A 72,089-nucleotide genomic window follows, 5' to 3' on the forward strand; every position below is an offset into this window, starting at 1 on the left:
TTCAATCATTGTCTAATTATATCATTATAATATTTCCAATCAATAAATAATCATAAACCATTCTTGTAGTGTATAAAATACACATAAACTTTTTAGTTCGCTCCCAATTTCATCTCCAAAGTATCTACACGTAAAATAAACTCAATTAAGCACAAATATAGTATAATTTAGCACTAAAGCACCTAAATGTAAGGTAAGTAATGCATTAAAAATATATAATTATAGCCAAACATCACTTTTTCCTTTTAGTAAGTGGAAAATAGAATATACACAATCATAATTAAGTGTATATAGCTATTTATCATTACTTGGAGATGTCCCTTCAGAAAGCTCTCCTTTTAGCACACAATGAGGTTGTACCTCGTATAATAAGGTTTTATAACCTAACATAGAATCTTATTTCCAATGAAAAAATTAAGAGAGAGTTATACGATAAAAACTTATTAATATTTATACTAAATTAATGAATACAAGACATATGTTTTGCTTACATATTTTTCAATACTTAATTTTATATATATATATATATACACACACACATTTTAATATATTAATACGATACAGCTTGTTTGGATGGTTGTTACCTATTGTATTATATCGTATTGTTACTTTAAATACAATGTTTGTCTTGCTTGTTAATTAAATTTTATTGTATCGTATCATTAAATCTCTCGTTACATAACGACGAAATGTGTCACTTTATGTAACGACCGATTTGGTGTGGTCGCATCGTTACCTTGTCTTTTTCTCTCATCTCGCCCTTCATTATTATTAAATTATTTTATTTTATCTTTTACCCTACCTTTTTATATAATAATTATACCCGTATCATAATTTTTCTTTCAAATATTGCAAGTTTATTCTTCATATTGTTGATGCGTGATATCATGAAAGGACGGCAAATAATATAATCTATCGAAACATTGTACTCATCAAATGATGCAATACTGTATGGGGTAAAATATGTTCATATTTAATGATCGCATGAGAAAGCGACATGTGGAATCGAAGGAAGAAGATAGCTAAACCCGAAGGCAATGATCTAGCTTGTCATCGGAGAGAATGATACTCATAACGAGAAAATAAATGTCGTCATCCGATAGCATTAAATGAAGAATATTCTACACCATTATGTGCATGATCCGTTAGAGAGAATATGGCATTCACTGTCCACTATTACACATCTTTCAATGGCCCTCATAATTGTCATTAAATAGGAGCTTCATCCTACGAACTTGTTCCCTAGATGCAGCTATAAATAGTGAGCTCTATTATTATTGTAAAGGATACGAATTGTCTGACAAGCATACACTATATTCTATCAAAAACTCAATAACATTTTTACTTTTTGGCTTATTTGTATTGTTCTTAATTGCTCCTGGTAACTCTGCGCCCGGAACCAAGATATATGCCGTCTATTTCAATTTTAAGGCTAAGTCTTATATTTCTATCTAATTCATCTATTATTTTTTTATCAAATTAATTCACTTGTCTATAAAAACGTATAAATTCAACTATACCATTTTACGGGTAAACAGTTTAGCGCCCACCATAGGGCATAGATAGCTGTGTTATTGAATTGATCCCTGCATCTGTTACTAACTTGTGTGATTCTTTGTTCTTAGCAAAATCATTAAAAATGGCAGATAATGATGTTAACAACATACACAATGTTGAGATCCAAGGAAATTAACCTTATCACGAGGATTCAATCAGCGATACTCACAACGAGGGAAACGAGGCCACGCCGGTCCACGACGGCCGATATTCGCGTCATGTTCGAGAGGAAACTACTGATGATGTTGAAGAAGAGCACGTCGTCGAAGCAGTCAGGGTTTTGCAAGAGCAACAGGAGGCCATTATAGGCCATCTCACACGACAAGATAAGGTCATGACGGAACTGAAGCAGGCTTTGTCGGGCGTTTCTAACAGCGAGAATGGGCGAGGCCCAGTTCTTCCCGGAGCTCTCGCAAACCAAACGAAGCAGAGGTTCGACATTAACACCCAGAGGGGTTAGGTCGGCTCCGATGGGGCCGGGGGGAATGGATCCGGTCACAATAACAAGAGCAATCCCTTTAAAATTGAACTCATGCGATTTATGAGGGACGTAAATGCCTGAATGGATCAAATTCCGGACGCACCACCAGTGTTGAAAGGGCCGGACTCAAAAAAGTACACACAATTACCATACAAACCAAGCACAGCACCAGAACTGATCCCGAAGCGGTTTAAAATGCCAGACGTGCCGAAGTATGATGGGACTTCGGATCCTCATGAGCATATCACCACCTATACAATGACGGTGAAGGGAAACGATTTAGCTCCCCACGAGATTGAATCCGTTTTGCTGAAAAAATTCGGGGAGACTCTTATAAAGGGAGCCCTGACCTGGTATTCGCTTTTGCCCGAGCATTCCATAGTCTCCATTGAGATGCTCACGGACTCTTTCATCAAAGCCCATGACGGGGCCAAAAAAGTACAGGCCTGAAAGGCCAATATATTCAGGATTGCGCGGGGAGAGTCCAAGTTGCCGCAGGAGTTTGTAACCAGGTTCTAGGAGAAAAGGATATTTCTACCAGCCCTTCCGGGCGAATGGGCGGCTGAAGCATTCACCAAAGGTCTGAATTCGAGAAGTTCTGACGCTTCCCGAAAATTGAAAGAAAATTTGCTCGACTTCGAGGCAACAACTTGGGCGAATGTTCACAATCGGTACAAGTCAAAGATAAGGATTGATAAGGATCAGATTGGTTTCCTGGTGTCGATTAAGGATCGAGACCGTGAGAAGAATAAAAAAGACGATTTCGATACAGATCGACGGTTTTCAAGGAGTCGATTTCTGCCCTATGAATGGGTCGAAGGACGTGGAAGAGATTTCTAGTAGGTAAATAGATTCACTACCGATAAGAGAATTGATAGCAGCCGAAATAACAGGTCATTGCATAACAAGGAAATGTCAGATTATCAAAATTCTTCCTACCCCAGACTTTCGGAATACCACTTCAACGCCAGAGTAGTGGACTTGGTATCGGCTATGAAGAACATTAAAGAAGCACGGTTCTCGAAGACAATGAGATCTGATCCCGGCCAGAGGGATCCTAATTTGTGGTGTGAATACCACAGGACAAACGGTCTGGGGACTGCCGGCATCTGCGCGAAGAGGTAGTGACATTACTGAAAAATGGCCATCTAAGGGAATTTTTAAGCGACAGGGCTAAAATCAACTATGGTCGCAATCGTGATAATACAGAGCCTTCAAAAGTAGGAGAAGATCTCCCACGCCTGACAATCAACATGATTTTCGGGGGGGAATGAGATTAGCGGGGTTATATGACGAAGGTATCAGTGACCCACAGCAAAACTCCGGAAGTTGCTAAAGACGACATCACTTTTACAAAGGAAGATGCATATTGACTGCTGCTACCACATAACGACGCCCTAGTAATCTCTCTAAATGTCTTAGATTTTAAGATTAAATGTGTTCTGGTGGATCCAGGAAGTTCGGCCAATATTATCCAATGGAGAGTGTTAAAGTAAGCTAAGCTCATCGAAAGTATCATTCCGCTACAAAAATCCTCGCCGGGTTCAATCTAGCAAGCGTGACAACCCGGGGAGAGATCTTGCTGCCCACGAATGTTGAGGGGTGATGAAGATGACCCTTTTCGAGGTAGTGGACGTCGATATGGGTTGCAATATCATTCTGGGGAGACCATGGTTGCATGAAATGAAGGTTGTGCCATCAACATATCATCAGTTGCTGAAATTTCCAACTCCTGAGGGAGTTAAACAAATAAGAGGTGACCAACCGGTGGCAAAGGAGATGAATGCAATCTTAGTCTCCAGTAGCAAACTGAAGGAGCATGCGGCATATCAATTATAGGAGTTGGCGCCCGTTCCCGAGCCAAGCGAAGTCAACTAGGGGGAAGGGACATGAGAATCCTATCAGGTACCAAGGTATTTCTAGGTACCAGAAGAGACGGACGCAACAAAGTCCACGACGGAAGAACTTGAGCAAGTCGCATTATTCGAAATATTCTTGGAGAGGAAATTTCACTTGGGAACATGACTGCACTCCGAACTCAGATCTGGATTTATTGAATTTCTTAAATTTAATGTCAATTATTTTGTGTAGTCGCATGCGGATATGACTGGTATCATGCTGGAAGTAGTCATACACAAGCTAAGCTTGGATCCAAGCATTCCTCGGTAAGACAGAAAAAACATCCTATTGCGAGGCCAGAAAATAAATTCGTCAAAGAAGAGGTAACTTGCCTACTTGATATCGGTTCGATCCGAGAGGTAAAGTATCCCGACTGGCTAGCTAACGTAGTAGTAGTTCCAAAGAAGAAGAATAAATTTTGCATATGCATAGACTATAAGGACTTAAATAAGGCATGCCCAAAAGATTCGTTCCCATTGCCAAACATCGATCAAATGATTGATGCAACGACCGAGAATGAGTTAATGTGTTTCCTCGTTGCTTACTCCGGGTACAACCAAAGCAAAATGGACCCAGGGGATCATGAAACAACTTTGTTCATCACTAAATATCGGCACATATTGTTACAACGTGATGCCCTTCGGGCTAAAGAACGCTGGAGCCACTTATCAACGGCTCGTGAACTGCGACCAAACACACTCACGCAAGTATACGCGGTCGTCAAGTAATAAAGTGACTAAAAGTCGGATGTCGAACCCACGAGGACTTATGATTAACTATTAACTAAATTAGCCTATCTTAATTATCTAAACAAGAATTAAATCTAAAAATATTTTATTCTAACTAATTAAATAAGAAAAATATAAATAATAAACTTTGAACAGAGAAAGAGCAGATTTTAAGGATCTCAATGTAATGAAAACGATCTAGGGTTATGGGCTATCTAACAATCCTATTGTATTCTTCAATTGAATTGACCGACTAATTTATCTAGCTTATTGGTTGACAGGGTTAATGCTCATAAGAATCTGTCGAGTTCTTACTCGCCTATTCAAGCTAACCTAACGCCTATATGTCTATGGAGTTAGAATCAATAAGAACGCATTTATAATTCCTGTAAATCAACCAAGCAAGGCAATTAGGTATATGTCTATCCTAACTACGAATCCGTTCCCCGATGCCCGAGTTCAAGAACTTGCCCTACTCAATCCTATATGCCATATAGAATTCCCACTTTCGAGTTCAATTCTAGATTCGTAGATAATATTCAATTGGTGATCAATCAATTAAATAATTAAGTGCAAGATTGAATAAATAAACTAATATGATAAATCAAGAAGTCAAAATCAATATCCGAATAACAATAGTCATGAAAGAACCACAACCCTAGAACGTGAAGTTTAGCTCCACATAGACATGGTAGCCAAACAACAAATCATATAAAGAAACATAAAAATTACTAAGTTTGGTGGGAGAAAGATGGATCTTGATGAATTCCGGCCTCCACAGCTTTTTCCTGGCTTTTTCCCTCTTCCCAATATGTTAGATAACCTAAAGGAGGCGTTTTTGGCTTATATATTGCGTACAAAAGTCGTGGGCCAAAGCTCTCCTATTCCTAGTCCAAATCGGCTTCAGGGATTGATGCTAAGGTGGATGCGACGCATCCAGCTTGTCCTCTATTTCAATTTTTGCCTGCGAAGGTGGATGCGACGCATCCACCTTGTCCTCTATTTCTCAGCTTGCATGCGATGGTGGACGCGACGCATCCAGCTTCACTTCTACTTCCCAATTTCGCACGCGATGGCGAACGCTATGGCCCAACTTCACTGCTAAGGTTGCACGCAGGATGATGTTTTCCTAGGTTGGATGCGACGCATCCAACCCTTCTTCCTCTGGCTAAACCACCTTTTCTTCATATTTTGCACTCCGAACACCTTAAATCGTCACACATAACTTAATTAGTCATCAAACCAATAATTAAACCATGTTGGGCATTTTAAAGATCAAATAGCATCAAAAAGCGGTTAAAACATGGGTAAAGTAACATCAACACATATCGAAATATGCCCAACATCAAAGATGTCTGAAAAGAAAATAGGGAAAAACATGGGAGTTTACATAGATGATATGCTTGGTAAGTCTTTGAATGCAGGTGATCATCTCAAACACTTGAAAGAAACTTTTAATATCTTAAGGAAGACCAATATGAAGCTTAACCCCGATAAGTGTGCGTTCGAGGTCAGCTCTAGTAAGTTCCTGGGATTCTCTGGTGTCACAAAGGGGGATCGAGGTTAACCCCGATAAAATCAAGGCCATCGAAGTCATACCGGACCAACTATCAAGCGTAAAAGAGGTTCAAAGGATAACATGGAGATTGGTCACTTTGAGCAGATTCATTCCCCGGTGTTCGGAGAAATGCCATCATTTCTTCTTGCTGCTAAAAAAGAAGAATAACTTCGAAAGGACCCCGGAATGTCAACAGGCTTTGAGGGATTTGAAAAGGTATTTTCCAAGTCCTCTGTTACTATCGAAACCGGAAGAAGACAAAAAGTTGTTGGTCTACTTAGCAGTCTTAGAGGTAGCGGTAAGTGTTGTTTTAGTCCGTGAGGATGAAGGTACGCAATCTCCTATCTATTACGTCAGTAAAATTTTAACGAGAGCATAAACTCGCTACCCACATTTGGAAAAACTGGCCTTAGCCCTCGTAGTCGCCGCTCGAAAACTAAGGCCTTATTTCCAATATCATCTGATAGCTGTGGTGACCACCTTTCCCCTGCGGAATATCCTTCATAAACCCGAACTTTCAGGAGGCTGGCAAAGTGGGCTGTCGAAATGAGTAATTTGACATAGAATATAAACCTAGTGCTGCGATTAAGTCACAAGTTTTGGCCGACTTTGTGGCCGATTTCAATCCGGGAAGGTTACCTTTGGCAACCAAAGAAGCAGTGATGGTGTCAGGATCGATATCAGGAGTTTGGACCCTATTCACGGACGGAGCTTCTAACTTAAAGGGGTCTGGGCTCGACATAGTACTAACCACGTCTTTGGGAGAAACCCTAAGGCAAACCATAAGAACGGTCCCACTGACTAACAATGAGGTAGAGTATGAAGCTTTGATTGTAGGGCTCGAATTGGCCTGGGTACTGGACTCTGAGGCCATAGAAATCAAATGTGACTCCCAGTTGGTGGTAAATAAGGTCTACGGGATCTTCAAAGCCAAGGAGAAACGCATGCAACAATACGTAATGAAGGTCCATGCTCTGCTCGCTCGGTTCCGAGAGTGGTCAATCACGCATATACCGAGGGAAGAAAATGTAGAAGCAGATGCATTAGTTAACCTTGGCACATCTACGAAAATGAAAGGATCAGACTCTAGTACGGTCGTATAGCTTATGCACTCGGTACTAGACGCAGATAGCTATTACGAGTTGAACGCGACTAATTTGGTCTAAGACTGGAGAAACGAAATTATTGACTATCTTGAACACGGGAAACTGCCCGAGGATCCTAAGTCATCTCGGGCGCTACGAACTAAGGCCGCACGATATAGTTTCAAAAGAGGTCAATTGTATAGAAAATCTTTCCAAGGCCCTTTGGCCCGATGTATGGGAGCCCCCGAAGCCAACCATGTTATGCGAGAAGTCCACGAAGGGATCTGCGGGAATCACTCGGGCGCAGATTCCTTAGTACTAAAATTAATAAGGGCAGGATACTATTGGCCCTGGATGGAACAAGACACCAAAGCATATGTTCAAAAATGCGATAAATGTCAACGTTATGCATTGTTGGTATATCAACCAGTAGAGCCGCTGCATTCAGTTCTGTCACTATGGTCGTTCATGAAGTGGGGAATGGATATCGTCGGACCACTGCCACTAACCCTGGTAAGTTAAGATTTCTTTTGATTTTAACTGACTATTTTTCTAAGTTGATTGAAGCAGGTCCTTATCAGAAGATCGGCGAACGTGAAGTGATAGATTTCTTGTGAGAGAAAATAATTTGCAGATTTGGGATACCAAAAGAAATCTACAACAATGGGCCACAATTTATAGGCGCAAAAATCACAAAATTCCTCTAAGATTTGAAAATTAAGAGGATCACATCATCACCTTATCATCCGAGCACAAACGGCCAAGCAGAATCAATGAACAAAGTGATCATACAAAATCTCAAAAAGAGATTAGAAGCAACTAAAGGAAAATGGCCCGAAGAGCTTCTAGGTGTACTATGGGCATACAGAACAACAACCAAATCAAACACGGGGGAGACTCCTTTTTTCTTGTGTACGGGGCAGAAACCCTAATCCCGGTGGAAGTAGGTGAACCTACTATAAGGTATTTACGGTCAAACGAAGAAGCAAACAGTGAAGCAATGTTAGTCAATTTAGAGCTTCTTGATGAACGTAGGGACTTAGCGCATATAAGGATGGTATCTCAAAACTAGCGAATAGAGAGATATTAATCGAAGAACCAACCTCAGTTATTTCAAAGTATGAGATTTGGTTTTAAGGAAAGTAACTCAGAACACCTGGGATCTCAATGCGGGAAAGCTAGGTCCAACATGGGAAGGCTCCTATCGGGTTTCAGCTGTCACCGGGAAAGGATCATACGAGTTAGAGAATCAAGATGGAGAAAAGTTGCCAAGCAACTCGAACGTGGAACACCTCAAGAGATACTATTGCTGATGGACAACACATGTACTAAAAGTATGTGCTGCACTTTTTTTCCCTTCGTCCGGTTTTTGTCCCAATTGAGTTTTTCTGGCAAGGTTTTTAACGAGGCAGCAATGGAAAGTATACTACGAATGAAGTTCCAACAGCGGCAATAAGACTTTTTAATGACAAGGCACACAAGCGAAGAACCACTACAGAGCGGTTAGATAGTCTCTCGCTCGATAGCAAAGTTCCTACCGAGAATTTGAGTTTGATGTCGAACATAGATTACCCGACTGTTCACAAGTGCAAGCCACTGGAGGAGTGTTAGATAATCTTTGGCTCGATATCATAATTCCTAAGGGGAAGTGAAGTGTGTTACCGAACTAAAGATTATCTAGCAATTCACTAATGGAATCCTCGAAGGTGTAAAACTCCTAGTGTTCTAATTCGCATTCGAACACTAGGGGGGATGATATGAGGATATGGAAACAACGACTGTCACTTCGACCGGAATACAAAACCCGAAAACATAGTTGTATCATCGGGACCGGAGACTGCACGACCAGCCCCGTAGAAACAAGTTGTACAAGTTAGCCACAAGAAATGGCAATTTCTTTTTAGCACAACGAATGCTTATGTACTTTTAAAAATAGAAGGAATAAAGTAAAGTATGTTTATTTCTATATTGTTTCTTGTATGAACGATGAATTGATTTTATCATTTGAAAGTTAAACAAGTACTTCAAATGCAAGTGTCGTAATGAACAGGAGATGTTCTCTTTAAGAGCACCGTAAATATAAAAGGGCCCTATCTTATGAAAACCTTCACGTTAAAGGATTGATTTTAGAAGAACTTATGCCCAAAATCCAAATACTTTCTAGGGAAAATATACCCGAAGCCTTGCATGATTAGACGCAATAAACAAAACTTGTGCAAACACTTTAATGAAAAAGACGCAAAGAGCAAACTTGCGCAAATGTTTAAACGAAAGTATGCATAAAGGGAAACTTGTACGATAATTGAACAAAAATTATTTTTATTTACAATAAATGTGCTAAATGGCACAAGTACAAAAGTTTGAAAAGGAAATCAAGAACTTAGATGCTGCATCTCCGGAACCCGGAGGAAGAGAAACATCTACGCCCCCAGGAGAAGGAGGGAAGGTTTTCTCTCAACAAGTTGAGTAAAGAGAGTTTGAGAAAGTGTAGAGAATTATGAAGTGTAAATGAAGAGGTTTGATGCGTATAAGTAAAGGTATAGGCGGCTAAAATCGTGGCCATAATTACCTCGATAACCGGCAAAAATGATGCTAAATCGTGGGATGACATGTGTTCGGGGCATTAAATACGGAGAGACGTGCGTCTAATTAACAGTCATAAAATTTTCAGAGGGGTGAGGAAATTTTCCGCCAAAAAAGATATTTTTACCAACTTCCCGGTGATACAAAGTTATGCCACCGGAAAGCAGGGGTCTATATGTATGGGGTAAAATATGTTCATATTTAATGATTGATAAGTGGGGATTTTAACTACTTATTAGCGCCTTTTAACTTTTATTTTAGTCTAAACGCATTGAATTATGTGCCCGCAACTAATGAATTAGTGTAAAATTGCAGGAATGTTGAAAGTTGGGCTCCCGAGATGAAATCCGACTCAAAAAGGAGCAGTCTAAGCATAAAGCAATAAAGGGCACATCAGCACAAAATATGTTATCCGCAGAAGAAATTGCGGACCGCAGAATTCCATCTGCGTCCGCAAGTAAGGGATCTGGCTAAGTGTGCAAGATTTGTGTACCGCATTTGAATTGTGCAGTCTGCACATTTACAGTTGTTGCAACAAAAGTGCTCTGCGGCCGCACAATTAACTTGCGGACCGCACAAATGGAAGGTGAAAAATGCCAACTCTCTGAAGTTGGTATGTTAGGAAAATAGTCGATCTGCGGCCGCAATAGGATATCTGCGACCGCACACACAATTCTGCGGACCGCAAAATAAAAGGGCAACTTAAGCCCCTAGGTAACAGAGTGTCAACCGCAACTAAAATTCTGCGGTCGTACTTACTCCTCTTTCACTTAGAAAATCAATAAGTATAAATAGAGGGCTAGGGCAACTGTTACATTTTTCCCTCTCCGAACACTAACACATCACTGTATTGAAATTCTTGGTGAATCACCTGCTCTCACATCCAATAATTGTTGACCACTCATTCCTTGCACTCCTTCATATCTGGTATGCTCAAATTCATTGTTAGATATTTGCATTTTTCGTTTGATTTATAGTTTTTTTTTAATTAGTTTTATGCCTTTTGTTAGTAGAACTAAATTGTTCATTCATGTGGGGTATATCTGTAGTGGTTCAACAAGTACATGCTCTGTAGGTAATGGGTCAATGTATTTTCATGCTTGTATGTTGTTACCATGTCAAATTTGCACAAGAATTACAAGCCCTGGATAGAAGTGATGAACAGTTCGTAAATTTTTTAATTTTGCTGCCGCACGTGAAATTGTGCGGTCTGCAGAAGTTGAGTCTAGGGCAACTTTACTAAAGAATGGGTCTGCGGCCGCAAGAAATTTGTGCGGACCGCAGAAATCCCATTGCGCCTGCATAAATTCCCTTGTCCTATCATCAAAGAGTTTAAAAATTTGGGCCTCAAATGTGCGACCGCAAAGAGAAATGTGCGGACCGCATAAAACATGTTGCGGTCGCACATCTACCAATTCTCTGTCATCATAGAGTTGGCTTGCATTTGGTTTCTGAGTTAGGGCCACAAGGATGTGGACTGTAATTCCCATCTGCGATCATAAGAGAGAATTTTACGGTTCGCAAGGCTTCATCTGTGGCCACAAAGAAAAGTATGCGGGCCGCAAATCCTCATGCTGCAAGCATGATTTAACTGTGACCTTCACTGTGTTTTTTTGGTGTTTACTTGTATATCTCATGTGTCTGAATGAACATTGAATTGCAACTAACGCTTGCATCTATTTGATACAGATAATGGTTCGATCTAGAGGCAGAGGTAATACTTCTAAAGGAAGGGGTAAACCTTCTCGGGGATGAGGCAAGAGAGCCTTACCTAGTGCCCAACATCATGAAATCAGAAAAAGACAGCAGCCGGGAGGGGGGGAGGTACAGATCTCTCTGAGACAAGTTCATATGCCCCATCTAGGGACGTATTAGAGGGAAAATCGGCCTATGTTCAGGAACAACCAGCACTACAATCCAGGCCGTCAGGGAGATTCCAACTGAGGGACGAGCCATCATCATCCTACAACACTTCCGAGGATTCGAAAAGTGCTAGTTAGGCTTTTGAGCCATCTACTGCACCTGCCCTTGAGGCACCAGAGACATCAGTTCAGGACATCCCCAATGATGGTAGAGGGGGAGATGCTACAGTTATCGGCCTTGAAAGGACAAAGAAGAAAGAGGTTTAGGAGGATCGGTTTGTTAGCTAGGTCGCCTTCAAGCTTCCGTCAATGGTGGCCAGTGAGGTTGCTTACTCTTGAGCAGTAATTTCAGTTGAAGGATTTGGAGAAATATAACTCGGCAGTGTTGAGACAGTTCAAGGAACGCAAGGGGCGAATGTGTTTCACCCAGAGTGTGGTGAATGCCAAAGAATATCTTGTCTGGGAATTCTATGCCAAGGTGGCGCATATCAAGAAGGGGACAAAGGTAACCAAAGTGTGTAACCTTAAAGTGAGATTTGATCAAGCTACTCTCAACACGTACTTGGGTTTCGAAGATGTTGAGCCGACGGAATACTTAAAGAAGTATGTAATGGGAGATGAAGCTCGGCCTTGGTTAGTAGAGATTCTAGCAGCTCCTTGACCACCACCGCCATGGATCATAGCAGGGGTTCCTTTGAGGCAAAGGGGTGGCAAACCTTTATCTGCAGCAGACTGGACTCGAGACAGAATGAGACCTATCCCTCGATCCCTCGGGCAGTTCTTGTTGCTTTGATCATGGCCGGGTACCCTATCAATGTGGGTGCTATATTATCGGTCAACATTTTAGTTATTGCACAGCAAGATGACTCGTCCTACCCGTATCCGAACACTATTACAGAGTATCTCACGGATACGAGGGTAGAGCCGAGAGTTTATGATACAAATGTGTGGCTGAAGAAGCCTTTCTCATGGTACTCACTAATAGATGCGAACAACCCTAAGAGAAAAGGTCAGCCGTCTACCACCACATGCCAGTCTGATGAGCCAGCGGCGGTAATTGCAGAGGCAGCTGATGTTCCATCCACTTCGACCGAGCCTTCATTTAGTGCTGCAATTATGCCTCCACCATCATCTTCAGTTCCTACTGCAGTTCCTGTCACAGGTTTCACCTCGGCTTTAAAGCCGGTGCCCATGCCTACTGCTCCACTTTCTAGGTTGCGAGTCTCCCAGACATTGGCGAGCCTAAAAAACTGGATGCAGACAACCACTGTAAAGCTGCCTGACTTATCTAGTACTGTTGCAGCAGCGTCTTCAGTTCAAGCACCTCAGATTCCCCCCACAGTTGAGGAGACATTGAAGAAGCTCCTAGAGAACCAGAGCACCATCATGGCTACCTTGGTACAACATGGGTCAGTGATCGAAGAGCTGGGCAAAGAAGTAAAGAAGATGAGAAAGTCCCAGGCTAGTAAAAAGTCAGTGGACAAGCTCCGGAGGCAGGTGACCAAGCTTGCTGCAGCCGGAGACATCCCTTTTGACATGCTGATTGACCCACACCCTTCAAGCCCAGATCCTGTAGCACCATCAGCATCAGTGGCACCAGCTGGCCAGTCTGAGGAACCAGACTCTGCTGCCGACACTGCCGAGGCAGTGCGTCAGATGTTCACCAACCCAGTTACTCCCAAAGTTGAGGATGATGAGATTCAGTTGGATGAGACTGAGGGTGGCGACATTGTTGTGGACACAGAGATGTCCAAGGAGCCATAGGGTGTTTTCTTCAATCTTTCCCTTCCTTCACTCTTATTTTGTTAAGCATTGGGGACAATGCTTATTTTTATTCGGGTGTGGAATTTATTTTGATGATATTTGGTACATTCTGAGACAATTGGCTTGTAATAATTTGATATTATTTTCTTTCTATTTCTATTCTGTATATATTCTCTCTTTTTCTCTGATTATGTATATTCAATAGTTTTTGTTTAATTAGCTTCTTTATTTTTGGTTGCATTATTAGTTCGTAGTTTGAGTTAGTAGCTTCTTTGTTTGTTTTAGTAGCTTATTTCTACGTTCTAGTAGACAATAAGCCTTTGGTTTTCTTAATGCCGCGGTTCTTTCCAAAGGTAGTTGTTGCGCGAACAGGGTGACTCGTCCCAACGATGGATGGCGTGACAACCTTCTTACGGGAATGAGTCTGTTTTTGGTGTTTAGGTAATAATAGTAGTAGTAATGAATAAAAATACCTAATTAAGTCATGCTCGAAGAGTCAAACAAGCTTCATTTGGTACCAACGCACTTAACTACGTGCTTATGGTTAGAAACAAGGTTTTTGAAAGAAATAGCTCTAGTTAGTGACTTTGTGACTCTTGTGTTGACTTTGGCAATCATCGACTGGTTTAATTGAACCATAGTGATTTTCAATCTTGAATGTGATCATTGTAGGCCCCCGACTCTGTCCTTTTTAACAATCCAGTTGTGTGAGGGGTGAGATACTTTGTTGTTAGTACAAGTACCCATGCGAAAGGTCTAGAACTTGCCCCGAATATGTTTCAGAGCGAAATCCTAAGTTTTGCTTGGCTTGAGAAGTGATTGTAGGCTTTCTTTGGCCCGTTTGAATTTTCTATTGCCTATTAATGTTGTATCCCTAGTCAACCCATTTGAGCCTCGAGTCTTTCTCATTTGATAACCATATTACAAGCCTTTACCTGTTTTGTCGTGACCCTCTCTTGGCACCCGAGCTTTCCTTAACACTCTTGTTAAACAAATGGCTAAAAATATAAGTTTGGGGAAGCGACGAGAAAATTGAAAAAAGTATCAAGGCACAAAAAGAGAAAAGAAATGATGAGAAGGAAATGCAAGAAAAGAAAAGAACAAAAAGAAAAATACAAAAAAAGTGAATAAGTGGAAGAGTTAAAGGGATTCAAAGAGAGCTAATGATTCTAAACATGGAGAAATAAAAGAGGGAGAAAATGAATATAATGATCAAGAAAGAGTGATGCTAAGTCTCTCTAGTTCCCCGAGTAAAAGAAAGTGCCTCAAATAATGGGCAAAGTATGAGCAGAGAATAAAAAAATGGTGTGCTTAAGGAAAGGTGTAACCACTCAACCATATTGTATCCAACCCTAATCCAAAAGCCTTCATTACATCCTGAAAGAAGTCCTATCTGATTTTGCCGAGTGAGCTTACATTAGTGGCGATCTACATGAGGGGCAAGCCTATGGTACTTGAAGCCGTACTTGCGACATTCTCTTGAGAGAGATGAGTGAACCTTTCATAAATCTTTGGATTGAGTATTAAAATTCATAAGTGAGCCAGGCAACCAGAAAGTAAAAGGAGGAAGAGTTTGGAGTCTACCATGACCTACGTGATAGAGAAAGAGTCCTTGATGAGTAAAGTCAACTTTTGATGCTCAAATGTCACTTTAGAACTATATGTGAATAAATGTTTAACTAGTCACCTTGTTGATAATACAAAGTAGTGTGGGTAATTGTTGGTCCCAATTGATGTGTGGATGTCTCACCTTTGACTCGCTGAAATGACCCTTAACTTTTGGATGAGGGAACTAAATTTTTTGCTTGAGGACAAGCAAAGACTTAAATTTGGGGGAGTTGATAAGTGGGGATTTTAACTACTTATTAGCGTCTTTTAACTTTTGTTTAAGTCTAAAAACATTGAATTATGTGCCTGCAACTAATAAAATTGTACAAAATTGCAGGAATGCTGGAATTTGAGCTCCCGAGATAAAATCCGACTAAAAAAGGAGCAGCCTAAGCACAAAGCAATAAATGGCACAGAAGCACAAAATGTGCGGTCCGCAGAAGAAATTACGGACCGCGAAATTCCATATGCGACCGCAAGCAAAAAAAGGAAAAATCTGCAGATAATTTTGCAAATTGCGGATCGCACATGAATTGTGCGACCGCAAAGCTGGGCTAGGAGTCAAGATCAGATAGTATGCAAATTACCAAGTCCATAAAACTCAGTGAATTGCGGACCGCACAATATTTGTGCGGTCACAGAAGATTGCCTTGCGGATGCAACCCTAACATTGCGGACCGCAGAAGATTGTCTTGCGGTCGTAGTTCTAAATCTGCGGACCGCAGAAAAGTTGCTTCGCGGCCGCAGTTCAGAATTGTGCGACCGAAAAACTCCAGCTCCTGTTAGATGAGAAATCTGCGGACCGTACATGAAATTGTGCGGCCGCAGAACCTCCCGATGGGTATTTTTGTCCGAGATTTTCAGTCTTGTATAAATAGATGAGTTTCACAAAATTAGGTCAAGTTTGAACCTCTGCAATTATTGTAGCCGTTTTTCTTTGCCATTTTGGAAGTTTACTTTGCTTTGGTGTAGTTTACAATAGTTTTAATCATTTTAAGCATTCATTATGAGTTTAATTAGTCTTTCTTCTCTATTTTATTCAACCTCAAGTATGAGTAGCTAGATTTTTACTAGGGTTGTGACCCAACCCTTGTATGTAAACCTTATGGGTATCTAATTTAACGCTTGTTTATGATTGAGTTTAGTTCATGCTTTAATTTGTGGAATTAATGGTTGCAAATATTAGTTCATGCTTATTTGACTTAGTCTCTACTTGAGAAAGAGAGACCTAGTCTAGGATAACTTGGCTAACAAGGAATTTGGTCAATCGAGAAATTGATTTACCCAATTAAAGGGTTCAACCTAGAGATAGTAATAACCCGACTTGAGCTTTTATCAACTGTTTTGTGTGATACCCATTTGGTCTTGAGAAAGCCAAATTGGGCAAAACCACTCTCTGACCGAGAGGTATTGAGTGGGTAATTTAGAGTTGATAGCTATAATACACCCAAGCAATAAAACAAGTATTAAAGTCTTTATCCCATTAGGCAAACACCTAGGTAATGGTCACAACCCTAGGCTTTTTATCAATTTAAAAAAACCCCAAAAATAATTATCTCTGGTCTTCTTTATTTATTTTGCAATCAATAGAGTAAAATTAGCAATAGAAAACCAATCTTTTTATGAAAGTGCAACCTAGATAATTCAATCACGCGCATTGAAATATACACCCCTAACTCCCATTTTAGCTCCATGTGGATTCGATCCCGACTCTTAGTTGAGTTTCTATTATTGCACACGACCGTTTTATACCTCTTTTGAGGTGTGCATTTGGACACGTGGAACTGAAGGCAGAAGATAGCTAAACAGGAAGGCAATGATCTCGCTTGTCATCGGAGAGAATCATACTCATAACGACAAAATTAATGCCGCCATCCGGTAGCATTCAATGAAGAATATTTTACAACATTAAGTGCATGATCCGTTGCAGAGAATATTACATCCACTGCCCACCGTTACACATCCTTCAATGGCCCTCATAATTGTCATTAAAGAGGAGCTTGATCCCAGGACCTTGTTCCCTAGATGCATCTATAAATAGTGAACTATATTATCATTGTAAATGACACAATTTTTCCGACAAGCATACACTATATTCTATCAACTAACATTTTTACTTTCTGGCTTATTTGTATTGTTCTTAATTGCTCCAGTAGCTTTGCGCCCGAAACCAAGATATCTGCCGTCTATTTCAATTTTTAAGGCTAAGTCTATATTTTTGTCTAATTCATTTATTATTTTTGGATCAAATTAATTCACTTGTCTATAAACCACGTATAAATTCAACTGTACCGTTTTACAGGCAAATAAGTATAATATAATACAATACAATACTATATATTATGAAACTATATGTAACAACCATCCAAACAAGCTCTTAGTTTAATGAGTTATTTACCTTGCATAATTCATTTTAAAATTCAACTTATTTGAGGGGGTCCTAAATTAACCATAAAAAGTTTTGAATTTCGCTTGCTATATTGCTCTCTTTCCCCGTCAATTATGTACCCCCCACTCACTATTCACTATAGGTTGAAAGTTGAAACCTCACCCAACGCACACAGCGCACGTTAGCATCCACCCTGTTTTCTTCTGCGCTCCATTTTTTACATTACGCCTCTGATCACCTCCACCTCGCCCCCCAAAAAATCTCCGCCTTGGGTTGGTTTCGCCGGAGCTTTATCGAGGTGATACGGCGTTGTTCCACCGTTGCTGGACGGTATATATTTGGATATCGTCGTCGGATCCCTTCATTTCCGATAAAATTCAGAATATCTCTGCTCTTATTATCTTCGAAAAGTTGCTTTGATTTCTCTTTAGTAATTTGATCGGAATTCAGTTAATTCGTTGGAAGAAGTTGCTTTGATTTTGAATTTTCACTGATTGAAGTTGCTTGAATTTCGAATTGGTTATACTGTATATAGTAGTGATATGATTTAGGGCAGCTGTGAGTTGGAAAAAAATATATAGGGTTAGGGTTAGTGTTAGGTTTTAGGGTTTTATGGTGGTTATGATGATTTGACAATGGTGAGGTTATTGGGATTGACGCGAGGAGAGCCGGCCGAGTCACCTCGGGAGGTAACTCGGACAATCCCAACGAGTGAGGATATTGGAGAGAGTGGTTGGCTTATTCGATTCTTCGATTCTGCATTTTTCTGTGAGTGGATCGCTGTTAGCTACCTTTACAAGCATGATCATCCTGGTGTTAGGGACTACTTGTGTAATAGGATGTATACACTGCCGCTTTCTGGCATTGAGAGTTACTTGTTTCAGATATGTTATATGATGGTTCACAAGCCGAGCCCCTCCTTGGATAAGTTTGTGATCGATGTGTGTTCTAAGTCGTTGCATATTGCGCTAAAAGTGCATTGGTTTTTGATGGCGGAGTTGGAGGATACGGATGATAATGAGGGGATAAGTAGGCTTCAGGAGAAATGTCAGATTGCTGCTACTTTGATGGGCGAGTGGCCCCCCTTGATAAAACCCCAAAACAGTTCATCTACTTCCATGGGCAAGAATCAGGTACTTAATAAGTTATTATCTTCGAAACAGAAGCTATTATCCTTGACATCTTCGCCACCAGCTGCACAGCGGTCACTGTCATTTTCACCCTCTTCGGGGAGTTCATTGCCACAGGATGATGGTATTGGGAGTAAAATATCGTCGCCGGAGGAGAATAAGATTTTTAAGAAGTTGATGCCGGGTCCAAAAGTAAGAGATGCATTGCTCTTCAGGAAATCCGTGGAGAAGGATGATGAAGAACCAGAAAAAGATAGTTTTTTGAAGAGACTTTTGAGGGATAGTAGGGATGAAGATGTGAGGAAATTATCGGATAAGGATGATGCGGAACCGGAGAGGGATGGCTTTTTTAAAAGGTTCTTAAGAGAGAGTCGAGACGATGACAGTAGGAAATCTGTGGACAAAGACGAAGAGGAGTCAGAAAAAGATGGATTTTTCCGCAGACTTCTGAGTAATAGTAAAGATGATGATGCTAGGAAATCCGTGGATAAGGATGCAGAGGAATCAGAGAAGGATGGCTTCTTCAGGAGGCTTTTGAGTAGCAGCAGGGATGATGAGGAGGATGTGCACTCAAGTACAGATGGATTTTTCAAACGTATATTTCGTGATAATAAAAATGATTTGGAGGATAAAGCAGGTCCCAAGCCTGTTGAAGATGATGAAAAAGATGGGTTCTTCCGGAAGTTTTTGAAGGACAAAGAGAAGAAGGATGTAAGAGATAAAAATGAAATAGCTGAAAAGTCAACAAGGAATTCTGAAGATGATGAAAAGGAAGGGTTCTTCAAAAAGTTTTTTAAAGAAAAATTCGAGGATAAGAAAGATGGGAATGACAGGACTGATGAGGATATTAGGAGGCATGCAAATGGTGAGGACGAAGAGTCGTCAGATTTTTCATTGTTTCGTCGACTCTTTCGAGTGCATCCAGAGGATCCAAAATCGTCAACAGCGAATGAGAGCTGTAATGGTGGCAATTTTCTTGAGAGCAGTCCTGGTACTGAGAACTTCTTCCGCAAGCTGTTTAAGGACCGTGATCGTTCAGTTGAAGATTCAGAGCTTTTTGGTTCAAAGAAGAACAAAGAGGTAAGTACAGAACTCTTTTGCCTATTTCTTTCAGTTGCTGATAACCCGCTGCAAAAGGACTAAGTCTGTAATTTTGTAGTGTCATATGTAAATCTGTCTACTCATTTTGCACGAGGCTGGGCATCTCAGCTATAACCCCTGCATGTATCCTCAAGAATAGAATTAATTTAAGTCTGACACGTACTGGCATACCTGTGCCCTCTCCCCATGGTCCTTGCGAATTTTACCATTAAAGACTAAATGCATTTCTTAGAAGTATTTCATAGTGCAATTCTGTCCTTGATTTTTGATCCAAGGGTTGGCATGGCATTCTTACTGGCTAAAGTTTCGTGTAACTTGATCACTCCAGTAACTTTAATGGCTCTTGATATTAGACTATATAGAATCTATTCCAGTGACAGCACGTCATTTGGTATTGGTGGTTTAAGGATATAATAACTGACACAAATCTTGTCATAATAGGCTCTTGTTTTGGATATCTTCTCCAGGGTTTATGGTGTTCCTTCTCGTGTTCCCTGAAATCCTGTTATGCTTTCTACTATTTAGTGATAATATGTCATACACCCTCCGTTTCAATTTATGTGTACCTATTTCCTTTTTAATCCATGCAAAAAAGAATGACCTCTTTCCATATTTGGAAACAATTTACCTAGCAACACAAAATATATGTGCCTTATTTTACGCCACAAGTTCAAAAGTTTCTCTTTTTTCTTAAACTCTGTGCCCAGTCAAATAGGTTCACATAAATTGAAACGGAGGGAGTATAAATTAGGTTGAAATAAAAGATGTAAATCGTCCGCTTGACCCAAACACATACTAATTCTCTATCTCGAGAATGTATGCCTGTTTTTTCTCGAATTCTCTTTATTGGTTTTCATTGAATCTCTTTTATCACCTCAAAAATGAACAGTAATTCTGCCTTGACATGATAAATAGTGATGCCCACCTGCAGAGTGTAGTCATCCCTGCAGCCTTGGAGTAGAAAACACTTCATTTTGGTGCTATTCACAAATTATTATTTTGAATATAATGCCTTGTACTCTGCTGCTATTAATTCCGAATGTAGACCATTACTTCCCAAACTGCATATATCTGTTGATGTTTTTATGATTGGAGGGATATGATGTTCCATGTCAGATCTTGTTAACTAAACATCATGATTTTGGTCAATCAAGAACTGGTGTAAAACAAAGGGAAATGTTCTTTAAATGAATCTACAGAGTGATGAGACAGTTGATTAACAGAATCAGTCATTTTTCATGATCATACTGTGATGCAATCATTAGAAAGAGAGTGTGTGAGTGTGTGTGTGTGTGTGTGTATATATATATATATATATATATATATAGAGAGAGAGAGAGAGAGAGAGAGAGAGAGAGAGAGAGAGAGGTGGTGAGAGAGTTATGATATGAAAGCGACCCTATGTTTTCAGGTCTACTTTATTCAGTGAAGGACACAACATTTAGCAAATTAGCGCGAGGAAGAGGAATAAATAAGTCTGGAGAAGGCATAAATCATCTTTTGTTGCTGGTTTTGTGGCTCACCTTCGGGATCTTCTTTTTCAATGTTTAATATTTCATGGGTGTTGCTAAGAACTGTGGAGGAGGGAATTACAAGTTGGAGATTTCAGAGGGTTGGTAGAAAAAGGAAGTTAACGTGGAGGACTATACCATTGTGCATCTTCTGGCTAATTTGGAATGGAAGAATAGGAGAATGTTCCAGATAAAAGCTGTAAATTGAATTAAAAAATCTTGCTATTTCATCGACTCTTTTGGTGTAAAGTGAAAATAACCATTTTTTTTGTGTGTAGTAATTGGAATAGTTTGGGGGAGGATTGTGGATGAGCTAGCTATTCACTGTATGTATAATTTTTTGTAATACCGACTTGGTGTGATATTAATGAAAATTATTTGATTTATCAAAAAGTAGTAAAAAATATAGTTCCCTTTTAACCTGTAGGAAACTGAAGAAGTTAAGTAAATGTACTATGTCATACACATTTTCATGTTAAACCAATAAATGAAAAAGATATAAGTACCTGAATTTTAGTCTATGCACAACTTCAATTTCGTCTTCAAATCATCTTAGGTTCCTTTCCTTCCAGCCTCCTACACAAGCTATACGTATATGCTGGTACACTGTTCCATATACTTATTCTTTCTCTGATCATTTTCCTCGCTATCCCGTGCAAAAGAATATCTGTGAGTGTAACAGTAGTTACCATAACACAAAAAGGTCTTGAAACAAGCTTTACAACTGCTGACTGCAGACAACGGCAAAAACTGATTATCCGTGTCTTCAATATCCATTTCATATGTATAACACTTGCTGCAGTTCACCATACCCTTCCTCTGCAGGTTAAACCAAATCAGACAGGCTTCATATGTTGCAATCCAACAGAAGAAAGAGACACTGAAAGTTTTGCTTTCTGAATCTTCAAAGGCCACCATGGGATAGTGCTATAAAAAATAGACATAGGATTATAACAGGACTTCACAGTTCACAGTTCGTCCACTTTTGTTTTGGAGCACATTTGGTTCTTGAAACCATCTCCTCAACCACTTGAATAGTAGAATTTCACTCGATAATTTCAAAATGTTCTATCCCCGATCATCCATTCTTTTTTCCTTTGATTACCTTGTCCCATTTAACCAAGTGATAAAATCTTATTCTTTTTGTCCTGAAATTTCTCAGTCCATCCATCTTTTCTAAGACTTTGTTAGGATCGGAAATAGTGACATACCATAAGTTGGCATTTTGTTAAGCATCATATTGATGAGAGTCAATCTTCCACCTAGTGATATATAGTCTTTTCTAATTGGTCAGGCTTCTTAAAACGTCTCAATCATCCTTTGCAATGTCAAAAGAGATTTGTGTGAAGCCCCAAAGAGGGAAGCCTAGGTATGTAGAAGGGACTTTCCTCTAGTTCAGCGTCCCGAGATTCTTGTCATGGACTTGTATATATGTTGAACTTTTTTTGATAAGTAATTGAAATTTGTATTTTTTGAACTTTATAATGTGTAGTTCAGATTGGACCTCAAAATAAGCTAAAATTTCAGTTTGTTTTTCTTCTCTGGCAGCAAAGTTCTTTCCATTTGCCAATGCTGAAACCTTGCCATCCAGTTCTTCTCCATTGTTATTTCAGCATCCTACTCAAACCATCGATTGCAAAGTTGCCTTAACCCCCTTGAGATGAAGAAAATCCTTTAGTGCAGCATTACTCAGTAGTTAGAACTTGACTCCAGAGACGCACAAATTGATGCAATTGACACACATCTATCCAAAACCTATACCTTTACAGAGTTGACTTTCCCGATTAACTTATTCATATGCTTTTTCAATGTCAGTTTATTTAGTAAACTAGGTTTATCTTGTCTCATCGTCATGTACATTCATTTGCATTGAACCAAGCATAAGTGGTTTGCCTGCCATTAATAAAAGCATTCTCTGCATCTAACACCAGTTTACTGATAAACTTCCAATTTTCTTACTTATAATTGTTTTAAATTATGTGAGCACCTTGGTTATAACTTTGAATATGCTACCTGGGAGGCTTATGGTTTTGAAATCTCACAGTGCATCTGCACACGGCATTTTGAGGATCAATGCAATATATGATGCACTGAAGCTCCTTTGAAAAGATTCAACCTTGTGAAACCGATCAAGATATGGTCTGCTTAACTGCAATTCGACATTTTTGTCCTACGGGAATAGGACAGGGACATAGACTTTGTTTTTCTTGCTTTCTGGTCTTCCGATGTAAATACTTTTGCAGTGCTTCCTTACTGCTCTTTTAACACAATTATTACCTTCCAAGAAAAAAGAAACTACAGTTCAACCTTTTTCTAGTTATGGTAAATCAATTAGTTGTATTGCCTTTTCCCATCGCAATCCTTCTTCTTTGTAGCCACTCTTTTTCCTCCTGTAAATCCTCATTTTTGAAGTTTGTCTTCGATTTTCAGTCTCTTGGAAGACAGTTGTAGAACCTTAGAATCTTCTAAAAGCTTCTGTCTTCACAACTGTTTTCGCATACAGGTTCATCTTATCTATATTGTTGCATCTTTTATGCACATCTTCCATTGCATATGATAATCTTTTAACCAAAGGCATCAAGATATTTCCTGTCACCCCATTTTAACTAAAGGAATCACATTTATGTATCCAAGAAAGTTCTTGCACCTCTTGCCAGTCTTCTTGCAACTCTGTTTTTTAAGTTGGCTTCTCCTTTGATAAGCTCCTTGAGGTAGAATTTAGCTTCTACAACATTTGAGACTCCTCTATCCTGAACCGCCAGACGAGTTCAGGTTGCATCCTGTGAGACTCTTCTTCAACATTAAAAAAACTGTTTTTTGACGTCTAGTTTTTAAGAGTTTTCTGATAAATTAATAATTTTGATTGATGTTTTGAGGAAATATCAATACACGACTATAATATAAAACGGTTGAAGATCGACAAAATAATTTGGTTCTCTATAAATGGAGTTCAACTATCTACACCAATAGGATCTCGTGGGTGCACCAGAAATTCACCGAACTTGAATTTCATGTTCTACCCCTTTGAAAGGTCTCTTATTCTTCTCTCTCCAAAGTACCCACATGAGAGCCAAAGGAGCTATATCCACCTCTTCATCATCTTCTCCTTAAACCAAGACTGCTAATGAAAGTCTTCCTCCCTTGTAAGATCCATTAATTAGTTTAGTTTGATATTTTTGTGCCTTAGTTTGGGTTTCAGTTTGCTGCATTCTTCATAATATGCGGTACTTGTGTTCATTCGAACAAATAAGGTAGAAGGGGTGTTAACACTCTGAGAAAGGTGGGGTAGATTTTTCAGAATCTTAATTATTCAATCATGACCTTACACGCATCAATGGTGAATGCTAAGGCTCTTTAGTTGCAATAAATCTGCAACGGATGAGTTATAGTAACATGATGGAAATGTGATGTAGTGTTTCTGAGATTATGGATTAGCATATATTTCATGTTGGGCTCTTTACACCAGCCTCCGCTGCAATCTTGCAGAAATTAGAGTCGTAATTGAGGAGTTGATACATATAGTATGATGGTACCTTATAAATAAAAAAGATATATATGGTATGATGGTAATTGTAATTAATTCATGAGTAATGTTCATTCTGCAGAAACGTCCTGGCTCCCCAAAGCAGCACGAGAGGCTAAATGCAAAACCTCCACTTCCAGATAATGGGGTATCACAATTTCGGAAAGGGGCATACCACCAGTCACTTGATTTTGTGCAGTCACTGTGCGATACTTCCTATGGATTAGTAGATGTGTTCCCAGTTGAGGATCGCAAAAGTGCTCTTTGTGAGGTGGTTCTAGTTTTAACTTGCTCTATACTTTTCCTTTGGTGTGATACCTTTGTTAACAGTTTCCCCTCACTGACATTCACCTTTGTTCTTCTAGTCGCTAGCGGAGATCAATGCACATCTAGCTGACGCTCAAAACAGTGGAGGTACACGTGTACTGAAAATTTAATGCATGAGTCAACTTTTATGCATTTCCTTATATAGGGTACAATGAATATGTTCTGTTGTTGATTTATTCTGTCATGATCTCAGTTCTTCTTATAGACTTTTGAGAGGTTCTGGAGATGGATTTCCTCCTAAAGGCATTAAAAAAATTGAGGAATACTTCCTGCAGCTGTCTATAAGTTGCCTTTTCTTAATGCACCATCATTTCCATTTGAGAGATTCAAACTTGTTGCAAGTGTGCTCTGCTACCAGAAATGAATTGAATTCAATGAGGGGCAGTTGATTCAGTTTTATATTATATCCATGCCTTTGTACTCACTAATGTTTTTGCATCTGTAAATGAGTATGTGTTTCATTAGTTCTCCTTATGTAATACATACCGGGTACTCGACCTTGTAAAAGAAATACCGGTTGAGTATGTGTATCATTTGTTCTCTTTATGTAATAAATACCAGGTACTCGACCTTATAAAAGAAATACCGGGTACAATTCTCGTTTCAACATCTAAACTCTTCTATACGCATTTTAAGTGATTACAGATTCCCTCAACTTAGGTAAAAATGGCAATGCGCAATTGGGGAAATGAGGGCTATTGTCGCTTATGGAAGTTAAGATCCTTTCATGGAATGTGAGGAGGATGAATGACCCAAACAAAAGGGCCATCATCAAAGTGGGAGTTAGGGAGTGGGGTGCCAACCTAGTTTGTTTTCGGGAGACCAAAATGGAAGTTTTGTCAGATGCGATCGTGAGAAGTGTCTAGGGAGGTAGTTGGGTGAAATATGACTGGGTCCCATCAGCGGGAAGTGCCGGGGGCATTCTACTTATGGGATGATAGAAGCTTGGAGGTAAAGGAGATTAGGAAGGGTGTTTTCTCTTTGGCAGCTCTCGTCAAAGATAGAGTGAGTGGGGCAGAGTGAGGATTTGGGGGAGTGTATGGGCCGGTAAGGGAAGGGTCCAAGGTGTCTTTCTGGGAGGAACTGGCCAATATTATGGGGGAATGGGACATTCCATGGGTTATAGGGGGAGACTTTAACACTATTAGATTTCCGGAGGAGAGATTAGGGTGTAGTGTGATTTCGAGGGCCATGGAGGAGTTTTCTGACTTCATCAATGATCACTTTCTCATTGACCTTCCTCTGTCAGGGCAAAGGTTTACTTGGGCCAGGGCGGAGGATTCCAACTCAAGGTCTAGACTTGATAGATTCCTGACATCTCCCTCATGGGATGAACTGGTGCCGAATGTGCTGCAGATTCCTTTACCCAGGTTGACTTCAGATCATTTGCCTATTTTGCTAGATGGATGCAGAGGGAGGGGGTGCGTGCTCCCTTCCGATTCGAAAACATGTGGTTGAAAGTGCCAGGATTCGGTGACAAGGTGAAAGAATGGTGGACAAGCTACGGGGTATCAGGGTCACCTTCATATCGTCTTTCGAAGAAACTCAAATTGCTCAAGGGAGATATTATTAGGTGGAATAAGGAGGTTTTTGGGAGGGTAGAGGTTAAAATGAGGGAGCTTATGCATGAATTGGGGGATTTAGAAAGAGGGGAAGGGGCGGGGGAGTTAGACGAATCTGAGAAAGAGATTGGGGGAGGTTAAGAGGGAAATAGTCGAGTTAGCAATAGCTCAGGAGACTAGTTGGCAGCAAAAATCGAGGGTGCTCTGGTTAAAGGAGGGGGATTCGAATACCAAGGTTTTCCATAGGGTGGCGGTCACAAATCGAAGGAGAAACTTCATAGAGTCCTTAGTTGTGGATGGGGTGAGAATTGAGGAAGAGGAGGAGGTAAAAGGGGCGATAGCGGGGTTTTATGAGAACTTATATAAAGAGGAAGTTAGTTGGAGGCTGACTTTGGAGGGAATAGAGTTCAACCATATAGGGGAGGGAGACAGCGAGTGGCTAGAAAGGGCTTTCGGGGAGGAAAAGGTGCACGAGGCTGTGTCGAGTTGTGCTGGTGATAAGGCCCCCGGGCCTGATGGTTTCTCCTTGGCTTTCTTTCAGTTCTTCTGGGACACCATCAAGGGGGAGTTGATGGAAGCCATTGAATACTTCCTGCGAATGGTGTTTTCGAGAGAAGTATCAATGCTTCCTTTATTACTATTGTGCCTAAGAAAGAAGGTGCATTTTGTATTAGAGACTACATGCCTATTAGTCTCGTGGGGAGCATTTACAAGATTATTTCTAAAGTGCTTTCCAACAGATTTAATAAGGTACTTGACATGACTGCTTCGTCCTCCCAGAATGCATTTGTGGAAGGTAGGCAGATACTGGATGCTGCCTTGGTGGCAAATGAACTTGTAGACTCCAGAAGGAAAAATAGAGAATCCGGCTTACTATGCAAGTTGGATCTTGAGAAGGCTTTCGACCATGTCAATTAGGAGTTCCTGGACTTCATTATGATGCGGATGGGGTTTGGGGAAAGATGGAGGGGATGGATAAAGTTCTGCATTTCCTCAGTTAGATTCTCTGTCCTGGTTAATGGTAGCCCGTGTGGTTTCTTTGGCAGCTCCAGGGTTCTCAGGCAAGGTGACCCTCTATCCCCCATGTTATTCATTCTAGTGATGGATGCTCTGAGCAAAATGATGGATCGTGCGGCGGGCGGAGGTTTCTTGAGAGGATTCTCAGCTCCGATTGGGGTGCTCAGTGCCCGAAGAGTCTCACATTTGCTTTTTGCGGATGACACACTGGTTTTCTGTGATGCCGACATGAATCAGTTGACCTACCTGAAGCAGGTCCTGCAGTGGTTTCAGTTAGTATCAGGACTCAAAATCAACATCGGCAAGTGTGAGATTTTCCCGGTAGGTGAGGTTACTAATATTGATGCCTTGTCTGGTGTTCTCGGATGCAAGGTGGGCTCCCTTCCCACTACTTACCTGGGCCTCCCTTTGGGCGCTTCATATAAGGATACTACGGTTTGGAATCCAGTGATCGAACGGGTTGAAAAAAGATTAGCAGGGTGGCAGAAACAATATTTGTCAAAAGGAGGTAAGGAAGTGCTTATCAATAGCACTTTATCGAGTATGCCCACCTATTACTTATCACTGTTGCAAGCACCGGTGAGCATCACAGAAAAACTGGAGCGACTTCAAAGGAACTTTCTGTGGGATGTGGCGGATGGAACTAGAAAGTTTCATCTAGTGAATTGGCAGACAGTCACTTCCCCAAAGAAGTGGGGTGGACTTGGAGTGAAAGATCTTAGAGTATTTAACAGAGCTTTAATGGGAAAGTGATTGTGGAGATTCGGGGTAGAAGAGCATGCTCTATGGAGGGAGGTCATAGTAGAAAAGTACGACTCAACGGGAGGGGGTTGGAGGACCAAGGCGATCACAACACCTTTCGGGTTTGGCATGTGGAGGAGTATCATGAAGAATTGGGAAGCATTCAGTGGCTACATCACTTACAGGGTGGGAGATGGAAGGAGAATCAGCTTTTGGAATCATAGGTGGTGTGGAGAGGATACTCTCAGGGTCTCCTTCCCCCACGTCTTCAGAGTTTCAAACCAGAAAGAACTGATGGTCCAACAGATTCGCAAGGAGCATGAAGGGGGTAGTATGGGACCTCTCATTCAGGAGGAACATGCAAGATTGGGAGATTGCGGAGCTCCAAGTTTTGTTGGCGCTGCTATACAGGCAAGATAGGCTTCAGCCATCCTGTGACTCTTGGAGATGGGGCTTACGTGGCGATGGTTTGTTCACCGTAAAGTCCTTTTACCAGAGTATATTGGTGAGAGAGGAGACCACTTTTCCATACTCCTCGATCTGGATTCCTAGGGCGCCCACGAAGGTGTGCTTTTTTGTATGGCTAGCGGCAAGGGGAGTGATCTTGACTGCTGAAAATCTCCGAAAGAGGGGAATTACACTTGTTAGTTGGTGCTACATGTGCAAAAGCTCGGGGGAAGAAGTTGATCACCTTATGTTGCATTGCCCTGTGTACTCTGCTTTGTGGAGGGCAATCCTGAATCTTTTTGGTGTTCAATGGGTGATGCCAAGCACTGTAAAGGAAATGTTACATAGCTGGGGCGGTTTTCGGAGAAGAAGAAAGCAGAAGGCGTGGAAGTTCGCCCCGTTAGCTCTCATGTGGGTAGTATGGGGGGAGAGAAATAGGAGAGCTTTTGAGGAGATTGAGTCTTTTTTTTCACATCTTAAGAATAGTCTTTTATCTTTGATCGCTTTTTGGTGCACTCATTTAGCCCCTACTTGTATAGAAGATTGAGCGTTTTTTGTAGAGAATCATGTTCTGATGTAAATTCTCTACGTCTTTGGTATACTTCGTGTATACGGGAGTTCTCTCCCTTTTGATTAATATAATTTACCTTATCAAAAAAAAAAAAAAGTAGTTTGTTCATATGGAGTCACATAATAGCAATAAGCAACTACACATCTATTTTAAAATGGGTGACTTGATTAACTTTCGGTTAAAAGATTAATTTATGTCTATTGTCCTTTTTTGGGAGAAGGTAACATTTGTGTATATTAAAGAAGTTAGTACATAGATTGTACTGAAAACCATATTTACAAGTGAGCAAAAGAGAGAAGAAATTGTTCTGCAGTCCTAGCAAGATTCTAGAATTTCTAGGATTGATACAGTATCTTCTATGTAAACCTGTTACACCAAAAACAAAAAAGCAGAACACAATTTAGTTTGATCTTATGCACTGAGTTGCTGCTGCTCTCAAAACATCTGGAATTTCTCTCTGTCCAGATTGTCCACCAGATACAATCTGGGACAGTCCTCCATCTATCGTTATCTCTTTTTCCAGCTTCATCACAACTGAAAAGAACTTCAGTAATCTTGCTAGGAATTGTCCTGGATATACCTCTGAGATTAATACAGATCTTCCATAATTGGTCTGTTATCTTGCAGTGTACAAATAGATGGCTATCTGTCTCCGCTTTTTCCCCACATAGGAAGCACCTTGAACAAAGTGGCATTCCTCTTCTCCCGAGATAGTCTTGAGTCAAGCAGCCTACTTTGCTAGTAGTCAAGTAAAACAAGCCACCTTGTAGGGGATCTTTACTTTCAAGATATGTTTCCATGGACAATTAGTAATCTGCTGATTAGGATGATTCAGAATCCTGTATGCTGTATTCACCTTATAGATACCACTGTTGTGTCCCTGCCACCATAATGTGTCCACCCCATTTTGTAATCCTTTGAATTCTTCCAGCTACTTGTAAAACTGAGTCAACCTGGCCACCTCCCAGTCATTCAGCATTCTCCTAAAAATGAATCCCAACCTTGAGGTGTCCATACTTCAGCTACTGTCTTTTGTTGATGTTCGACCAAACTAGATATATCAGGGAAAAGCACCTTTAAACAACCAGCTCCCAGCCATTTATTGTTCCGAAAGGAAGTTTTGCTTCCATTTAGTACATTAACAGAAGAATGACTCTTCATAACAGGCCAAAGTGACCTAATGGATCTCCATAAACTACCTCCATATGCTTTGTTAATTTCCCCTGATATCCACTTGTCTTCCTCACCATATTTGGCTTTGATCATACTTCCCCAAAAGGATTGAGGGTCTTGAGAGTACCTCCAGGGCCATTTCATCTTGAGAGCCTTATTCTGCAACTTCAGGTTCCTGATGTTTACCCCACCATGAGCTTTGCCAACTATAAGAGCTTTCCATTTAACTAAATGAATGACCGTCTTTTCCTTGTCTCCTTGCCATAGAAAGGATCTTCTAAGTCTATCAAGTCTCTGTATAACGCTAACCGGAATGGACAAAGAGACATCATGTATGTTGGTAGTGAATCTAATACCGAGTTGATAAGAGTGAGTCTTCCCAAAGACAAATACTGAGATTTTCACCCGGGCAACTTCTTTTCACATTTTTCAATAACAGTATTCCATATCTCCTTGGATTTGGATTTTGCATGCAGCGGCATACAAAGACAAACAGTAGGTAATATTCCTACTTTGCCTCCCAGAATCAGTACCAATTTCTCCATGTGTAGTACTTCATTAATGGGTAAAAGGTGACTTTTTCCCCATTGATACGAAGTCCTGATACAACAACAACAACAACGGTCCAGTAAAGTTCACAAGTGGGGTCTGGAAAGGGTAGTGTGTACGCAGACCTTACCTTTATCCCGAGGGGTAGAGAGGCTGTTTCCGATAGACCCTCGGCTCAAGAAGACGAAAAGAGACAATATATCAGTACCATCGACAAAAATTATAGAAATAATAACATCACAAGAACCAGTAAATAGATGGAAAGCAAACAATAACCAGTAAATAATTGATACGAAGTCCTGATATGCCTTCAAAAAGTACCAGGATAATTCTCAGGAACCTCAATTGCTCTTCTTCTGCATCACAAAAAATTAAAGTGTCATTAGCATATTGAAGATGTGTAACCTCCAGGCTTTTGTTTCTATTCGTGCCTACCTCAAAGCCTTTGATCCACCCATTGACTTTTGCTGTCTTGACCATATTGTTCAATATCTTCCATAGCTATTATGATTTATGAATAAAAAAGGTGACAGGGGGTCTCCCTGTCTTAAGCCTCTGTGAGCAGGAAATAATCCCTCAGGAGTCTATTTATGAGAATGGAGAATCTGACAGTTGAGATGTAATGTTTCACCAGTTGATCCATTTCACCTCAAAGCCCATTCTTTCTAACATTTTCAGCAAGAAATTCCAGTTGACATGATCATACGGCTTCTCAATGTCTAGTTTACAAAGAATCCATGGTTTTTTGTTGTTTGATTCTAGAATTCACAGCTTCATTAGCTGTTAAAGAAGCACCCATTATTTGTCTTCCTTTGATGAAGATCATCTGTTGTGAGTCCACCAATTTGTCAATCACCCTTTCAAGTCTTTCTGTCAGTACCTTTGAAAATAACTTGTATACACTCTCTCAACTCCTTAGCTCCTATCTTCTTAGGAATCAAAGCAATATATGTTGCGTTGAAGCTTCTTTCGAAAATTACATGAGAATGGAAGTTATGGAAAGCATGCATTATGTCCTGTTAAACACATCCCAACATTTAATGAAAGAAACCATTGTGTATCCATGAACTCTGGGGGCCTTATCCACTGCACACATCTTCAAACAACCCAAGACCTCTTGTTCATCAAAATTTCCTTGTAGGAACTCCTTTTCTTCCTCAGATATTACGGGGTAGTTATCAAAATTGCTTCCAGGTCTCCATTCTTCCGCCTCTGTATATAAATTTTTATAGAACTTGATAATCTCGCTCTTGATTCTTTCTGGCTCCTCAATTGTTTCTTCTTGAATCACTAATTGGTCAATGTTGTTGCTTCTCTTGTGTGCGTTAGCAACTTTGTGAAAAAACTTTGTATTTGTGTGTCCTTCCTTAAGCCAAAGAGCTCTGGATCTTTGCCTCCATGCAATATTTTCATTTTTAATGTGTTCCTCATATTCCATAAGAAGAGTTGCCTTCTTAATTGATTCTTCCTCTGTCAATGCTGTTGCATCCTGGAGTGAGTCCAAGGCTATTCGTTGACTAAGCAAATTGGCCTTTTGCATGCCTAAATTCCCCTGGTTGCTTCTACTCCATTCTTTCAGCTTACCTTTGAGGGTTTTAAGTTTGCAAGCTAGGATATAATTTGGTTTACCTGAAAATTCAAAAGAAGTCCACCATTCTTTGATTCTGTCTATAAATCCTTCAGTATCCAACCACCAGTTATCAAACTTGAAATGGGTTTTGACTTGCCCCCAGGAGCAATATTGTAGAGCCACATGAACATGATCTTAGTGCAATCTTTGAAGAAGGATTTGTTTGATGTTTCTAAAATTTTCATCCCACTCTTTAGAAATTGGAACTCTATCAATTCGGGAAGCACTGATATGATTATTTCCTTTAAATTATCCCCTTTAAATCAGGTAAAAGAAACTCCTTTCAATTGGAGGTCAATCAAGTTCATATCTTCTATAGAATCAGAGAACTCCACCAAAGCTCTAGATCTCCTATTGCGGTTCCTTTTTTAAGAAGGAAACCTAATGACGCTAAAGTCTCCACAAACTGCCCATGGACCTCTGTAATGTGTCATTCAAAAATTTGCGAAAAGCCTCAAATTTGCAAGTCAAAGTATATGCTTCAATGTGCAGTACCTCCCCTCTCCAAATTCTACTATCCTATAACATCATGATCCCCCACCCCCACCCCCCAAGTACCACTGGCTTTCAAACAAGCAAATTTCACCCATCTCCCTCCCCATATCCGCTTGACAAATTCCTTTACTTCTCCTCCAATTTAGTCTCCTAGAAACAGAGAATATCAGCTTTCCAGCTTTCCAGTTGAGCACTAAGCTGTTCACAATCCTTCTTTCCTCCATGTCATTCAATCCCCTTACATTCCATGAGATTAATTTAATCTTCATGATCCAATAGATAGAACACCTTTCCCCCTGTTCCTTCCACCATTTCTCTTAAAATTTTACATCGAAAGAAGCTAGCCCTTTCATTTCTTGGGTACCTTTGAATCTAGCTTTCTTAATATTCTCATCTGCTTCCATTCTTCTGGCTTGTCTGCAGCTGTCAATTTGCTTTAACAACTCCAAGGCTTCTTCGTGTCCCTGGAAATCAACCCCGAACATTTTCCACAATTTTAGCAAATTTTGATGGATCCAAATTGTTGCTTCCATCTCTTTTTCAAGAAAAAGATCCTGATGTTGGAGAGGTTCAGCATCCTCCACTTCCCATTCTTCAATATTGGTGCCGCCTTTGTGAAAGTTCAACTCTTGCTGTTGCACGGGGCCATTATCAAGAAGGGATTCCCAATATTAACTATTGTCAGGGATTTATGTCTACTGTCTTTTGGATATAAAATTATAGAGTTAGAAACTACATAAAGAACTCTATTTTGGTCACCAGTCTTTTACCCAATAATAATTAACTCATGATGTCAAAGCAGGTGGAGGGACTTGTCTACAGACTTACAGACTTACAGTCAGTCTCTTGGAGTTCGTACAGAGTGGCGAAGAACAGACCACAATGGAAGCAAAAGATCTACATAGGCAATTAGTTGGGATTAAGACGTAAACTGTTGAGCCACTTACGTTAGGTTAGTTATTTGCCAGGAGTTAAATTTTTGTAGGGAATTGTATGTCAGCATAAAACGCAAAAAACTTTTAGTGTGGGAGAACCCTAATATATACTATTGAGTGTTAGAATGAAACTGGTCCAGATGGGGTGGAGTGGATATTGAGACTCATATAGTCAACCCTAGCTAGTTTCGGTTGAGGCATTGTTGTTGTATGAAGTTAAAGCAGTGCTGTTGACCTTGTGAATTGCTGGTGGGTCAGGTAAAGTGGGAGATCAGGAGTATTAGTCTTAGTATTTGGAGATAAAACGCCTTCCCATTTAAATTGGTCGAGTAAATACAGGCAGATTGAGTATGAAAGTTGATCAAGTATTTTGAGATGGAGGATGTATCAGTAAGTGCAGGTAAGAAAAGCAGGTAGTGAAGACATAAAACAGATAGACAAAGTCTTTGATTTGGCAGTAAGTCTTGTATATTAAGAGTGTGTCATTTAATGTTGTGTGGGCTATGATGGTTTTCCTACTTTTATTTTTCAATTCCCGTGCATGCAAATTTGTGCCCAAAAAATATTCCCTTTGCAACTCTTAGCTAAATCAAAATATATTTCCTTTGTAGCTTTTAGTTCAATTCTGTCGTCTTAATATCTTCGATATGCTACAGGAGTGTGCTTTCCAATGGGAAAGGGAATGTATCGTGTTCTTCACATACCTGAAGATGAAGCTGTTCTCTTGAATTCAAGAGAAAAGGCTCCTTATTTGATATGTGTTGAAGTTTTAAAATGTGAAAGCCCCAAGTAAGTTAAAGAAATTTATGACCCAAAGACACATTTACTATTAACAGGCTGGTTTCTGTTTACCACTGTCTCATGTTTGTTCTTTCTTTTTCACTTCCATGCAAATGACAGTACAAAAGACACATCCAATCCTCAAAAGCTCTCAAAGGGAGGGATCCCTCTGGCAAATGGAGATGTTTTATTGCCAAAACCTCCTCCTTGGGCTTACCCTCTGTGGACAGGACAAGATATGTACCACAATGGTTTTGACAGGATGTCAATGTCTGCATCTCAGGCCATAGACCAGGCAATGACTCAATTATGGGATGCCAAAGTGAAATTTGTGCGAGTGAATTTTTCGGTGGAGAAGCAATCAGAGTCTGCAACAGATCATTGCAGCCTTGGTTCTGCTTCAGAAAGTTGTAGTCAATGTAGAGAGGTCCCATCACTTCCATTGAAGTCAGATGCTTTTGATTCAGAATGGGTACGGGTTATCTTGACTGTAGATCCTGGTGTTAGGATGGAGGATATCGTGGACCAAGATCCACCAAGAAAGAAAGAGCATCGAAGGGTTCCCAGTACAGTAGCTATCGAGGAAGTCAAGGTAATCTTCATGTCTGCTGCATATGTAAAAATTCTTTTACACTCCTAAAGTGAAGTTTCTGTATGCTTATTGGATCTTCGCGAGATGCAGTACTGCCTTTTGGCTAAGATCAAGTGTAGTATATGATCTTCGTGAGATGAGTGAATGTCTTCTTTCATTTGGAATTAGTATTTGTCTTTTCATCATTCTTCTGGTCTAGCCTCTATATGACCAAATATCCTTAGTATTTGTCCGTCAAGACATCAAAGATGTATGCTTAAGTCACCAGGACATTTTTGAGTTTTATCAAATAAAGTATTAGGTGGATTCATCTTTCATTTAATTGTTTTGTCTATTGAGAGGGGAACATCCACTCCAAAAATTGACCTCAATTTTGGTAATAGGATCATGCTGCTAAGCAATTGTGTTTGCTTTAGAAGTCTAGGTTTAGTGCAGAAAGATAAGGGATCCTATGGTGCTTGTTGGGAGTTATTAGGTATGAATGAAACACACCTCCAAAATCATTGAGCTCAGCATTTTGATCCATTATTGCAAATTTGTGGTAGTTTTTAACTGCTTTGGTGTGAACTGAAACTGGAAGTTTTGATGAAATTGAGGAGTTTTTTGTGTTGAAAGTATTAGTTCGACATCGTCTTCTTGTTTGCTGTTTTTAGTGGAGAGATTAGTGTCATTGAGTGCCGGGATGAGCGGATCTTTGGTGTTGATGCACTCTTATTATTTGTCAAGCAAAATATAGATGGTCATAATCTAATATCTGTTAGGCATCTTGTTGAGATTCATGTGATGGTTTCCAACTCCCACTTGGGGATTTACTTTTGAAGGTGATTACCATTGTTTCTCTGGTATGTTCACCTTTTGGGAGAGATGGTTCTCTATCATTATCACTACTGCATGATTTTTATTCAAGAGTCGTACTTGTTCCCTTGATACTTTTCCATACATGAAAAAATCAAAAACATGGTTCTCTTTACAGTTAGCTGCATTAAAAGGAGAAGCACCTCCTGGACTCCCTTTGAAAGGGGCTGGTCAGGATTCATCTGATGCGCAACCAAAGGTATAAACGATGTTGGATGTTGTTCCTCGGCTATAGAATCTATAATTACATTTGCGTGATAATCTTATCGATAACAGGTCACAAATGGTGGTCTTCCCAAGGTTAGTGATGCACTTTCTGGAGAACTCTGGGAAGTCAAGAAGGAAAGAATACGCAAATGCTCCGTTTATGGGAAAGTACCTGGCTGGGACTTGACATCTGTGAGTTCCACCATCTGTATTTATATTGTCTCCTTGATATTGTCTTTGTGATTTTTGATAGATTAGTATGACATGTGTGCTTGCTTGTGTATAAAGAGAAAGGTTGGATTTGCTGCCAATGATTAGGACATGTAGACATACACATGCAAAACTTCTTATGAAATATATCATATGCATATTCCTTGTAAAAAATAAGCATATGTTATACACATAGTGTTGAGTCTCACTTTGGTAGTGGGATGGGGTATTGGTCTCCCTATATGGTCATATGCAATCCTCACCTCTTGAGCTACTGTTTAATCCAAATTGGTTTGCAAGTTGCCACAACCATTGCTCGATATTCAGCTTCTGCTCTAGATCGAGCAACCACATTTTGTTTCTTGCTTTCCCAAGACACCAAATTACCTCCTACCAGAAAACAATAAACAAATGTAGACCGTCTATCAGAAGGTGAGCCAGCCCAATCAACGTCTGTGTATCCAACAATCTGCTCATGACCTCGATCCTCAAAAAGCAATCCTTTGCATGGGGGCTTATTTTATGTACCAGAGAATACGAACAACTGCATCTCAATGAGTATCACACAGATAAACTGATTTACTACACTCACAGGAAGGACAATGTCAGGTCGAGTAATGTGAGATAGTTCAACTTACCAACCAGCCACCTGTACCTTCCAGGATCACTAAGGGGCTCCCCTGTCATGGTAGAAAGTTTAATATTGGGTTCATAAATGTCTAGGGCATACTTACGCTATGAGATGTCAATTCCTGATTTGGACTGCCCGACTTCTATACCTAGGAAATACTTCTATCTTCCTAGGTCCTTTTTGTGGAAATGCTGAAAGAGATGTTGCTTTCAATTTAACTATTCCATCTCCATCTATCTTATATTGTCCACGCTTCAGATGTCCAATCCTAGGCTAGCCCGGGGGGGGGGGGGTTGTTGAGTCCCACATCGGTAGAGGGATGGGGGTATTGGTCTCCTTATGGTCTTGGGCAATCCTCACCTCCTGATTTAGGCTTAAGGTCCATTTCTTTAACACATAGTATGTTTTGTCTCTTTCTAGTGATTTTTTGATTGGTAAATGTAGTTCATTGATATTCAGTGACAAGTGCTGTAAGATATATACATGAGGAAGTTGCATTACAGACTGTAATGAACTGAAAAAATTAACCATGGCATCTATGTCATTTGCAATAGCCAGGTTGCACCCAATAAAGAAGTGAGGATATACATCTATGCTTAATGCTAACTACAGATTCCATTTGCCTTGAAAAATCTTGTGCTTCTTTCCTTCCAAACAGTCCACCATATTACGGACCATTCAAGTTTTCCTGTATTTCCCAACCTTTTGAAATGCCAGCATTGTAAGAGCTCCTTCGTTGTCTTTGGCATGGTCCGAATCACTCCCAGAATGTTGAAAAAGAATATCCAGATCCGGGAGGTGAAAGAGCAATGAAGAAACAAATGATTGACATCCTCATTTTGCTTCTGACAAAGGCAGCACCTGCTGTAGATGTTGATTCCCCTTTTCTAAAGATTTTCATGTGTAAGGCTGGCTTCCTTGGCTATCAACCATGGAAAACGTTCAATTTCCAGTGGTGCTTTATTTCTCCTGATGCATTTCCAAGTCCAGTTATGAGCAACAGTGGGACTTAGCTGCTCGTAGCTAGATTTGATAGTAAACATTCCTTTAGCATTGCATTTCCACTGTATAATATCTGTCCTGCAAAGTGAGAGAGGGGTCTTGTGAGGTCTGAGAAGCAATGAACATAAGCTGTCCATTTCTCAGTCATTGATATTGTGCCTAGTCATTATCAATTTCGTGCCACATTGTATAAAGTTGGGTACTGATCCTTTAGGGGTGACTGGTTGAGCCAAATATCTAGCCAGAATCTCGTTTTCCTGCCATCTCCCAAAACTACTGTGGTCTTGGGTTGGAAACAGTCCCAGTGTGCGCTCATATGTCTCCAGACGCACATGTATTAGGAATTGTGGTTGTTTCATAATCGAAGGGTTGAGAAGCCCATATTTGGTTACAGTAACCTTCATCCATTAATCTCCTAAAGGCACCTCCTCCCTGATAAATCTCCAAAGCCATTTATGCTGCAAACTGGTATTTTGAGCTCTCAAGTCTTTGATACCCAGACCTCCTCGTCTGAATGGAGACAGTTTCCCGTTCTACCAAATTAAATGTCTTGTTCTCTGTTTCCTTGTCATAAGAAATCTCTTTGTAATTTATCCATCCTTTTTGCCGCCCGAATCGACAGAGGGAACAAAGACATGGTATTTTTTTTTTTTGGGGGTGGGGGTAAGTAATCTAACACACTGTTGATTAGTACTAACCTACCCCCAGGGGATAGTTTTTTTGTATAACAAGGAAGTCCAGTAATGTCTTAGACCTGCTCTATTTTTTGGGCTTTTCTTTTTGGTGCCCTGCATAAATCATGAAATCTGAAGCAACATGTTACTCAAGTTTGTCCGAAACTTCTTATGCTCTGTGAGTCAATAATTCTTTAAAGTCAGGTTTCCTAGTACGTACCTTGCCTTTTCACTCAGGAGTAGGGAGGGAACCCGTGAAATTAGGTTGAACTTTCTAGTCAAACTCCGTTGAGAACCTCAAAACGTTCAAGCATTCTGCCACTAGTTTTTTGGATTCCCATATGTCCTTTATCTCTTTGAGTTTTTTTATTCCTTTTGTCACCAGAAACAATAGGGATGAAGTGGGACTTAATTAAGTTGATAATTGATTGTTTAAAGAACTTTCACGATTATAAAAAGTTGTCTCCATTATCTTTTGCTGCTTCCTTTTTATTCTATATTTTTGGGGATACACAGTTGTTTCTCATTATATTTTTCTAATACAGTTATTTCCCAATATCAAATTGTGTTTTTCTCTGAAGTAGCAACTGACGTGCTTAAATTGTGGTTTCATTTAGTTCATTGTCAAGAGTGGTGATGACTGCAGACAGGAGCATCTTGCTGTACAACTTATCTCCCACTTCTACGGTAGGTATCTTGGATTCAAAGATCCTCCATTGTTGTAATTTTTTGTTTCCTTTGTAGGTTATCTGTTTTTATTTTATTTTATTTTATTTTGGGTTACCCTTTTTTAGATGGCTTTGACTTCTTTTTGGTAAATTCTTTTCTTCAATTTTTTGTCTAAATGAACTCAATGTAACTTTTGGCAGAAGGGGAGATTTAAGGAGTGAGGATCTGCTATATGACTAGGAGAGGGGAGTGCTCATTATAAATATTCCCCGAGTTATTACTAAGTTATTGAATTGAATTTACTAGAGGTCTAGAACTCTTCCCCTGTACATGAACAGTCATATATGAGAAAGCAGATGGGCCCGGTTGTCATGTAACTCGTTTCTGCTTTATTAGTTTTTGTATTTGTTTTTCATGCTTGAATAGGGTCTTCAACTTGACTCTGTTCAAAAAGTGAAATGTGAATTGTTTTTGGATGCAGAATGTTTTTTGTAGCAAAATTTCTTGGATTTTGCTCTGAAATACATTCAGCACTAAGACCTTAAAGTTAAAAGGTAAAATTTTGATGCAGGAAATTTCCAAAAAAAAAAAAAAAAATATTTGGAAAAAATAGCATTCAGGGATATTTAGGCAAAATTCTGACATATGGTCAGGAAAAAAATGTAGAACAGGGCAAAGTAAATATGCTAATCTAGTAATAAATAGAACTAATTCGTAAAAGAAACCATAAGAAAGGAAATAATTTAAGAAATTTGATGAGTACAAACTTTGCCTAGAGAAAATACTGATGAATTCAAGAATTTAAATCTTGCATATTACACATATATTGTACTATGTGATGAAAGTTCTAAAACATTTGGTTAGCAAAGCCATATGTCCGAGTAACGTTTGTTTTTACGTTGTCCTTAAGCAAGAGAAGGTTAGGCTATCTGAGGACTTATTCAGCTAACGATCTTCTATCACATTGAGGTTTTCTCCATTTTTCTTTAAGTAACATGAGAATGTGCACTCAAGGGTGTACCTTAGCTGTAATTGAGGTGGGCAAAAACAATCAGAGGCCAGGTTTCAAATCCCAACAGAAAAAAAATGTTGGGTAATTTCTTTCAATCTGCCTAAGCCTTGTGAGCAAAGTTACCTAATACTTGTCTTGGTGGGCGGTAGTGGATGCCCGTGTGGAATAGTTGAGGTGTGCGCAAGTTGGACCGGGCACCACCATTGTAATTAGCCTATTTTTTAGCGGATATTCAACCTTGCTTTTAGGCCTCACAGTTTAAGTTGGGGTTTGTGTTGCAAGGTTGATTCAGCAGGGATATATATTTTACTTATAGGTATCAGTCACATCGAACGTTATCGGGTATATATTTGCTTGTCGTCAATAGGCTTTATGATATCCTACAAGTCGGTCTTCACCAAGACTTTGGACTTGCATTTATTTTTCTTGAGCTCTTTTATTGGGTAATGAGACACACAGTCCTCTTATGTGAACTCCTGTCTTAGTGAAGGCTGTCTTTCCACAAGCAATTTAGAACTCTTGATATTCTGGTAAAAATCATATTTAATTCACATTAAACTGATGCTTCACAAAGTTTTATAAAACAATGAATAGTATTAATGAATGAAATTCAGAAAATGATTTTTGGTAATATTTGGTAAAAACATTTTGGTTGCACATTATGTGTCAGTTACCTTATTTGTTATGGAAGTTATTTGTTCAGTATTTTACATTTTTACTAGCTCACAAGAAGGCTTCTGTTCCTTCCCAATATACTTTCAAAAGTTAATAGGAGTAGTTCTTTCTGCCGAAAGAGTGATCTCATTTTATGTTTTTCGTCGTCCTGCAATTGTTAGGTTTATAGCTAGGCTTTCATTCCTAGATATGCCAATGTCTGTGGAGATTCATGTTGTTGCTGTTGACCTTTAATATTGTTTTATGCTCTCAAGGATTACGTGCTCATATTGTTTGAGTATTTTGAAATGGTAGATATCTTCCAGGAAGCTGGTCTGCCGCTTTGGTTGCGTCCTTATGAAGTCTTAGTTACATCCTCTTACACTGCACTAATTGAAACAATTCCAGATACGGTAACTTATGTTAGCTTTTTCTTGATAACCTGAGCATTCTTTATTTTGCTGCGGATATTCTTGATAGCAGTTTTGATCATTGTTTTGCAGGCCTCAATTCATTCTATTAAAAGTAGATTTCCTGACATCACAAGTCTACATGACTTTTATGTTGCCAAGTATCAGGAGAATTCTCCAACTTTTAAGCTCGCCCAGGTAAAAATCGTGATGAAAAAAGTTTGTAGCCTTTGTGCTTTACTACTGTCTCTTTTGAATTTCTCAAGGGTGCCTCCAATTTATACTTTCCCCGTCTTTATCGGATGTAATTGTACTAAAGCAACCCGCAACGTGTTTATATTCTATGTTTGAACTTTTAGATAACTATCTTCCTTGTCCAATCGAAGCATGATTAGAGCTTATTAGAAGCGTTACTGAACCAAGGCAAGAGGAAAAAGTATGATACAAAGGTTTTACAATATTCCAAGATGAAAGTATGATAAAAACTGCTAACTAAGTGATGTGGAAATGAATAGTGCTCATGGGGATACTCAAGCCGAAGGCTATTAGAAGATGGTAAAAGAAAATTAAGTGTTTTCCCCACTATACACTAACCTTTGCAATTGTCCAAAATTTCCACTCTGATGAGTATTGTGGAGAAAAAGGAATCCTAATATTCCTTGTTTATGCCTCTTTCTTGCTCTTTTCCACTTATATTTTCTTCTCCTTTATCAATTCAACACTTTCTCCAACTTGTCCCCCCTCCTTCTCTGACACTCCTTTTACACCCCGCCCTTCAATTTCTACAACTTTCCTCTACCATCAATATTATATTGCCCTCGCTGCGGACCTTTGCATTGGACCTCTCCTCCTTTCCATACCCTGCCTCGTCACCCCCCTCATCTAGGACTGGTCAAGTAGTGCTAGATGCATCCGATATTGCAACTTCTTGTTGCTAAGGGGATAGTTGAGTGGTTGAAGCAAGGAGTAACAATGTGGAGGTCACAGATTTGAATTCCAACTAAATCACTCAGTATGACCTCATCTGCTCCAGCCTTGAACATGTGCTGATTTTTCGTTGTAGGTTGTCTTGTGGATTAGTTGAGGTGTGCACAAGCCGGCTTGAGCAACACGATCATAAAAAAGTACTATTAGCAAGTTATTGTATTTTAAGATTCGTCAACAAAATATTCTTACGGTTCATTTAATACCCTATTGGGTTCAGCAGATGTACCCTGAGTAGCTCTCCAACTTATTCATAGACCTTTCACCATGCAAATCCTGCACTTCACTCTGAACTCTATGCAGAGTTCAGAGTTATTTGTCATTTCTATTATCCCCAGTCACATGACACCTAACCCTGCATCTATTATGTCACGCTTCCATTCAAGTTGAACATACTGTGAGCAAACGTTTCTGTTTTTTTTTTCTTCTCTTTTTCGGGGTTTAGTTTCCTCCGAGGATTCATGTTAGGGGCTTGAAAATGTTGAAAGGTTTAAATGCTGTAAAATGAGTATTAAGGGGTAGAGTCCCCAGTGTTAACTAAACGTGATAAGCATTCCGAAGGGATCATTGGCTGAGTGAAGCGAACGACTTCGGAAAAGTCTGTGCATAGCGAACGAAGCGAATGACTTCGGAAAAGTCTGTGCATAGCGAACGAAGCGAACATTAATACATCTTTTTTCCTTCTTCTCTGGTGCGCAATTACTCTGCTTTTACTGGTTTTATTTACCTGTTTCTCTCGTGTTTCTTTTGTGTTCATTCTTTTTTCCAGTCACACCATGCTTATCTTTGAGCACTCCTGATATATTGTTCAAAACATTTTGTTATGGTGGAGAGATGAAAAGACCAATCTAGCTTCCTCATTCTATTGATTTCTCATAAAGAAAGGGAAGAAATATTTTGTCACTCGATGTTGGACTTCCACAGTGGTAGTAATTGTTCCTGCCGTTAGAGAAATTGCTTGTTTGTTGCTTGAGGCCTGGGTGCGAGGCAAAAGAACTAATAACTTTTTTTTGGTAAAAATGTGATATCCACGCCTTGGTAATTGAATATCATGATTTTTAATTCTATTTTACTTTTGTTTCTTCATGGTGCCTCTTATCTTGTGTGCGTGTCCTCTTCTACCACTATTCTGCTTTTCGACTTTTCTCTTATGTCACTTTTTTACTTTCTTGCTATTAACGAAAAAATTATTTATTTTCGTGTTTGTTCTCTATCTCGTTTTTATTTTGCAAATTCTTGGTTTATTGACTCATTGTTAGGAAAATAATAAATGATTCTTGCAACTAAAGCTAGACATTAGTACAATCCTAAAGCAGTTATTCCTTGTTCCATCGAATGTATCTTCCAGTGATCCTGTTGGGCTTATTGAACTTACAGTTTAATGATATTTATTCTGGGTTAGGTGTGATGTAGTCATTCTCGGATATTGGATAATGAATGTAATGATGTTTGTTACAATTTTAATGTTTGTAATTATTGTATTTGAAAATTGTGCACGTTACTTCAAAGAAGTGCTCCTTCCGGTCCAATATAATTGATTATTTGGCTGTTTTCACACATATTAAGAAATTCACCTTTTAGCATTAATTAACAATGAAATTGACCATATTAACCTCAATTTGTTCATTGGAAATGAAGTTAATTCCTTCTTGATATCTGAAAAAATCAAATATTGTGGACCACAATAAAAAGCCAAAAAATCAATTAAAGTGGACCGGAGGGAGTATGTGCTTCATTTCTCATTTCTTGTTCGCCTGGAGGCTTATTGCTTTTTTGCTACTCGCTTTAAAAGATACTGGAATGCCAGAACTGTTGTAGTTTGGGGGACTCCTGTGCACTTCACTTTGGAACATAATAGAAGTGCGAATATGATGAGGGTGATGGTCCTTGTTGATTATGTTTTCATTTATGTTTATTATTTCTGAACTGTTGTTTCGGGTAACAAGTGTGAAAGAAAAGTTTTATGGGTACATCCAGCAGACTAGTGAACTTTACATGTCTTTTGAAGATCGATGCTGGAGAAGCTATGAAATGAAGTTTTGCAATGAGGAATTTGTCTAAATTCCATAATTAACAAGTAGTATTTTGTTCAGAGAACCTCGAAGAGAATATGTTGTATATGTCTCCATTGTTAAGTTCAAGAAAAGGGAATGAATAAAAGAAGAAGGAAACTCTTGTCAGATATGTCAGAAGGCTGAACTGTGTGATCTAGTCAATGACTGGAACAGGTTTACTAAATTAAGTTATATCTTCGTTATCGAGCCTTTCCTTTTCTGAGGGCTTTTCTCTTGGGAAATAGTTTGGATGATAAGTTGGTGCTGCCTAACAGTTTTTTACCTGCTTCATTATGTAATTCTTGCTGTATAGTTAAGGATCTCTCTCTTATGTTTTGCTGAGTCGCATTTCTATTTCCTTTACTTGATTTTACTTGGGCTTGGGACTTGTAAAATAAAAAGACTCCTTATTTTTATCAATCTTTATTTCTTTTACATGCAGAGAAATTTTGTCGAAAGCATGGCTGGATATTCTCTGGTTTGCTACCTTTTGCAGGTGAACTGGGTGACTTCTCTCTGTATAATTTTACGTTTTTCTTTATTTAATCTGATGATTGCAAGAAGAAGCATAAGACACCGATCACATATTCTGTTGTCAGCAGATGCTTCTATCTCTAATATGTCTCACCGAGATAGTTCCATTTTACATGGGCTGCATGCTAGCCATATCTTTTGAGTATTTAATGCAAATCTTTAGTCTCTTTGTGTGCCCCTGTACCCATAAAAACTGGAAAAAAAAAGAGATGAAAGTTGGAAAAAGGTGTTTGGGAGAAAAAAAGTCTAAATGTAAATGCTGACCCAATATCTTTAAAAATGATTGGACTGCATATCCTACATGAACTTAAAATTGTAACAATTGGGATATCTGGGCTTACTACAATTAGAAAAAGTCAAGCATGAAATTTTATGACATTTGCCCTTTGATAATAGACATAAAGAAATGTGATAATTGTCTATCACCTTTTTTGGGATAAAGTGACAATTGTTTTGATCAAACAGTAACTCTTGGTATACTAGTGGTAAACAAAAGTTGAGAACCTATACAAAAATATGATGTTCTACATAAAGTCAGAAAGTACCAGACATCTTTGCTAACAGGGACTCCGTGGGTGCACTGAATTTACGAAACATAAGCTTCCTCTCATCTATACAACAGTAATTTCCACCACTCATCTCCCCAAGGCTGTCCATTTTTTTTCTCTACAGTACCACATTAGGAATCTAAAGGTTTCAAGTTAAGCAGGACCAAGACAGAATACTTGGAGTGTAAGTTCAGTGGCGAGACTCAAGGAGGGAAGGGGTAGTGAGGCTGGGCTCGCAGGTCATCCCTAGGAAAGGGAGTTTTAATAAGTATCTTGGATCTATTATCTAGGGGATGAGGAGATTGATGAAGATGTCACACATCGTATTGGGGCGGGATGGATGAAATGGAGACTCGCTTCCGGTGTTTTGTGTGACAGGAAGGTGCCACCAAAACTTAAGGGTAAGTTCTACAAAGTGGTGGTCAGACCAATGATGTTGTACGGGGCTGGGTGTTGGCCAGTTAAGATCGCTCATGTCCAAAAGATGAAGGTAGCAGAGATGAGGATGTTGAGATGGATGTGCGGGCACACCAGGTTAGATAGGATCAGAAATGAGGTTATTCGCGACGAGGTGGGTGTCGCCCCTATTGAGGACAAGATGCGGGAAGCGCGGCTTAAGTGGTTTGGTCATGTTAGGAGGAGGAGCACAGACGCCCCGGTGAGGAGGTGTGAGAGGTTGACATTGGAGGGCCTACGGAGAGGTAGAGGTAGGCCAAAGAAGAGGTGGGGAGAGGTGATTAGGCAAGACATGGCGCAGCTTCAGCTGACCGAGGACATGACCCTTGATAGGAAGGTATGGAGATCGAGGATTAGGGTAGTAGAGTAGGTAGTCTAGAGTGTTCATAACAGTAGTATTGGCACGCAGTCTCGCTTTATATTGATAGTAGGTTTTTATGGCTAACCGTTGTTTTCTTTCATTGTTGATCACCTTACTGTCTTGTTGTTTTTATTCTGCTTTTATATGGCTTTTTGATACTGTTCCTTGTCTATATTTTCATTAATGTGGTGCTTATGCTTTTCTGAGCCGATGGTCTATTGGAAACAACCTCTCTATCCTCACAAGGTAGGGGTAAGGTTTGTGTACACAGTACCCTCCCCAGACCCCACGGTAGGGGATAATATTGGGTATGTTGTTGTTGTCTCTACAGTACCACATTAGTGCAAGGAGTTGCATTCCGTTCTCTGCATCCTCTTTGCGCTCTCTTGAAGGCCTAGCAACAACATATCTTTGATGGTGGCCGGCATTGAGCAATGTGTACTAAACAGGTTCAGTACGGTCCACCATACGATGGCTGTCACTTTCCATAACTTCCATATGGAATTTAATGCGAGAGAAAATTGAAACTGCTGATCGGAAAATAAAATTTGCATAGAATGCAAGAAATCCTTAGAGCTGGAAAGGAAGAGCTAGAACACAATCAAATAGCGGAAGATGGAGAAGCAGGGATATTATGGCCTTGCAGACCCTGAACCGATTAGGTTTCTTCATAACGGTAGATAAAGTGGTGCCCTTGTTATTCAAGGGATAAAGAATATGACATGCCGCGGTGTGTTAGAGAAGTGGTAAAGGTTTGTTGTATGTGGGTGTATGACCCAAAAGTTGGTTTTCCTGTTTATCAAGGAAAAGTCTTCATGACTTCCCCCTCTAGATCAAGTTCAATAACTCAAATAATTGTGATTTATGACAATCATAATGGTTGTATGGTATTGGTGGGTCAATTGAAAAGAAAGGAATCTCAGACGTTTCAGAGGCAAAAGGAAGAGTTCACAAACTGAAGTTCAATTTTTTTTTCCTCTTAGCTTTTGGTGCAATATGCAGATTGTATATGGTGTGGATAGCTCTTAGATTTCCTCAGTTACCTCTCACATTAGACTAGTAGGAACTGAATTTTTGTAAGGTTCGTGGATATGGAAATAGATACACTTTTAAGGTTATCATGATGTAACTCACAACAGAATTTTTATGCTCCTTTTGTTTCAATAAGATGTTCACTTACCTATCAAGAAAAATAATGGTTGTATGCTATTTGTGGTGTAACATAGCACGAGCCTGTATTGAGTTATTTCGTACTCGCGTTTGGCACACTTAAAGTCACTTGTTTCTCACCGTTGAAATGTCTGTTGTGCCAATGGTCTAGAAAATGTGCATGATTAAAGTCTGTTCCTTTTTCCTTATTTTTCTTTAATTTTTATTAGGGTGTGTTTGTTATGGAGGAAAATGAGTAGTTTTATAAATCGCTTTCCCATGTTGGTTGGTGAATGGAAAACTTTTTTCCGGAAAATACTTTTTAGTGTTTGGTTAGTGAGTAGAGAATATTTTTTTGAAAAATATATAAGTTAGGCAAACGCTATGGGATGGGGGTGGAGGAGGAGGGGGTAGGGGGTGGGTTGGGGGTGGGGGGTTGTGGGCTTGGGTTGGTTGAGCGGGGAAGGTTGAAAAAGAATTTTGGAAAATATTTTCCCTCCTCTTGGTAGGAAAAATATTTTCCTCCAATTGGAGTAAAATGAATTCATGAGGAAAATATTTTTCAAAACATTTAAGCCAATCAAACATGGAAAACATTTTCTGAATTTGTTTTTTCATACCAAACACACCCTTAATGTGGATACTATGAATGTCTTCATTATTAGCTTCCTAGTACAGTAGGTATCGCAATGATTACCAGCCGTTCTGCTTCTGTTGCTAGATAAAGGATCGACACAACGGAAATCTTCTATTGGATGAAGAAGGACATATCATACACATCGACTTTGGTTTCATGCTATCTAATTCACCTGGTGGTGTAAATTTCGAAAGTGCACCATTTAAATTAACCCGCGAACTCCTTGAGGTATATGCTGCTGAAGAATCTCGTGTCAACTTTTTATTTCTATCCTTGTTATTTTATATTCTGAAGGTGTTTGATACAGTTTCTGAACATATATTTTTGGTTGATTTGTGCTAGATCATGGATTCTGATGCTGAAGGAGTTCCAAGCGAGTTCTTTGATTATTTCAAAGTAATATATTGTTCACTGAGATTTTATTTTGTATCTGGACTTCTTTTTCTATTGTTTGTGCTTTATGCTTTTTTATTTCCTGCCTTCAGGTTCTATGCATCCAAGGGTTTCTCACATGTCGGAAGCATGCAGAGCGTATAATTCTTCTTGTTGAGATGCTACAGGTAGACGCTCATATACAGTTCCAGCTGCTAATTTTCATACATGTTTAAAATTATGTAAAATCTTTGTTTCTCATGTATGGAAATTTCCAACATAGGGCGGAATGAGGACTCGGGGCATTTTCTAGAACTAGGAAAGAATTTCGGGAAATGTGTGTAGTTCTAATGCTGCTAGAGCTTCCCATTTTTCAGTATCTTAGACATTCAGATGTGGCAGGTTGAGCCTTTACCAAGGAATGACTATTTCTCCAACTTTATTCTTTTTAATCTTTTTTTTTTATTATAAGTAAAGATTTTATTATAACTGGTACCAAGATGGTACACAGAAAAAGTACAAGACCAGACTACAGCTCTTACTTAATTCGTACTACATATTTTCTTCTAATAAGTGCAAAAAATCCAAATACTGGTCCATCTCATCTAACTATAACACCAGAAATACAAATTTTTGATGCATTTGTTTTTTACTCAGGCAATATGCAGCCTCTTCCCCTCAAATCTTGCTTTATTTCGCTCCAGCCATAATGTCCACATTATGCAGTTGGGAATAGTTTTCCATATTAGCTTTAAGCTCCTTTTCACTCTCTGGGATTGCCACACTTCCATATTAACTTTATTCTTTTTAATCTCAACAATACCATCGAAGATGCAGTATAAAATATGGTAATGCTACTTGATATCTGAAATTAAATATATTTCTTTGACTTGCCACGTATATCAAGAGAAGATCTGAAGATGTTAGTGTTTAGTATCAAAGAGACATGTGTTTGGAGCATCACTTTTCTTCTTCTTAATTAAGATTTTATAACTGTGAAAAACAGAATCGAGAAGCTAAAAATATAGCCTTGTATTTATTCAACATGTCTCCCATTAGTGTCTCACCAATTGGCAGGAGGGGAGAAAAAGTCAATCTCACATTCATATAGTATATTGTATTCATAGAGAAAATTTAATACAGTTATAGTTGGTTTATTGGAAAAGCGTTTTGAGACTTCCCAAGATTATAAAGGGTCTACAACAAAGAAAGTATTTTTTCGCTAAAAGAGATTGATTGAAATTTACTAGGGGAGGAAGGACTGAAGGAGGATCTCCACATGGTATTCATTAACTTAGAGAAAGCATATGATAGAGTGCGCCCTTCTGGTGCACCGATGATACTCCTTTTTATATAGAGGATTGGGTGTCATTCGTGGAAAACCAGTTTTTTAGGTTTTCTACTTTTTTTGATATACCTCTTGTATACGGGCGCTTATTTAGCCCTCTCATGAATAAAACTTATCTTTATCAAAAAAAGTCTCTCTAGCCGAGGGTCTATCGGAAACAACCTCTCTGCCCTCCCATGGTGGGGTAAGGTCTACGTACACTCAGACCCTACTTGTGGGAACTCACTGTGTTTGTTTTTGTTGAACTTTATCAAAGAAGTGCGGATAAAAATGTCCTTTCATGGTGCTTGAAAAGGAAGGAATTCAAAGAAGTATCATATAGGATATGTACGAGGGATTAGTAACAAGTGTGACGACAGGAGGAGGAGATTTAAAGGCGGTTCCTATAACCGTTGCTTTAGATCAAGGATCTACCTAAACCTCTGCTTGTTTGTTTTGGTTATGAATGAGCTAACTATTGTATCACTGATTGAGTTACTAAGCATACTTGTTCGGTCAAACAAGTATTCGTCGTTATGGAATTGATACATTAATCTCCTTGGAATAACACAGAATCTGTTTTCCCTCTATCTTTATGTCAGGATTCTGGTTATCCTTGTTTCAAGGGTGGTCCCCGAACAATTCAGAACCTAAGAAAGAGATTTCATCTTAGTTTAACAGAAGAGGTTTGTTACTGGTACATAACTTCATTAGTTTTTTTAGTTTTTATCATCTAAATGGTCATGATGCCCTCTTTGTTTTTGTCAGCAATGTGTTTCCTTGGTACTTTCTTTGATTAGCAGTAGCTTGGATGCATGGCGTACTCGCCAATATGATTATTATCAGAGGGTCTTAAATGGGATATTATGAGGTCAAATTGAGTTATCCACCACGAAAGGTGACGATATGTGTGAAGAGAGTCTATCACTAACTTGTTTGCTAAGAGGGGCTTGGTTGGGAAAGAGCAATTCTCTGATGCAGTCGGAGGTTAAAGGATTGCTGTCTTGCCATTTGCTTCTCTTCCGAGGAATTTGTAATTGTACCTGCGGATGTTGTATGAAATGTACCAGATGCAAGCTCTCCAAGAGCTAATATCTAGTTTCACTCAATTTTCAAGATTATTGGACAAAGGCAAGGGTGTCTCAAGAATCGAGATTTTGTCAAGTATACCCATCTGTGGCCTGTGGGTACATACTGTACAGAGCTATGTGTAAGAGATGCAACAGAGGTGGCTAGCTGACAGAACGCGGGATAAAGCTGTTGGGATTGTTTGAATTTCATGAGTTTGCTGATAGGTTGTGGTGCAGCATGAAATTTGGTTTGTACAATAGCTTCTTTACTTTCGATTTTGGTTTTCATTCTTTTTTTCTTTTTATTTTGGCAAAAAGCATTACCTAGATAGCAGCCTAGGGAAATTGCAGCCTCTGCTATTTCTTGATTTTCAGTCTTTGATTCTTTCTGTGAAACAGCAGAGTTGTATTGTATCATATCTTTTGTTGACCACAGCTCTTCATAGTGAAATTTATATCCCCTTTTGTTTTTACAGCAATCTCGACTCATGATGCGTATAGGATTGATTTTTGTTTTGAACTTAAAAGATTTCTCTTCTAACATCTTCTCATAGCTTAAGGCGTCGTTTTGGTTTGCAGATTGGATATAAGGTTTTACCTGATTCAATCGAATGATTGTAATGCTTCAAGATTATTATTGGTTTCGAGTGCTAGTGTAAGGTTTGGAAGAACTATAATACCAGGGCATCTCGTGCAAGAGTTTGGTTGAGTTTTAGTCCTTGGTTTGCTTCATGAAAAATGGAGTATGTAAAATTTTTGAATCCATATGTCGACATCTGTAGCCTGCTTTTAATTTTATTTTTTTACATTTTTTATTATATTAGTAAATAAAAGATTTAAGTTCGAATATTTGAACTTTTTCTTATTTCAATGATACTTTTTTCAAAGATAGCAATATGAAGTAAAATTCTTGCATGGTGTCTCAACCACTGGGAATGGATTAAACTAATGGAATTTAAATCTTAGCGAGGTTCGCTTGCAAATAAGTTATATTGGATTATAATGTTATAATATGGGCATTAATTAATAGAATTATTTAGTGGGTATGCTTTTATTGTAGATGTTGATTTATTAGATTGAAAAGGGATGCATTTGGTATATACAAAAGTTGTTTTTGGTTTTACAATAATAAACTTGGATAATTTCTATTTTTAATTTTAACGTTGGTCTTCTTTAAGAACTTTGGGAGAGCAGCTCTAGAGAAGGGTACTTTTATCATTTGATTATAATATGAGGATTAAAATACGAGAATTAAAAAATGTTTATTCTGTGGATATACATTATTGGCAGATGTTTGATTCATTTGATAGAAAATGAGATATATTTGGGTATAATATAAGAATGTATTTGGTTTTATATAGATATATTTGGATAAGCTTTTATTTTTAATTTAGCTTGACATTCTTGAAAGACTTTGAGAGAAGAACTTTAAAGAAGGGAAAAGGAGGAACAACTATTTTTCTGGGATTTTATATATATATATATATATATATATATATATATATATATATATATATATATATATATATATATATATATATATATTTCTCAGTAGCTTGCGTTGCACGTGTATATCGAATTATAAAATACACATTTTTATAAAATAAAATCGATATTATTTAAAATAAAGTTGTGTGAATAGTATACACGAAAGAAAAAGTATAAGTTTCTATGAATAATCAAGGTGGATCGTCATATTGTTACTTGTTTATCGATGTCAAGTATGCTTTTTGATGGTAGGCTATAATCCCGTATTTTAGTCACTTATTGCACTCTAATTCACTGCACTTTACTTGTGTTTGAGTTTTAATTGGTAGTGTTTTGCACTGATTGTGTGTTTTATGCTTTGTAGGAGATGATGCGAGTTAAGAAGATGTTCTGGAGCTAAATCGAATAATTAGAGCTTTGAAGTATGAGTAAAGCCAAGGAATTAAACTGGGATCACGTCTGGGGCTCGTGGACCGGCGTTGCATACGAAAGTTGGAAGAAAGAGCAAGGGCTAGAGCAAAAACGCACTAGTGCGTCGCATAAGGCGTGGTATTAAGCGTCGCATTAGTACAAAATTTCGTTAGAAGTTTGAAAAGTTCAGAGACTTGGAGTTTTGGGTCTAACATAAAACTACACTATTGCTAGGCATAGTGCGAGGCATAGTGCGTAGCATCAGTACAAAATATTGTCAGACAAGCTAAGTTCAGAGAGTTTACAACCGAGCAAATTGCACTAATGCTACGCACCCTGCGTAGCATAGTGCGACGCATGAAGTGTAAAAAGTTTGTAGGTTTTCCCACTTCAGCTCAAAGAGGGTAGTTTCGTACGGGTTCATTCCTACTTGGTATAAATACACTAGAAACATATTTTTGAGGGGACTTTGGACATACTTTCGACCTAAGGAAGCTAAGGAGGAGTTAGAAGAATACAAGCACAAGGATTTCATCATTCCCTCCTCACTCAAGACCCGAGTTTGGATCGAATCTATGTTTTCCTATACTTAAATTATTTTTGTGATGAATTTCTCCATGTTTCCTTTTAGGGTTTGATGGCTTTGGTGTATTGATGATTGTTTGTGGATTATAACTCTAGTTTTATGTATTGAATCGTTTTGGAAAATTTAATTATTGCATCTATATTCACTAGTTCATGTAATCGAGAGAGGCATAACTTGTGATATCTTTGCATTATATTGTTGGTTGAGTTCATAAATTCTTCTAAGTAATCGAAAAAGGCTAGTTAAATCATTGATTAAACCTAGTTAGGAGAATTATCTAAAGATATTTTCCTAAAGACCAATCCACTACGCATTTTTGCATATCTTCACAATGCTTAATTTGGTTCGTCTCGTGAGGTTAACGCTTAATCGAGAGAGGAGTTTCTGTTGAACGTTTGAACCAATAATTGAGTGAATTCGAGAGACCCACTTGAACATTAGAAATGAATTATCTAGAGTTAGACCCCGAACAATTATCTTGCACATATCCCCCTATCTTCTCCCATTGATAACCTTATTTGTTTATTCCTTGTCTCGATAGTCACTAGTCAATAGCTTTAGATTCTTAGTTAATTTTAATTATTAATCATATAAATCTCAACTGTTGATCCATCTGGAAGATCAAGCTAGAAACTACGAGAATACTGTTTAAATTCAATCCATGTGGATACGATATTATACTATACTATCTTTAATTAGCGAACATAATTTAAGTGTGTGTTTCGCACTCGTTAAATTTTGACGTCGTTACCGGGGCAATATCAATATTGTTCAAAATAGTTTTTGTTGCTAATTCAGGAATTTATTTTATTTTATTTATTCTTCACGGGTTTCCTCTTTTGTGTGCAGGCAAGAGATTGACATCTCTGGTGTATGACTCGATCTTCTTCAAAGGAATTGTTTTCATACAATCCAGAAGTGGAAAAGAGTCTGCGACAGTTGAGGAAAGAGAGAACTCACCGGAAAGTTCTTGGGGCAACCTTCAACCCAAGAACGCATGGATAATAATGGTGAAGATGAGGCAAATCTATCTGCAAGAGAAGTAGCGCAGCAGAGAGAAGAAGCTGCAAGGATAGCAGCTGAGGCAGCCCGTAGAGCTGCTGATGAGACCGTCAACGATGATGGGGATCGAAGATTCAATCTGAATCTACCCTTGATTGAAGATCAACTCGAGAATGCAGTACCCAGGCCTGGTAGAGCATTGGGTGATTACACCAGACCAGTCTACAACCAGGGACTGTCCAGTGTCAGACCTCCACTAGTAGCAGCGAATAACTTCGAGTTGAAGCAAGGCTTGCTTCAAACTATCCAAAACAACTGCATTTTCAGAGGGAAGGTGAACGAAGATCCTAACACTTACTTGATGGACTTTGAAGAAATCATGAACACCTTCCAATACAATGGAGTATCAAAGGATGCAGTCTACTTAAGGGCATTCCCTTTTTCACTGAAGGATGATGTGAAGCACTGGCTTCGTAGCTTACCAACGGGGTCGATCAGGACATGGAAAGATATGACTAGAAAGTTTCTTAACAAATACTTCTCAGCTGCAAAAACAGTGAAGTTAAGAAAGGAAATTCACAACTTCTGCCATACGGACAGTGAAACAGTTTTCGAGGCTTGGGAAATATTCAAGGAGATAGTGAGAAACTGTCAACATAATGGGATTGAATTGTGGATGCAACTCCAAGACTTTTGGGATAGAATGACACCTCTTTCACGACGAACTCTGAGGAGATTGTGGCAATACTTGATGAGCTCTCTGAAGATGCTAACCAGTGGCCTTCTGAGAGAAATGATAGAAGAAAATCAGTCGGGGTTCATCAAGTAAATTCCAATACAGCGGTGCAAGCCCAACTAGACGCCATGGACAAAGAGATAAGAAAGTTAACCTTAGCCAAGGTCCAGAATCAACCATCACCAGTTTGTGATTTCTGTGGAATGGGTCATCCAACGCATGAGTGTCAGGCCGTAGCTGCAGATGAAGTGGTAAATGTTGTGGGAAGCTTTGATAGAGGCAACTACCAGAGTGGTAATAATTTCAATCCTACGGGACATAGGCACCCAGGCTTTTCGTGGAGCTCACCAAATGGTAGACTGAACTCATGGCAGCAAAGTAACTCTATACCCTAGGGACAAGGAGCTCCAGATTTTCAAAATCAGCAGAGGCAGTAGTATCAGCCTCCACAGTCTAATCAGTCTAGCATGGAAGATCTAATGAAGGCCTTCATTATCAAGACAGATGAGAGTCTTGATGCCCATGGTGTAACTATCAAAGAACTGGGAACATCTTTTTGAAACTTGGAAAGACAGGTTGGGCAACTAGCTACTCTAATGTCTGAGAGGGTCCCATGAACGCTCCCGGCTGATACAAAAAGAAATCCCAAAGAAATAGTGAATGTTGTAACGTTGAGAAGTGGGCAAGTGTTGAAAGATCTCACTCCAATACAAAAAGATATGTGACTTAAAAAAGAAAGTGGGGAGCATCTAAAAAGTGATGATGATAAGAAGAAGAAAGGTCAGATGGAAGCTGAGAAAAAGAAGAAGGAAGAAAACTCGAGAAGGGAGGAACCTGAGGAGAGCAGGCGTATGCCTGCTCTACCTTTTCCCCAAAAGCTAAGTAGAGAAAAGCTGGACAAGCAGTTTGAGAGATTTTTGGATGTGCTGAAACAGGTTCATGTAAACTTACCATTCACAGAAGTTCTCTCACAGATGCATGCTTATGCTAAATTCTTGAAAGAGATCCTTACGAAGAAGATGAAAATAGAGGAGACCTCAGTGGTCAAGCTCACATTGCATTGCAGCGCGATATTGTAAAATAAACTCCCACAAAAATGTGGAGATTCAGGGAGTTTTACTATACCTTGCTCTTTAGGAACTATTAATTTTGATAAATCCTTATGTGATTCTGGTGCTTCAATTAATTTAATGCCTCTATTTATCTACAGGAAATCGGAGAAGGAGATTGGAGAGATAAGATCTGCACCCATATCTTTGCAGCTGGCAAACCAAACAACTATAACACCCGAGGGGATAGTGGAAGATGTGTTAGTTCGGGTGGATAAGTTCTTATTTCCTGTGGATTTTATAATGATAAATATGGAGGAAAATAAGGAGGTCACTCTTATCCTAGGAAGACCATTCTTAGCGACGTGTAGAGCTATATTAGATATACACGAAGAAAACTCATGCTTAGAGTTAGTGAGGAGACTGTGACTTTTAAGATGAATGTAGTAAAGGGGGCACAAAAGTACAAACCGGTTGTCGGTGTTGAGTGGAAGTTAAAGGGCTCGAAAGAGAAGGTTGCGGTGAGCAAGAAAGATAGGTGTGGGATGTACCCAAAAAATACCGAGAAGAAGTTATCCGCATGGATGTGTGCATTAGTTCAGGCATGAGGAATGGAGCCCGACTTTGACTCAAACCCCGACTAGATATTCAGGGAAGTTTTCTTTACCTTATGCTTTTTAATTGTGTGACATGGGGACAGGCCACAACTTAAAGTGTGGGGTGGGGGATATTTGTATGTATGTGTGTGTGTGTATATTAGTTTTCATTTTTGTTACTTGTAGGAGTTAGAGATAGAAAAGTTGTAAAAAAAAATTAAAGTTTCGATTTTTCCCGATGATGGATTTCATCGACAGGTTAATTGAGGGATTAAAGTCGAAGGAAAAATAATAAAAAGATTCTCTTTTGGTTTGTTTTATTTTTTTTGTAGGTAGTGTAATAATTCCCCCTTAGTTTTTCTTTATGCCGCGGTTCTTTTTCAAGGGTTTTGCTTGAACCGGGTATAGTTAGTTTTTCTTTTATTAGGAATAAGGAAGTCTTGTGCTGGTGTTAAATGGAGATAAGTGCTCTTGACCTTGTTGTGCCTTGTGAGTAGTAAGTGTCTTAGTTGTGACGCCTAGGCTCAGTCTTGACTCATAGATAAGTGCCTTAAATTGTATGATCTTAACTTTGCTTAACTGCTTTGACCAGAGAGTCTTGATGAGTCTGATCCCGAGTGAGTTATGTGCCAATGTGTGTGTGAGGTTTTGTGTTATTCTGTGCATTGCATTTAATGTCTAGAACTTGCCCCATGTGTTTGCAAAGCGAAATAGTAGTTTTATTTAGTCTTGGAAGTGATATAGACGTTTCTTTGTTAAGCTAGTTATATGCTTTAGCCACCTCATTGTTATGTATCTTAGTTAACCCCTTTGAGCATGTAATCTTTTTTCTTTGGTAACCACATTACAAGTCTTACCCATTTGTTTGGATTGACCATCTATTTGAACCTTTTACCTCTTGTGAGCACTTGAATTTGTTATGAACTTTGTAAAAGTAAAGTGGGGGGTGTTGGTTTGGCTTTTGGGTGGAACTATTGAAATAGGAGAAAGGTGCATTGTTTTGAAAAAAGTAAGAGCCACCTGCATTGTAAAAGAAAAGAAAAAAAAGTAGTTGTATTGTTGTGAAAAATATTTCTTGATAGTGGTAACTCTTGATGTATTTGTGCTTAAAGAAGTTGGGAGTTGACGTATATTGACGTGAAGGTAGAATTTTGGTTTGACATAAGTGTGGGGTGTTAATGTCTAATGTGTATGTATTAAAGTGCTTAGGGAGGTGTAGTCACTCTTATATCTAAATGTATCCTACCCATCCCTCAACCTACATTACAACCAAATAAAGTCCTACTTGATCCTTGACTGAATAAGCTCAATTAGTACAGTATTACACTACGGGCAAGCCTATGGTATGTCTCTTGTGGCATATGAATGTTATTTCTGAGAGTGAGTGAATTCTTTCTATATTAAGTTCCTAATTGTTCTTAATTTTCATTGTGTGTGGAACTACTCTCTATTGTTGTGTGAGAGTACTTGATTCACGAAGGAAAGGTAATGTCGTTGACCTCTGTGTTAGAGTAAGAGTAGGTTGTGAAAAATGCGTGGTGTTTTTGAGTCAAATCTTGAGTCAAGGATGTTACGTTAGGTGCTTAGTCTGTTATAAATATTCTTGGTATGATGAGTTATGAGAGTTGTGTAAAAAGGTAGTGTCTACGTGAAGTGTAGTTTGATTGCTCGAGGACGAGCAATGGTTTGAGTGTGGGGTATTGATGGTAGGCTATAATCTCGTATTTTAGTCGCTTATTGCACTCTAATTCACTGCACTTTACTTGTGTTTAAGCTACACTGATTGTGTCTTTTATGCTTTGCAGGAGATGATGCCGAATTAAGAAGATGTTCTGGAGCTAAATCGAATAATTGGAGCTTTGAAGTCTGAGTAAAAGCCAAGGAATTAAACTAGGATCGCGCCCGAGGCTCGTGGACCGGCGTTGCATACGGAAGTTGGAAGAAAGAGCAAGGGCTAGAGCGAAAAAGTACTAGTGTGTCGCATAAGGTGTGGCATTAAGCGTCGCATTAGTACAAAATTTCGTCACAAGTTTGAGAAGTTCAGAGACTTGGAGTTTTTGGGTCTGACAGAAAAATACACTAATGCTAGGCATAGTGCGAGGCATAGTGCGTAGCATCAGTACAAAATTTTGTCAGACAAGCTAAGTTCATAGAGTTTACAACCGAGCAAATTGCACTAATGCTATGCACCCTGCGTAGCATAGTGCAACACATGAAGTATAAAAAGTTTATAGGTTTTCCCATTTCGGCTCAAAGAGGGTAGTTTCGTCCGGGTTCGTTCCTACTTAGTATAAATGCATTAGAAACACGTTTTTTAGGGGACTGTTGACATACTTTCGACCTAAGAAGATAAGAAGGAATTGGAAGAACACAAGCACAAGGATTTCATCATTTCATCCTCACTCAAGAGCCGAGTTTGGATCGAATCTATGTTTTCCTATACTTTAATTATATTTGTGATGAATTTCTCCATGTCTATGGAGTAGTTCCGTTTAAGGTTTGATGGATTTGGTGTATTGATGATTGTCTGTGGATTATAACTCTAGTTTTATGTATTGAATCATTTTGGAAGATTTAATTGTTGCATCTATATTTACTAGTTCATGTAATCGAGAGAGGCATAACTTGTGATATCTTTGCATTATATTGTTGGTTGAGTTCATAAATTTTTCTAGGTAATCGAAAGAGTCTAGGTGAATCATTGATGTTAGGAGAATAATCTAAAGAATTTTTTCTAAAGACCAATCCACTACGCATTCTTGCATATCTTCACAATGCTTAATTTGGTTCGTCTCATGAGGTTAAAGCTTAATCGAGAGAGGAGTTTCTGCTGAATGTTTAAACCAATAATTGAGTGAATTTGAAAGACTCACTTGAACGTTAGAAGTGAATTATCTAGAGTTAGATCCCGAACAATTATCTTGCACCTATCCTATCAAAACTCTACCTTCTCCCACTGATAACCTTATTTGCTTATTCTTTATCTCAATAGTCACTAGTCAATAGCTTTAGATTCTTAGTTAATTTTAATTACTAATCATATAAATTGAAACTGTTGATCCACCTGGATAGCAATCAAGGTAGAAACTACGAGAATACTGTTTAAATCCAATCCCTGTGGATACGATATTGTACTATACTATCTTTGATTAGCGAGCATAATTTAAGTGTGTGTTTTGCGCTCGTCAGTTTGGCAATCGTAAATGAGCTTAGTACAGCCTTTCAAAAGGAACAAGATATTGCAAATTCCATGTTACTTATTGGAGTGGCAAAGGATCAATTGCAAACATTGAGAAAGGAATGTTGGAATTCACTTATTGATGAGGTATCTAAATTCTGTATGAAATATGATATTTTTATGCCTAAATTTGATGAGCTTTATGTTATCCCTGGAAGATCACGTCGTAGAGTTTCCGAGTATACTGTTTTACATCACTATCACATTTAGCTATTTTATAAAATTATTGATTGGCAATTTCAAGAACTCAATAATCACTTTGATGAGGTGACAATTGATTTGCTTCTTGGAGTTGCTTGCTTGAACCCAACTGACTCTTTTTTCAATTTTGACATTGAAAAGATATTGAGATTAGCTGAGATATATCCTGATGATTTTGATATATATCCTATGGTCGACCTTCGTTTTCAGCTTTAGAATTACATTGTTGATGTCCGAGATCATGATAAAAGTTTTTAAGATCTTAGAGGACTTGGTAATCTTTCCATAAAATTAGTGGAGACAAAGAAGCATGGGACTTATCCTCTTGTTTTTCAACTTCTAAAAATTTGCTTTGCTTTTGTCAGTTGCTACTGCTATAATTGAGAGAGCAATTTCGGCAATGAAGTTGATTAAGACCGATTTGCGGAGCGGAATGAATGATGAGTTTTTGAGTAGTTGTTTGGTGACTTGTATAGAAAAGGATGTATTTAGTCTTATTCCTAATGAAGTGTCACGATCCAAAACTCGACTTGTCATGATGACGCATATTATAGTACTAGGAAAGCCGACATCTCACACATACCAACATTTTTAAAACTCAAATATGCATAAGAAAGTTTAAATAATTAAGAATTTTACAAAATACTGGATATGAACCTCGAAACTCAATACAAAATCCTCCCAAAAGATTTGGGTGTCACGGAGTACATGAGCATTCTATATATATAACAACATAGTCTGATTCACTTTTTGGAAAGTAAGACTAAATACATAAAACCAAAAGATAGGGAAAGGAGGATCAAGGTCTACGGACGCCAAGCAACTACCTCGATGATCTCCAAACAGGTAGATTCCACGATCAACGACCGCCGTGCCCAGAAATGCCTGAATCTGCACACAAGGTGCAAGGTGTAGTGAGAGTACAACTAACTCAGTAAGTAACAAAACTAACTATTGGACTGAAAGTAGTGACGAGCTCAGCAAGTACAGTTCAATATAGAATTAATAGTGCAGAAATATAGGCATGCTTTCAAGTTCAACAGATAAACTCAATTATGGGTGTTTAATGGGCGGGCTGGGACGGGCTAGACACAAAAAAAATCAGCCTGTCCGTTTAACGTTGCGGGCTGTACTTTTTCGGATTTTTTTTTGTCTGTCCGGGTTCGGGCTTAGCGGGTTGTTAGTGGGCTGTTAGCGGGCCGTGGAATTTTTATTTTTTTTTAAAGTAAATTTTATTTTTCTTATTCAATGTTATTGATACTTAAGTATTTGCAAACTTTTAAGGCTTAGAATTAAACTTTAAAGTTTAAAATTTGAAATTTGAAATTTGAATTTTATAATTTTAAAATTGAAATTTGAAAGTAAATGGCTACAAAAAATTATTTAATAAGACCAATAGGCAATATGTAAGGATAAAGCTCCGAAGACTTTCATTTGATATTTTTATTGAATAATATATAATACTTCAAATTAAGTTGCAAGTTCTTTTTTGATTTTGTTATTTTTAAACTTGCAAATTAAAAGTTTACAACAATTATATATATAAAAAAATAGTACATCACATGCTTTGCATCATTTTTGTAAGTTCATCCATGTCAACATGAGGTTCTTGGTTTCCGGCATTGGTTGAATCAGAACCATAAACCATTATATCTCCAATTTCTTGGTCCTCCGCTTCATCTACCTCGTCACGCCCTTGATTTCGTCGTTATGATCTTATCCAATCTCTGAAATAATAAGTAATTGAGAATTTAAGAACAATAATCAATAATATCAAGAGAGAATTAGAGTAGTAAGAGAGTGAATTGTGAGGAAAAATGAAGAAGAAGGGGGGCTATTTATAGTTTTTAAAAGGTTAAAATTATAATTTATCAAATACTAGGGGTATGGGGGCTATTTTCTTAAGGGGGTAGGCCGAAATGGCCATTTTTGCAAAAAAGGGCCGTTGGCCAACTGTCATATTTGAATTTGACCGTCGGCAACGGTAAAAAAAAAAATTTTAAAAAAAAAACGTTAAAAATCGGGCTGAACCGGGTTGTAACCCGTTAACAACCCGTTAAAGGGTTAACGGGCTTAGCGGGTTCCGGTGCACCGGTATCAAAAAATTGTTCGTTTGAAACCCGCTCCCCGCCCAAACCGTCCTAGTCCCCCCACCCACCCCACCCCACCCTACGCTACAGTACCGGGCTGACCTGGGCTGAACCGGGTTGTAAACGGGTCAGCCCGGCCTGATTAACAGGTATAAACTCAATACAAGTAAAATAGATCAACTCAGAATGATATGAGGAATGTGACATCTCTATATCTACATGCCAATGTGCATGTTGTATGTGATGCACTACACTCAATCTCACTCTCTCACACTTTCAACTCATCATGCTCAATCACTCAGTACTGTATATGGCCAATCCAGTCCAGGGAAGATCCATCCCATATATATATATCGACTGACAGTTAGTCATTCAGCATTGTGTAAGGCCAATCCAGCCCAGGGAAAATCCATCCCAAAATATAAATGATTCGGGCAAGATCCATGCCTAGGGAAGATCCATCCCTCAATATAAATCAATTACGCTCACTATGGGTGTGCAGACTCTGGAGGGGCTCATTCAGCCCAAGCGCTATAATAAGCCAGATCCAGGCATAAATAAAATATGTTGCGACGTACAGCCCGATCCCATAAATATCACTCATAATCAGGCCCTCGGCCTCACTCAATCATCAATCTCTCCAGTCCCTCAGGCTCACAACGCTCATACTAAGCAGCCCTAATCAATGATACGAGATGTGACAATACACAATAACAAAGACTGAGATATGATGTGTAATGATGAATGCGACTCAGTACATAACTTCAACTAAGCAAATAACTTCAACAACTAAGGATGACCATTGTGGGTCCAAATAGTACCAACATATAGCCTAAACATGATTTCTAGCATGAATTACAGCTCAAGTATTCTAACACATAGAGTACGGTAAAAATATTCAGATAGAATAGCTGCACAGTTCCATCGAATCGACTAAATCACAATTTACATGGTGCACGCCCACACGTCCGTCACCTAGTATGCGTGTCACCTCAACATCAATCACATAACACTTAATTCGGGGTTTCATACCCTCAGCACCAAGTTTAGAAGTATTACTTACCTCAAACCGTGCAAACATCTACTCCAACACACCCTAGCCTCGCGAAACGGCCTCTGAATGCCTCGAATTTAGCCAAAAACAATTCGAGACAATCAACACGAGCTAAAGGAATCAATTCTATAAGAAAATACTAAGCTCATAATCAAAAGCCAAAAAGTCAACTCAAAAGTTGGCCCCCGGCCCACGTCTCAGAATCGGGTAAAAGTCAATATTTAAACACCCATCCAACCACGAGTCCAACCATACCAAAATTACTCAAATCTGATACCAAAACCTCGATCAAATCCTCAAAATTCGGCCTAAGAACTTTCCTCCATTTCCCCCTAATTTTCCACCCAAGTCACTAATTAAATGATGAAATCAAAAGCATAAACATGGAATTTGACCAAAACTAAGTAAAAATCACTTACCCCAATCACTCACTTGAAAATCTATCCAAGAATCGCCTCCCACCGAGCTCCCAAAATCAAATTTGTGTTATGAACTCAAACCCTCGTTTTTGAAATATTTAAGTCTGCCCAGGTGACCCTTCTTCGCGATCGCGAAAATTGCCTCGCGATCGCGAAGCACAACTCAGCTGCCCCAGAAATTCAAGCATACGCGAACGTGTCTCCACACCTGCGATCGCGGACCACTGCCTCGTCCGTCCTAGGCGATCGCGGCCTTCCTCACCTGACCACAAAGAACAATGCGTGAACTCCACTGCTGTTTCACTTCTCTTGTGCGAACGCAACCCTTACCATGCGTTCGCGATGCCCAGACTCTCCAGCTTTCGCGATCGCGTGCCATTACTGGCGATCGCATAGAACAAATTCCCCAACTGCCCCAATTGGCCTACGCGATCGCGGACCCTCTCACGCGATCGCGTACAAGGAAACCAGATACAGACACCAGAAAACTTCAGCACATCCCCAAGTCCAAAAAATTGATCTGTTAACCATCTGAAACTCACCCGAGGCCCCCGGGACCTCAACCAAACATACCATCAAGTCCCAAAACATCATACGAACTTAGTTGGGTCCTCAAATCACATCAAACAATGCTAAAACCACGAATCGTGCATCGTTTCAAACCTAATAAACTTTTGAACTTCTAACTTCTACATTCGATGCCGAAACCTATCAAATCACGTCCGATTGACCTCAAATTTTGCACACAAATCACAAACGACACCACTGACCTACTCCCATTCCCGGAACCCCAATTCGAGCCCGGTAACCACAAAGTCCACTCTCGGTCAAACTTTGAAATTTCCAACTTTCGCTATTCCAAGCCTAATTCAACTACGGACCTTCAAATCACAATCTGAACACACTCCTAAGTCCAAAATTACCCGACGGAGCCAACGAAACCATCAAAACTCCATTCTGGAGTCGTTTACACATAAGTCAACATCCGGTCAACCATTTTAACTTAAGCTTTCAACCTTGAGACTAAGTGTCTCAACTTATTCCGAAACCTCTCCGGATCCGAACCAACTACCCCAGCAAGTCATATAACAATTGTAAAGCATAAAATGAGCAGTAAATGGGGTAACGGGGCTACAACTCTCAAAATGACCGTTCGGGTCGTTACATCCTCCCCCTCTTAAACAAACGTTCATCCTCGAACGGGTCTAGAAACGTACCTGGAGTCTCAAATAGGCGTGAATATCTGCTCTACATCTCCTGCTCAGTCTCACAAGTAGCCTCCTCAACTGGCTGACCTCTCCACTACACCTTCACTAAGGCTATGTCTTTTGACCTCAACTTTCGAACATGCCGACCCAAAATGGCCACCAACTCCACATCATAAGTCAAATCACCATCTAATTGAACCGTGCTGAAATCCAAAACATGAGATGGATCGCCGACATACTTCCAAAGCATAGAAACATGAAATACTGGATGCACACTCGACAAACTAGGTGGCAAGGCAAGCTTGTAAGCCACATCTCCAATCCTCTGAAGTACCTCAAATGGCCCAATATACCGAGGGCTCAACTTGCCCTTCTTCTTGAATCTCATAACACTCTTCGTGGGTGAAACCTTGAGCAGTACCTTCTCCCCAACAATGAAAGCAACATCACGAACCTTCCTATCGGCGTAACTCTTCTGTCTAGACTGTGCCGTCCGAATCCGATCCTGAATCAATTTAACCTTGTCCAAAGCATCCTGAACTAAGTCAGTACCCAATAGCCTAGCCTTACCCGGCTCAAATCAACCTACCGGAGATCGACACCGTCTCCCATACAAAACCTCATATGGAGCCATTTGAATTCTCGACTGGTAGTTGTTATTGTAGGCAAACTCCGTATGCGGTGGAAACTGATCCCAAGAACCCCTAAAATCAATGACACAAGTGTGTAGCATATCCTCCAATATCTTAATAGTGCGCTCGGACTGTCCGTCTGTTTGAGTGTGAAATATTATACTCAACTCAACCTGGGTGCCCAACTTTCGCTGCACGGCTCTCCAAAACTACGATGTAAACTGCGCGCCCCGATTTGAAATGATGGACATCGGTACACCGTGAAGGCGAACAATCTCGCGGATGTAAATCTCAACCAATCGCTCTGAAGAATAAGTAGTCCCCACTGGAATGAAGTGCGCGGACTTGGTCAGTCGATCCACAATCACCCAAATAGCAACGAACTTCCTCGAAGTCCGTGGGAGCCCAACTACAAAATCTATGGTGATATGTTCCCATTTCCACTCTGGAATCTCTAGCCTCTGAAGTAATCCACCCGGTCTCTGATGCTCATACTTCACTTGCTGACAGTTAAGGCACTGAGCTATAAACCCCGCTATATACTTCTTCATTCTCCTCCACCAATAATGCTACCTCAAGTCCTAGTACATATTCGCAGCACCTGAATGAATGGAATATCGCGAACTGTGGGCCTCCTCAAGAATCAACTTACATAGCCCATCTACATTAGGCACACAAATCCAACCCTGCATCCACAACACCCCATCATCCCCGATAGTAACATCATTGGCATCACCATGCTGAACCGTGTCCTTAAGGACAAACAAATGAGGATCATCATATTGGCGCTCTCTGATGTGAGCATATAAGGAAGACCAAGAAACCACACAAGCTAGAACCCAACTGGCTCCGAAACATCTAATCTCACGAACTAGTTGGCCAAGGCCTGAACATCAACTGCAAAAGGTCTCTCACCAACAGGAATGAATGCAAGGCTACCCATACTCACCGCCTTTCTACTCAAGGCATCGGCCACCACATTGGCCTTCCCGAGATGATATAGAATAGTAATATCATATTCCTTTAACAGCTCCAACCATCTCCGCTGCCTCAAAATTTAGATCCTTTTGTTTGAACAAGTGCTGGAGACTCTGATGATCCGTAAATACCTCACAAGACACACCGTAGAGATAATGTCTCCAAATCTTCAATGCATGAACGATGGCAGCCAACTCCAAATCATGGACAAGGTAGTTCTTCTCATGAGGCTTCAACTGACGTAAAGGATAAGCGATCACTCTACCCCCTGCATTAAGACACACCCAATACCAATCCGAGAAGCATCACAATACACTGTATAAGATCCTAAAGCTGAAGGTAACACTAGAACTGGAGTTGTGGTCAAGGCAGTCTCGAGCTTCTGAAATCTCTCCTCATACTCATCTGACCACCTAAACGGAGCAACCTTCTGGGTTAATTTGATCAAAGGCGATACAATGGACGAGAAACCCTCCACGAAGCGACGATAATAACCGGCCAAGCCGAGAAAGCTCTGAATCTCTGAAGCTGAGGACAGCCTAGGCCAACACTGAACCGCATCTATCTTCTTTGGGTCCACATGAATCCCCTCACTGGACACCACATGCCCAAGAACGCTACCGAACTAAGCCAAAACTCATACTTGGAGAACTTGGCATAAAGTTTCTCATCCCTCAACCGCTGCAACACAATCCTCAAATGTTGGGCATGCTCCTCCTAGTTACGAGAGTACATCAGGATATTATCAATGAATACTATGACAAATGAGTCGAGATAAGGCTGAAATACATTGTTCATCATATGTATGAATGTTGTTGGGGCATTGGTCAGCCCAAAAAACATCACAAGGAACTCATAATGACCATAACGGGCCCTGAATGTCGTCTTTAAAATATCTGAGTCCCGAATCTTCAACTGGTCATACCCAGACCTTAAATCAATCTTAGAGAACACTCTCGCTCCCTGAAGCTGGTCAAATAGATCATCAATGTGTGGCAAAGGATACTTGTTCTTGATTGTAACTTTGTTCAACTGCCTATAGTCGATGCACATCCACATAGTACCATCTTTCTTCTTCAAAAATAGAACCGGTGCACCCCAAGGCGACACACTAGGCCTAATGAATCCCTTATCAAGAAGTTCCTAAAGTTGTTCTTTCAATTTCTTCAACTCAGCTAGTGCCATATGATACAGAGGAATAGAAATGGGCTGAGTGCCCGGCACCAAGTCAATACCAAAGTCAATATCCCTGTCGGGCAGCATGCCCGACAAGTCTGCAGGAAACACATCCGAAAAATCTCGCACCACCGGAACAAAATCAACAGTAGAAGTATCAGCACCAACATCCCTCACAAAGGCCAAATATGACAGACATCCCTTCCCAACCATCCGTTGGGCCTTCAAATATGAAATCACTCTGTTGGGAACATAATTTAGAGAACCTCTCCACTCGATCCTTGGCAACCCCGACATCGCCAACATCACGGTCTTAGCGTGACAATCCAGAATAGCATGACATGGAGACAACCAATCCATACCTAAGATCACATCAAAATCAACTATACTAAGCAGCAAGAGATCAACTCTAGTCTCCAATCCCCCAATAGTCACTAAACACGACCGATATACACGGTCCATAATAATAGTATCGCCCACCGGCATAGATACAAGAACAGATAAAACTAAGGACTCATGGGGCATATCCAAATAATGAGCAAAATACGATGTACATACGAATAAGTGGAACCATGGTCAAATAATACAGAAGCATCCATGTGGCATACTGAGACAATACCTGTGATCACTGTGTCAAAAGCAACGACATCTATCCTGGCAAGAATAACATAGAATCGGGCCTGACCGCCACCTGATCAGCCTCCCCCTCTTAGATGACCCCTAGCTGCCTGAGACCCACCTCGAGTTGGCTGGGTGGGTGGTGAAGTAACGGGTGTTAAAGTTGTGGACTGACTCATCTGCTGAACTTGACCTCCCGTAAGGCGGGGACAGAACCTCTTCACATGACCCAACTCTCCACACTCGAAACATCCCCTCTCAGAAAATGGCAACAAATACTGAGGCGGACCCCAAGAACTAGAATAACTGTCAGAAGAACCTGGTACAGATGAACCATGAACTGATGGTGCATGAGATGAACCATGAGATGGAAGAGCACTGAGAGATGACTAGCCCAGACGGGCACTATATGAACCATGGCTAGACGATGCACCATGGTGAATTGGACGAGCCTTCTAAGCGGGCCTATAAGGACGCCCCCTGTGGTAGTAAGATTGTCCCCCCAGAATGAGCACCACTAGGACCACCCGAACCTCGAGCAGCCCTAATCAATGATACGAGATGTGATAATACACAATAACAGAGACTGAGATATGATGCATAATGATGAATGCGACTGAGTACATAATTGCAACTAAGAAAATAACTTCAACAACTAAGGACGACCATTGTGGGTCCAAATAGTACCAGCATATAGCCTAAATATGATTCCTAGCATGAATTACAGCTCAAGTGCTATAACACATGGAATACGGTAAAAATGTTCAGATACAATAGCTACACAGTTCCATGGAATCGACTAAATCACAATTTACACGGTGCACGCCCACACGCCTATCACCTAGCATGCGTGTCACCTCAACATCAATCACATAACACTTAATTCGGGGTTTCATACCCTCAGCGCCAAGTTTAGAAGTGTTACTTACCTCAAACCGTGCAAACCTCTACTCCAACACACCCTTGCCTCACGAAACGGCCTCTGAATGCCTCGAATCTAGCCACAAACAATTCGATACAATCAACACTAGCTAAAGAAAACAATTCTATAAGAAAATACTGAGCTCTTTATCAAAAGTCAAAAAGTTAACTCAAAAGTTGGCCCCCGGGCCCACGTCTCAGAATCGGGTAAAAGTCATAAAATTCGAACACCCATCCAACCACGAGTCCAACCATACCAAAATTACTCAAATCCGATACCATAACCTCGATCTAATTCTCAAAATTCGGCCTAAGAACGTTTTTCCATTTTTCCCTAATTTTCCACCCCTAGGTCACTAATTAAATGATGAAATCAAAGACATAAACATGGAATTTAACCACCCACTTGAAAATCTCTCCAAGAATCGCCTCCCACCGAGCTCCCAAAATTAAATTTGTGTTATGAACTCAAACCCTCATTTTAAAAATATTTAAGTCTGCCCAGATGACCCTTCTTCGCGATCGCGCAACTCAGTTGCCCCAGAAATTCAAGCCTACGCGAACGCGTCTCCACACATGTAATCGCGGACCACTGCCTCCTCAGACCTACACGATCGTGTCCTTTCTCAAGCGACCGCAAGAAATAGTGCGTGAACTCCACTGCTGCTTCACTTCTCTTATGCGAACACGGCCATTGCCACGCGTTCGCGATGCCCAGACTCTCCAGTGTTCGCGATCGCGTGCCACTACTGGTGATCGCATAGAACAAATTCCCCAGCTGTCCCAATTGGCCTACGCGATCGCGGACCCTCTTATGTGATCGCGTACAAGGAAACCAGATACAGACACGAGAAAACTTCAGCACATCCCTAAGTCTAGAAAATTGATTTGTTAACAATCTGAAACTCACCTGAGGCCCCCGGGACTCAACCAAGCATACAATCAAGTCCTAAAATATCATACGAACTTAGTCGGGCCCTTAAATCACATCAAACAATTCTAAAACCATGAATCACGCATCGATTCAAGCCTAATGAACTTTTGAACTTCTAACTTCTACATTTGATGCTGAAACCTATCAAATCACATTCGATTAACCTCAAATTTTGCTCACAAGTCACAAATGACACCACGAACCTTCTCCCATTACCGGAACCCCAATCCGATCCCCGTAACCACAAAATTCACTCTTAGTCAAACTTTCAAATTTTCAACTTTTGCCATTTCAAGCTTAATTCAACTACGGACCTCCAAATCACAATCCGAACACACTCCTAAGTCTAAAATCACCCCGACGGAGCTAAAGGAACCATTAAAACTCCATTTCGGAGTCATTTATACATAAGTCAACATCTGGTCAACCATTTCAACTTAAGCGTTCAACCTTAAGACTAAGTGTCTCAACTTATTCCGAAACCTCTTCGGAGCCGAACCAACTACCCCAGCAAGTCATATAATAACTGCAAAGCATAAAATGAGCAGTAAATGGGGGAACGGGGCTACAACTTTCAAAACGACCGACCGGGTTGTTACATGAAGCTATTATGAATACCTTCCAAAATATGAAAACTCGTCGAGGAGAGTTGTAGTAAGGTACTTTTTATAATATGATGTCGTTACTATATTTGTTTCTCTGTTTACTTCTTTAAATGTCGACACCACTTATGCAAAATCCTATGTACGCCCCTGTTACCTTGAATTTGATAGGCTCTCTACCTATTACGATTGTTCGTTCCCTTTTTATTATTGGTTGGGCTGCCATCTCCACTTCTTGCATTCCACTGTGGCTTTTAATTTATTTCCATCTTCTAAAATCAGATAGTGTTTGATGATATGAAGGCTAACTTCTAAAAAATATGGGAGGCAACTGTTAGAGATAGCTAAGTATTTGTTATTAGTAATATTGAAAAGTTAAAAGATTATTTTAATTATTATTTTAAGGTGGATATTATTTTCACATAAAGTTAATGTACCTATAGTATGGAATGCGATGATGCCTTTGTTGATTGAATGTAGTTTTGGTTATTCACAAAAGAATATAGTCAATATATAAGGTAGAACTAAAGTGAACACATCGGATGCATAAAAAAGCAAATTTATAACTTAAGAAAAAGTAAACAACACTTTTATTGCCATGCGAGCTGAAGGTTCTCCTAGTAGAAGAGTAAAACATATATCAAAGATCATAAAAAAGTCATTTAGCTTTTAATGAAACAGTCTTGGTGTACACGACATTGTTGCAGCACTTGACGCGTTCACGTACAACTTCCCA

General features: G+C 39.5%; 1 protein-coding gene across 2 annotated transcripts; it reads left to right on the forward strand.

Moving 5' to 3' along the window:
* The first annotated feature begins 17,631 nt into the window (after positions 1 to 17,631).
* Positions 17,632 to 51,889, forward strand: LOC107826316 (phosphatidylinositol 4-kinase beta 1-like). Of its 2 annotated transcripts, none has more exons than XM_075228350.1 (16): positions 17,632 to 19,724; positions 24,862 to 25,050; positions 25,145 to 25,193; positions 34,883 to 35,015; positions 35,127 to 35,598; positions 36,572 to 36,652; positions 36,730 to 36,852; positions 39,795 to 39,864; positions 41,828 to 41,925; positions 42,016 to 42,120; positions 45,403 to 45,456; positions 48,730 to 48,873; positions 48,988 to 49,041; positions 49,131 to 49,205; positions 50,947 to 51,030; positions 51,113 to 51,889. In XM_075228350.1, the coding sequence occupies exons 1-16, from the start codon at positions 18,150 to 18,152 to the stop codon at positions 51,212 to 51,214; spliced, it is 3,408 nt and encodes a 1,135-aa protein (XP_075084451.1). In that variant the 5' UTR covers positions 17,632 to 18,149; the 3' UTR covers positions 51,215 to 51,889. The 2 variants fall into 2 exon arrangements, 1 of the variants encoding a protein (XP_075084451.1); XR_012698151.1 differs by having other exon boundaries at positions 17,638 to 19,724; positions 41,839 to 41,925.
* The last annotated feature ends 20,200 nt before the right edge of the window (positions 51,890 to 72,089 follow it).

This window comes from Nicotiana tabacum, chromosome 13 (assembly GCF_000715075.1).
Source record: "Nicotiana tabacum cultivar K326 chromosome 13, ASM71507v2, whole genome shotgun sequence".
Classification (NCBI taxonomy): Eukaryota; Viridiplantae; Streptophyta; class Magnoliopsida; order Solanales; family Solanaceae; genus Nicotiana; species Nicotiana tabacum.

Excerpts from the sequence above, each read along its gene's own strand:
- LOC107826316 (XM_075228350.1), top strand. The coding sequence starts at position 18,150 with ATGGTGAGGTTATTGGGATTGACGCGAGGAGAGCCGGCCGAGTCACCT. Across the intron at positions 41,926-42,015 it reads TTGAAACAATTCCAGATACG|GCCTCAATTCATTCTATTAA; the intron begins GTAACTTATGTT and ends ATTGTTTTGCAG. Across the intron at positions 51,031-51,112 it reads ATCTTAGTTTAACAGAAGAG|CAATGTGTTTCCTTGGTACT; the intron begins GTTTGTTACTGG and ends TGTTTTTGTCAG.